The sequence below is a fragment of the Saccostrea echinata genome, unplaced genomic scaffold (genome assembly GCF_033153115.1).
Source record: "Saccostrea echinata isolate AGI-Se365-2 ecotype Australia unplaced genomic scaffold, CSIRO_AGI_Sech_v1 ptg000033l, whole genome shotgun sequence".
NCBI lineage: Eukaryota > Metazoa > Mollusca > Bivalvia > Ostreida > Ostreidae > Saccostrea > Saccostrea echinata.
Genome location: NW_026889782.1, coordinates 13827430 through 13899518, shown reverse-complemented (window position 1 = coordinate 13899518; position 72089 = coordinate 13827430). Strand labels below are relative to the sequence as shown.

The window sequence follows — 72089 nt, the reverse complement described above, 5'->3', positions numbered from 1 at the left end:
TGTTTAGTCATTTTGATATGGAAGCATCCTCAGGTAGTGAAAATTCAATTTTGTTCAAATGATGACCCCCGGGGGTAGGGTGGGACCCAATGGGGGATCGAAAGTTTTACATAAGAGAATACAGAAAAAAATATTTCTTCTCAAGAACAGAAGAGCTATGTTTAGTCATATTGCTATGGAAGCATCCTCAGGTAGTGAAGATTCAAGTTTGTTCAAATGATGACCCCTGGGATAGGGAGGAGCCACAATGGGGGATCAAATTTTCACAAAGGAATATATGGGAAAAATTTCTTTAAATCTTCTCAAGTACAACAAAGCCATTTGTTATATTGACATGGGAGCATCATCAGGTAGTTCAAAATTCAAGCCCCAGGGTAATCTTTTCAATACTGAACTGATTTGTGCTTTTGCTAGCCAATGTGCTCAGGTGAGCGATGTGGCCCATGGGCCTCTTGTTTGTATGTTTACTGTCAGTGATCAACAGCATCTAAGTGTCTTTTTGCATTTCTAACCAGAAAACTGAAAAGGAAAGATGGGGAAATGTATAATGTATAAATATTTCTTTCAGATAGCAAACAAACAGAGGAGAATATCAAGGGGAAATCCATACACCTCTGTGTGATTTGCTTCGAGAAAATCCGAGCTGTGGTTTTCCGGCCATGTGACCACATCGTGTGCTGCTCAGACTGTGGACCTGCTATGCTTACTTGTCCTAAATGTAGTCAGGAAATTCTCCAGAGACTTGATGTTAAACTCCCTGGAGAATGATGACAATATGCTGCATAAAATAATGCTTTTGACAAACTAGATTGATTTGCGCATATCAGATAAAGAAAATGCTTACGTTGCCTAGAGTTTAGAGCTTGCTTAAACTAAGAACATCTTATTTATAATTCTATTGCGCAGTTGCAGTGGTGTATAGATACCAATAAAGAATATTGTTTAATTAAAAGATAATGTCTTACATCGTTTTCTTTAAATGCTGGTTTCGGATAGAATACAATGGTGTTTAAACATATATATAATGAGAATGAACAACCTTAGAAGGCTTTTTCTGCCCAGGAACATTTGACTGCCTTAGATGAAAGAAAAAGTGAGCAAGCTCACATACCCCACGCTCCCCCAAAACTCGACAATGCAACACGTAATGAATGGCACAGTGCATTTTAAATACACAGTATAATTCAAAAAGAGGCATAACTTGCAAAAAATCATCACATCAAAACTTCTTGCATATAAGGACATTCAAATCTTTGTATGTTACAGATTTAATTGGGCTGAAGTTTCTAGATAAATAATGGAATCAAAATTTCTTGGTAATATACAAATCTATACATTATGTCTGAAATACCTACAAAGTTTCAGGAAATTTAGTGCAGGAGTTATGCTGACAAACTGTTATTTAAATTCCTCGGTGATTTCCTTATGTTAATGAGTGTAAGTCCATGTCCTACACATGACAATTTACACATTTAAATAATTGATGGAAACAAAATTATGATGTAGTCCTATGAATTTTGTTTATATACTGTGCTTATGAAATTATTTAAGGCAAAGCACCAATTGGAGGGGGGGGGGGGGGGGGTGAGAAATATCCAAGATTGTGTGCGTGTATGTTAATTCATTAATATTTTGATCTCAAAATCAATAGAGGTCTTTTAAGTTAATAAAATATTTCACATAAAATTTCATTACAAAAGCTTATTCCAGTGGATTTCCTTATTACCTAGCTGGAAAGTTTCTTCAATAATAGGCAAAACTCTTTGGGCAAAAATAATGAAATTGGAATTTCCTGCAAAAGATTATTCTCCACACAAAAAAGTTGGGAGCCCAACCTTTCGATCCCTCCTACTTAGTATGTAGAAAAGAGAGACTGGGATCAAAAGTGAGCTCATCTAAGTTTTATGGCCCCCAACTAGGTCCTTTGGTAGCGAGTGGGGTGAGGATGCCAGTATATACTATACCAATAAAAAAAGCAATTTCTGATTGTGCCCCCTCAATAATTTTGTCGGTAAATACATAAGGAAAGAAATAAGGCTAATTCATCGTTGTACCCCCTCAACAGGAATGTTTCATTTGGGGGGGGGGGGGGGGGGGGGGAGGGAGCTTATCAAGAATTTTTTTTGTTTTGTGCCCACTGCTGGACCCCAACACCCACCCAATGAAAATGCTTCCTACGGGCCTGAAAACAAGAGAAAACACGCAAGAATGATATCATATGGTTCTTAAAATGAAAAAAAAAATATGTTCCAGGGAAATGTTTCTACGTTTCGTAGCTAGACTGTCCGGATTTCTTAGTTTTACTCTGGAAGTTCTACTTTCTTAAACAAACTTTCGATTTTGCTTATAGTTGTTACCAAAAAAAATTAAGTATTAAATTAAGTGAAGTGAAACATAATTGAAATTTTAAGATAGAATCAAAATACGAAAGGAATCAAAATTGTCATAAAAATAAATAAAATAAAATAAAACTGGAAAATATAGACAAGAACAGGCGCGGATCGGGGGGGGGGGGGGGGTTTCCATCCCAATCCAAAAAAATCCAACACAGAAATTTCTTGACAAGCAAAACAAAAGTAAACTCCTTTCCCAAGCATGAAAAACATATTTCGCGCGCGTGTGTGTGTTTGGGGAGGGGGGGGGGGTAGTCGTCAACTTAACACAGATCAGCGTTTTCGAGGGGTTCCAAGTTCACTTTTACATGTAGTTCGTTTAGTTAAACATTTAGTAAGTCTGCAAATTTCGGGGGGGGGGGCTTCAAGAAGTAAGAATTAAAATAAGAAATAAGATGTGTTTGTGAAACACTGATGCCCCCGTTTGGCAACTTATAGCAAAGGCTAAACTTTCTCAAATGCAAATCAAATACGTTGATTCCAAAGTAAGGTCTTGTCTCGAGGAATATACCTGTGAAATATGAGAGCCCTAGCAACAACCATTGAATAGATATGGAAAAGGTTAAAGTTTTTCAAAAGTAAGTCAAACATCAAGGTCAAGGTCAAATGGTAAAAAACAATGGTGCCTAAGGAAAGGCCTTCTCACAAGAAATATACTGGTGAAATATGAAAAAAAAATTCCGGAAAACAAAGTTTACGACATCAAAAATACACACATTCATAGTATAACCTCAAAGTCAACACAGTTGTATGTTCGGAACTACATGCTAGGATGTCGAAATTACATGTACCTACTTACATATGTAGACTATAAAACTGATACGATTACAAGTTTGGATTTACAAACTTACAAGTTTGGATTTACAAACTTAGGGCCGGTACACACGGTAAGGCTTGCCTTATAAGTCTAAAACCTTACGTTTTGCAGGACGTACGGCTCTCGTGTTCACACGTTAAGGCAAGACTTACAAGATTATATACAGCATTTCCATAAATCCCACGTGTTTCCAGCCGTAAATAGTGCGTTCGGTCATTAAAATAGAAGAATAGTTACTAGGCTTCGTAATAATTATACCAACAAGTACATTCACACTTCTTAAAAAACAGAAAGAGGTTGAACAGAAGCATTTGTGGATATTTTAATTTGGTTATTCGAAAATACTTTGTGTTCACTTCGATATACCCACGTGTATGGTTTAATAAAAATAGAATGACATTTGGGCGAATGATTTTCATTGGTTGAGAAGAAAATTTCAGCTAAGTCTTGTATTAAGAAATAGAGCAGTGTTCTATTTGTAAGTCAGACTTGTAAGGCTCGATAAACCGTGTATTAAGGGTGTACACACGGTAAGGCTAGAACTTTAGTTCTATGACTTATAAGGCAAGCCTTATCGTGTGTACCGGCCCTTACAAGTCTGGATTTTTGAACACGATTACCCTCCATAGTCGTGCAGAGTGAAATATCTTAAAATATTGCGACAAACATTGCTTTCTCGTTTCTAAAGAAATAGACGTGTCATTCTGTAACAATCGACGTTCTATAAGAAAGAACAAAACATTTCATTCAAATAAAAGAAATGTTGCCACTTCAACGCGCATCGTTGATACACTAATTTCCATATACTATATTCCACAAAAAAGCAATACGTACATAGCAATAGCTCAAAGAAAGGTGGAAAACGGCAATACTTGCATAGCAATAGGTCAAAGAAGGGTGGAACGCGGCAATACGTATATAGCAATAGGTAAAAGAACGAATTTTTCCATATTGTATGTATTAAAAGATAAAAGTAACTTTATAAAGTAGGGAAGGTATGTCCCCTATATCTGTTTTGTATAAAATGTCATTTCAAAGGAATACGGTAGCCAGTATTTTCTTTGACAATTTATTACATGTAAATGGCGATCTCACTGAATAGACGTATGTATTTGTATTTGCCATATAGTAATCACTCGGTATGTCCGTCTGAATGTAGTTCTGTCCGTAAACATTTTTTTATTATGTATATATTTGGGAGGCTTGCCGAGCAAATACACACCATTTCAACGAGTTGGATAAACAAAATATCAAATCACACAATTTAGATGTTCTATTTGTCCCATATAATTTTCGTTTTAACAAAACTTTGAGATAATCCCTGTGAAACTATGAATGATTTCAACAAGAGGGTAAACGTGTGAAACTTGTTAGAGACAAACTTCTTGTAAACGGCAAGCTCTACGTCCCTAACGAGTCAGATGAATACCCAGAGGAGATGGAAGTCAGAGCTGATGAGCCTCCAGCAGATCCAGCTTCTAGTGGCAACGCTTAGGGACGCGATGAGAATGGCCGCAGTGAAATCTCAGTGTTATCTTGGAATATAGCAAGATCTCTATCTGAAAAATTGTCTTATTCTGAATTCGTTTCACTGATTGCCAACTATGACGTCATTTGTCTTTGCGAATGTTGGATTAATCCAGACGATGAATTTCACCTAGCAGGATATGAACATTTCACTGTTCCCAGAAAAATAAAAGGTGGAGGAATTGTAATTTTTTATAAAACTTTTTTAAGTCCAAGGATAAAATTGGTTAAAAACCTATTTGATAGTGTAATTTGCTTAAAAGTTGAATGTGAAATCCCAATATTTTTATTTTTTTTGTTATATTCCATCCGAAAATAGTTCTGTTTACAAAAAACTCGATGTCATTTTTTTTTTCAATTACTTGAGGAATCATGTAGTGAATTTAAGAACGATGGTCCAGTGTATATTTTGGAGACTTCAATGCTAGAACAGCAGAGTATGACGACTTCATTAGACACGATAAATTATTACGAGACGGTATTCATTCAGATTTTTTAAGAGATAATTATGATGAAGATCAGGTACCGAAAAAGCGTAATAATATGGATAAATGTATAAATGGTTTGGGTAGACAACTTTTAGATTTTTGTCAATCTACTGGCTTTCGAATTGTTAACGGCAGAATAATTGGTGATGAATCAGGTAACTTAACTTTTGATAGTAAAAGAGGTTTTAGTTTGATTGATTATGTATTGACTGAAAATAACCAATTATCCAGTATAAGTAAGTTCAAATCAGGTAATTTTACTGTCTTTTCTGATCATTCACTCGTTTCCTTTAGTGTTTCATTGAGAGATTTGGCCATTCAAAATGATTTGCACGTAGTAAACAGTTGATAAGGTAGAGTGACTGCTAGGTCAGTCAAGTGGAAGGACGAAAATTCCAGCCTTGTTAAAGAGTGTTTACACAATAATATGCACGGAGTTCAAAGTATCGTAGACGTAGATTTCACTTCTATCGAGAGTGTCAATTATTGTGTAGATAGCTTTTGTGATTTATTACATTCTTGCGTACACCCTTTCTGTGATGTACGCGAATCTAAACCTTATCAAGGCATAAGTACAAAACTATCTAAAAACTACGAGGATAATCCGTGGTTCAATGATAAATGCAAACATCTCTTTAACGAGTATAAACAAAAATTAAATGAGTTCAATGCAAAGAAAACACCAGAAAATAGAGAAGTTCTTTCAGAGGCCAAATTAACCTATAAAAAATTTAAAAATAACCTTAAACGACAGTACAAACGTCATGAGGGAGATATGCTAACATTTTTGAAGAAACAAAATCCAAAACAATTCTTTAAACTTTTCAAAACAAAAAAGACAAACCATATTGACTGTAATTTAACTTTAGAAGATTTCTTTACCCATTTAAAAAAAAATCATTCTAAAGCAGGCGACAGCCTCAGAAAAGAATGTTATTTGGATGCTGTGTATGATGAGTTATATTCATAGATCAGTTTCGAAGAAATATGTGCAGCAATTAAAAAGTTAAAAACAAATAAAAGTTGTGAAGATTATATTGTTAACGAATTGTTTATTAAATGCCGAGATGAATTGCTCCCACTCTTACATAAACTTTTTAACAATATTTTCAACTCCGGTCTTTACCCTGAATCATGGTCAAAATGTTTTATTACTCCATTGTTTAAAAAAGGGGACAAAAACGACGTCAATAACTATTGTTAGTTGTTTTGGTAAATTATTTGCAAGTGCTCTTAATAATAGGATATTAGAATGAGAACATTCCTATGATATATTGACTGATGCACAGTTCGGGTTCCGTAAGGGATTGTCAACCACTGATGCTATTTTTGTTTTACAATCGCTTATAAATAAGTACCTGTCTGCTAAGAAAAGATTAATATATTGTTGTTTTGTAGACTTTCAAAAAGCCTTCGATTCTGTTGATAGAATAAAATTATGGCAGAAATTGTTTCATTTAGGCATCCAAGGTAAAATGTTAAAGATAATTAAATCTCTATACAATAATGTTAAAAGCTGTGTTAAATACAACGGTTATCTTAGCGACTACTACCACAACGACATTGGTCTAATGCAAGGAGAAACATTATCACCAATATTATTTTCACTATATGTCAATGATTTCGAGGTTGGTTTTATATCAGATAGCTGCCCCTATATTGATTTGCAGTTGCTAAACTTATTCTTACTTATGTATGCAGACGACATGGTTATTTTTGCTGAATCTCCAGAAGGATTACAAAAAATGTTAAACACACTATGCAGTTACACTGAAGAATGGAGTCTTTCTGTTAATGTAACAAAAACTAAGGTTGTTATCTTTAGAAATGGTGGTAAATTACATAATGATGAATCATGGTTTTACAATAATGTTGAATTAGAAATTGTGAATGAATTTAAATATCTAGGTATTTTATTCAATTTTAATGGAATTTTTTTAAAAACGCAGAAACTTGCTGCTGAACAAGGTAGAAAAGCTATGTTTGCTATTTCAAGTAGATGAAAGAGGTATTAATTCAATGTAGAAACTTTATGTTCAATTTTTGATACTTATGTATGTAGTGTATTACTTTATGAATCTGAGATATGGGGTTTTCACAGATGTCCCGATATAGAAAAGGTACATTTAAATTTTTGTAAAAATACTCTTGGTGTTGGAAAGAAAACCTCAAACAGCTTGATTTATTCAGAGCTTGGGCGTTTTCCACTATATATTACAGTGAAACTAAGAATATTTAAATATTGGATCAAATTAAGAACAACAGAAAATTGCATTCTTAAGTCTTTTTTTGAAAATATGGTATTACAAAATGACAAATGGATTTTACAAATTTAATATAGAAATGTCTTTTCTAGGACTAGGACAACTTTGGACAGAAAACCGTTTAAATGACAGAGCTTATAACATTATAAAACAACGACTTTTAGATGTTTCAAAGCAAAACATAACAGAGAGTATATCAAACTCTCCAAAGAGTTATTTGTATCAACATTTAATTGACAATTTCTGTTTGCAATCATATTTAACAAAACCTATTGACAAAAAATTTAGACAACTATTAACAAAATTTAGGTTATCAAATCAGATGTTGAATATTGAAACAGGTCGATACCATAACATACCAATAGATTAATAGATTATGTACATGTTGTAATCTCCATGATACAGATGACGAATTTCATTTTATTTTGAATTGCCCTTGTATATTGATTTAAGAGAGAAATTTTTGAAAAGGTATTATTATAACAAGCCTAGTGTCTTTAAATTAATTCAACTGTTATGTTCTAATAATACTAAAGACCTGTTAAATTTGGGCAAATTTTTGAATGCTGCCACATTGTTAAGAAAAAATAATATCGATGTATAAAACTATTTTCATCTATGTATTTTTTACGTTCACTTTCTCTGTATGATTTTGTTTTCTTTTTCCATGATTGTATTATTATTCTGATGAGCCAGTTGGCTTAAGGAAATAAAGAAACTTGAAACCCAAATCGATGACGCATAAATTGAGACATCGCACAATTGACTTTGAGATGCCGAAAGAAAGTTATTCGTAGATCATGTAGGAAGAAACCTTAGAATGATAACTGTTGCATATTTTAAAACATATGTGGCAATCTGTTGGTTATTTATTTCATACAAACTTTTGACCAGAAGTTTCTAAGAACCGAGGAATTATGAATCCTTCTCTGCATAATTATATATATATATATATATATCACGTAAGTAGAAAAAAATTATGGAGCTTACAATAATGGATGCAAGAAAGAGATAAATTTAAAAAAAAAATAAAACAGCCAAATTACATGTTATATCCTAAAATTACATAAGTGGTGAACTTCACAATTAGTATAAATTTCACAGATGTCATGTGCAGTGGAGCATGGAGCATAGCTAATCTCTGTCGGTTGTCTATAGTGGGTAAAATTCACGAGATAATCAAGTCATGATGTGTTTTCAAGCAATAATGGTTTGTTTTTTTTTTTTTTACATAGGATCCAGGTTTTGTATGTGTGAAAATCTAAATATGTACATAGTTATATTTTGGTCATTTAAAGAAGCGTTGAATATGATAGATCCAAAGTCAAAGTGTGCATATTTTATTAGTTTTTAATACAGTCAGCCAGACGTGGACTGAGAGTTGTGACTAGTGATTCGATATTCGGAGTCAAAGGACTCTGTATCACAAGAAAAAGCAAAAACGTCTTTTTATTATTAAACAATAAAATAAAAACAATCAACAATAAAAATATGAAAATAAATACATGTGTATTTAAAAAATGAAATGTGAATCAAAAAATAAATTAAAAGTTTAATAATAGAACTAGTGAAGGGCAATTTCTTCTGCTTTCAAATGCCTAATTGCATTCCCTCGTTATAATGACCCCCCCCCCCCTCCGTTATAACGCCAAAATTGCCGAGGTCCAAATGTTGGCGGTTAAACGGGGGAGCATTGTATTAACATTTCTTGCCTAGACTGCAAATGTTATTTTTCTTTCAAAATCCCTGACTGTATTATAATCCTTTGGGTAAGTTCCAATTAATGGAAGAGCCATTGCAACAGCTTCCGTTCAATGTGAGAGTGAATTCTGATTTTTACTTATGACGTTGCACTTCCATAGCATTCAACGATCTTTAATTTTTTGACCCCCTCTCCGTATTTTGGTGTTTTGAATGCCATAGCTTTCCTCAGGATTTATTTAGAAGCAAAATAAATGTGGAATGTAAATATAGAAAAATGTGAAGATAACAAAAAGTGCTCGATCGCAAAAAAATCTATCTAACCAAAGTTATTTTAACTGCTTTTCTATGGATGAGTGTAGGATACAAGGACGCCATACAAGGATACTGTTAATTTATAACAAACACTTGGATACAAAACATCATTCAGTTATTAAGGAAATATTTTTTTAAAGTCAGAATTACAGTGTAGTTGTTTTACACTTTTCATCGTATCTTTTAAATTTTAGTTTATTTATTTGATTATTTTTTTCTTTTATCAAGTCATCACTTTTTCATCCATTTTACCGAGTCCCATAAAAACCCTGGACAGAATAAAGTAAGTTTGAGGGGGTTAGAAATGCGCTCTTTGATAGGTCTCACACAAGTTTGCATGAACGAATAAAAAACACTGTTTTACGGAAATGCGAATATTCTTGACCTGGGGTTTTACTTGCATTTGAGAAACTTTAACCTTCGCCATAAGCTGCCATACGGGGGCATCAGTGTTTCACAAACATATCTTGTTAATACTGACTTCCAATATTGTCTGGCATTCTGTTAAATTCGCTTACTCATGATTCGTCAAAAACAGATTTAGCAGAATTCAGAATGTGTAATATCACGAGAGGGCGCGATATTAATCCCTATCAAACTTAGTCTATTTAGTCAAGCATTTATGTGGAGCGGAGTGGATCAGAAACCCTTGACTTGGGAAGAAGGAGTCCGTTGGGATCAATAATAATGCCTGCTGCAGAAGATCTAGAAGATAATCACTTTATGATTGTGAATGGACACCTTTGTCTGCAAGTGATTTTTGGTATTGATGAAGATTTGTATTTAATAAAATGCATTCTGTATTAAGGTAAAAAAAAAACACTTTACCCCACCAACACCCCTTAAAAAGTATTTCCTTTAAGTAAACATATCTGACTTATATAGACAATTTAAAAAAAAATAATTGGACAATAATATCAATTTGTTATAAAGGAAATATATCTTTACCCTTTACATTTCATGATATTCGAATATACTTGTAAAGTAAGTAACTTTAAAAAATTCCTACAGAGGGTGATATTCTACCAAATTGATTTTAATATTTACGTTTATTAATTTTCAATCTGAAGTTGAAAATGATTACATTATCACTGTAAACTTCAGACTAAAAATTAATAAAGGAATGAATTTAATAACTACCCAAGTTATACTGGTATAACCTGAATTGGGGCAGTTTACGTTGTTTTATAAACCTCGAACGGCAGCTATTAAATTCATTCCTTATAATTTTATTTCCCATCACTAAGCAGAGCAAGTAAGACAATTTCTCATTCCAAAATGCCTTTAAATTGTACGTTTTAAACGTAAAGTCAAGCGGATTGATACGTTTTTGACGTAATTCATTGTGACGTAGGCAACACAGGTTATACGATATAAACTATTTTTTATCCAATCAAATGATGCGTTACAACAAAAATTAAATTATAAGAAAATGTATGTTTTCTTTTCAGGAATATTATTTCTTGATTGATTTTTAATTTTATGCCAATCCCTACTTCTGATGTTAGGAATAAAAGTTTTTTCATGATACACAGTGGTGGATATTGAATGTATGATAAATATCTCTAAAGTCAGGGGGTTGCTGATTCCCTCCCTCCCTCCCCCCCCAAAAAAAAAAACAACTTTCAATATGCATGATGCAAGGGATGAATGATTAAGATAAAAACAATAGAAAAATAAAATTATTGACAATAGGGATAATTCCATTTACAGTATGATCTTAAAGTTAACTGTTTCTTTCCAAGTTTGAAAGATGGCACACCATTTTATCTGGATACATAAAACTTAAACATAGGTATATACTGCTAATTAACGTTTAAACCCATTAAATTACATAACATTTATATTTAGATAATTTGAAAGGTGAACTTTGACTTGATGCTAAGTCACAATACATTATTAAAACAAATAATGAAATTTTACATCCTTTTAATATATTTTTAAATCGTATGTTTTTTCAGTTAGTAAAAAAAGTTCTGAATTCTTCCATGTAGTCAAGAAAAAAAAAACATAAATGCATTTTTTCCAACAGCCTTGATAGTAGATAAAATAAATATTAGAAGGATTTTCGTTTGTCTTGCGATTTTGACTATTTTGCAAGGTACTTGGTATGTGATGGAAGAATAGGTAGTTTGCATACTAGAGCGTCATTAGTGCAATCAAAGGCGGCCATTTTTAGAGCGAAGCCTGAATATAAAGGATGACGCTTAAAGGTTAATATACATCAGATTGTTTATTGTGCCCCCCCCCCCCCAAAAAAAAAAACTATACATATTATTTACTTTGTAGACAAAAATAATCTACTTTAAAAGCATTTGTGTCGGCAGACATACTGAGTGTTTTCACCGAATGTGTGTTAAAGTCAATTAGTTACATTCGGGAGCATTGTCCGTTTTCGTCTGTCGTGGTGCAGTTTGCGTCGCTCGAAAACTTCTCAGCCTCTTCCCTGGAACAGATGATAATTTTGATTGTATATATATCTATAGTTCTAGATAAAGGAAACTTTGAATTTTAAAGTGGTTGCCTACGCTTAACCATAGGAAAAAAATTGCGAGATGAACAATAATCTCTATAGATAAATTATTGCCATTTTGGTTCGGGTTTAAGCCCAAGTGTGTGTGTGTAATTTAGTCATATTAAATTAAGAAAAAGAATAGAACAAGCAATTAACAAGGCCATGATTAGTAATACTAGTAATATACAGGAATCCTCAGGTAGAGTAAATTCAAGTTAAGAAATGATGTCCCTTCGAGTGAAGATATAGGAAAAAATTTACAAAATCTCCTGATAAGAACATCAAGGTTATGCTTTGGGATATGCGGATCTTCCTCATGTAGTGTTAATTCAAGTTTGCTCAAATCATACCTGTGTAGCACCCAGGGGTAAGTTAGATAATTTCTTTAATAGGCTGAGAAAGAAAATAAGTGATCTTTTTCTCTCAAGAACATCACCCAAGTCATATCAATATGCAAACATCTTGAGATAGTGAAGATTGAAGTTATTTTAAAGTCGTGGCCTACGGGGCAGGGTTGGTCTTCAATACCCCAAAAAAGTGTCAAAATTTTACAAATGAATATGTAAGAAAATATTTTTTTTCAAAACAATCAGGGCCACCAAAATCATATTTAGGAGTAGTTATCCTCTGCTCTACAGTTTAAATCTTCTATTATTGATTTTCTCACAATCAGAAGCACTACACTCCATTGGAAAATAGTTTCAAACAGTATCAACTTTTTCAGGTATAAATTTTATAATTGTATAACCTATAACACAATTACTCAATGTGTTTGGATTAAGAAGACTTTTGTAAGTTTATAGTTTTATTATAAAGTCACAGCAAAGGCAAAAACAATGGTACATAGGAAAAGTTCAATGGCTGTCGGTCTCGGAGCTAAGGTGGTGAAAGCTCACATAGTCATTGTAAGAGCCAAGATGTTAAAAGCTATTGATACTCAGTGCGCACATCTTTTTGTACAAGAAGCTGCATCATAAGGATCACGTATTTGGTAATAACAATCAGTAAGTTACAGTGTCACATAATTAATATTAATACAGTCCGCCCCTCACTGAAGCACTGTCTCTCATCTCCTTATAGGATAGGCAATGTCCTCTGTTTACATTAACATTGTGTATCTTGCACATTCTTCAGTTAATTAGATGGTTGCAGCTTTGCACAAAGTCTGATTGGAAAGTGTCAATGTTCGAGAACAACACATCGTAAAAACTAATTGTCCGTCAAATGAAGACGCTCACTTATTGCATCCAATCTCCCAGAGTTTGTAAACAAGATCATAATTAAGAAGTTATTGTCCGTCGCTCTACACACTGATAGTATCAATTATAATTCAAAACACAATATTTAAAATATTAATAAACTTAATGTACAAACTTAATATATCAATTAAAGTTATAATTTGTACGCTCATTGTGTTACATTCCTTCCCAATCCGGACGAAACATTGTCCAATGTTTCACTTTATAAAAAGCACTAACACAATGAGTCAAAATGTCCATAATACACAACACACAGAAGTCCAATAAGAAAGTCCTGAATTGTTTATTGAATAATGACGAATGTACCTTGAAAAACGGCGACATCCACTAGACCAGGGTTTCTGTGACTTCTTATGGAATACGGTGAATGTCCCTCACATCTGTTGACATCCCTCAGGTGGTTAATAACGGGTGACATCTACTGCAATATGATCAATGCCCCTTAAACTCGGTGACATCTACTGGATTACGATGAACGTCCCGTAAACTCGGTGACATCTACTGGATTACGATGAATGTCCCGTAAACTCGGTGACATCTTGTGGATAATGATGAATGTCCCGTAAACTTGGTGACATCCTAGACATGACACATTGTCATAATGTTTGTGATCGTATAGTGGTAATAAGAGTTCATGCATCACAGCAAACGTAAACACACAAAAATTGTAATCTGCAACAGAGTTAATTAAAGCTTTCTGCTTAATTGTTACTGGCGAGTCCGAGACTTGGATACATGGTGTTGATTTTCGTGGCTGTTTATCATCAGCATTGGTGGATTTCGTCTCTGCTTCATAAGGACCATCGTAGTTGGTAATTTTCTGTTGTGTGGTTATTTTCAGCATATCTATACTTATTACTGGTATAGATGAAACATCTGTATGGTCAATCTCTCTGCCTTCTAGATACTCTGTCATTCTTGACTCTGAACAATTGGCTGAAATATTATACCTAGAACTTTTCTTTCTGGACAACCAATACACTTTTGACCTTGACCTACTATACACATTTTCAAATATACAACAGAATTACAGACTCCCATGATAAAAGGACTTATCATCCCCAGGAGAACATTTATACCCATGTCAGTCAACCACTTTCAGTTATGGGAATATTTTGAATATATATTTTTTTAAATTCTTAAGTATAAAATTAATTCTTTCCAATTTATAAGGAAAATCTTGGAAATGTGGAATTAAAAGTGTCACATAAAATTGAAATGTTGAATTATTAATTCGCTTTAAATAATTGTGAACAGAGTCAACTTGAAATCACAAATAGCGATGTGACAATTTAATAACATTACTTAAATGGTCATTCAAAATGTATTTCACGTTTGTACCAGAAATGATTAGATTAGTCAAAGAGAGGCTGCAAAATTTCACACAGAGAAAACAACCATGTAATCACTTTATCAAGTCTCAATTTTATTCTAGGTTAGATTTCTTCATCTAACAATGTCATACTCAGACACATTACTTACCGTCATCCTAGACTATTTTTTATTATATTTAACACCATTCATGCTTTTCAAGATTAAGCCTCATTAAACTGTCCTTTAAGTACTAGTTCAGAAAACTTATTCCAATATGTCATACCCAGACACCCTACTAACTGTAGCACTAGTTTTAATCGATTAATTGATCTGATTTTTTTCCCCTTAAAATCACCACATGAAAATGTTAAAAGGCTACAGTAATATTTTAAGAGCAGCTTTCAGCGTTTTCACGGTTTTTTCATGATCTGACAATTTTGATTGCTTCATTTTCTTTGACTTCTTATGAGACTTCTGTATGTAACATTCATTTATGTCCATTTCATCAAAATCTTATGCCTGTTGTATAGTCTCACGGTCGCTGGAATCTTCTAACTCGTCAGATTCTAAATCCTCTCCAGGGTTAGTCTGTTGACGTTGTTTTAGGCGTTTAGACAATTCCCATAAAGGTATGTAGTCCTCGTCAGACCAATCGTCTTTCCTTTCTAAATTTATTAGCAAGTTTAGCTAATGGTGTTCTGTCATTGGGGTCATCAGTGTCAGGTACATTGTCACCTTTGTTATCTTCGTCTGTTTCGTCACTTTCAGGAGGTATTGCATATGGGTCATTCTCTGAATAAAAGACATTTTTTGTCCGAGGTCAGTTTTTAAATAAATGCAAATATTCAACAATTAAATTCTAAATCTAATGAAATTGAATATGAAAAATAACGGTTGTAAACAACTTAAATGAAATATATATATGTATTATAAATAAAATCTATGACCTAATTAATTAAATTTCATATAAATATTCGTAACGGTAATTTGTCCACACGTGGACTTTCAATATTTGATGCTTATTTTGAATAAGAGTTTAAAAGATATCCGTGTGTTTAACAATAAACAATACCAAGTACGTGTCTTCATCATGGTTTTTTTCATTTTATTTATTAAAATATGTTTGAGATTTTTAAAATTTCACAGCATATTTATGTGTCTTCTATATCATTCCATTACCGTTACGACAATCATTCTACAACCTTATATTCGTTTTTGGAAAACGAATCTTAAATTTCAATCTACATCAGAGTTGAGGACGCGCTTGAGTTTAAATGCAAGGTCGAGAAGAAAAAAACAACTGAAGTCAAAGGAGAGAATAACATGTAAGTAAATCAAATTACAAAGTTAGGTTTAATAAACGTCTCTACCGTTCGCAAATTATCAACAGTTTCAAATTTGTTTATGTAACTACAGTTTTATTGTGCAAAACAATACATCATTTTCAAATGAATGTGTATTTGTAATTGAAAATGTCTGGCAAGGTCAAAGGATATAACCAAATTATCTTTAGTATTTTCTTTACCGTTACATTCTTTTCCGTTACACTGATAGGAATAACGGTGAGGACCAGGTTGTAACGGTAAAGACTATAAGGTTGTCTAATATTGCTCAAAATAAATCTTATCAATATTTTTTCTTTGTTTCTTCATAGGACATGACTCAAAACTTTGAAAAACGATTACTTAGAAGTCAGGAGGCTGAGATCTTAAAATTTGAAGAGGATTTCATTAGTCAAACATCCTTCTGTGCATATGATCAAGAGTATTTATACAAAACTGTAATAGAGAAAAGGTGGTGGGATAAAAACGCTTGTGAATATCTACACGAAAAAGACAAATTAAAATTATTACACTTAAAACATGGGTATGTCAGCAGCAGAGAGGATGCGAAAATACAGACAAAACATAAAAAACGATCCTGAAAAATATGCACAATATCTCAACAAAGAGAAAAATAGATATAAAAAACGAAAAGGAAGTGGTGAAATTCGTAGTATAAATGAGTGTAATGACAGAAAAGAATGTTGAGAAAAAAGTGGCGCAATGCAAAAAGAAAAGTAAGACAAGAGAGAAAAGAAAAAGAGATCCTCACGCCCCCACCATCACCACCAAGAAATGACAACAATGAAGCAGGATCAAGGAGAAGGGGTAGGCTCAAGGTCAAACGAGAGAGAGCTAAAGCATACAAAAAAAATTCAAAACTGGAAAAATCTCTCGAGAAGAAATGCAGAGAAGCAGAAAAGTACAGAAAACGCTATAAGAGATTAAAGAAAAGAATTTCGAATTCGCCTCGATCAGAATTAGACAGAACATTGAGGGGGCATGCTGTGCCAAAAAGAGTTAAAAGGCAACTACTATTTAATACTGTTGTTGTGAGGGAAATTACAGAGAAAATGCAAAAAGCAAGAAGTGAAAGAAAGAAACAGCTTATCTCGCGAATTGTTTGTGGAAAATTGATAAGGAACTACAAATTGATGGGGTTGGCTAAATCAATGAATATATCTTACAAGAGACTTCGAGCAAACGAGCGTTATGGAAACAATCTAATCTTTTCTCGGAAGACAAAGAAAAACTCAATATTGGGCAGGAAAATTTACGAAAAAATCAGAGAATTCCTAGAGAGAGACGAGAACACAAGACTTTTACCTGGCAAAAATGACACTATTACAAAAAAGAAAGTCAAAAAGCAGAAGGGGATTTTAAATGACACATTGCTAAACTTGCACAAAGCATTTTGCACTACATACCCAACTGCAAAATGCTCATATGCTTCATTCTGCAAATGGAAACCCTTTTGGATTGTTGATCCAAAATGTGACCAAAGAGATACTTGCTATTGCAAGCTGCATGCAAATATGCAGTATATGATGGATCGCTTAAAAGAACACAAAATTATCAACAAGCAGTCCATGAGAGAATTGAGTGAAAAGTTCTGTTGTAGTCCTGTCACAAAGGAATGTATGTACAGAGAATGTAAGAAATGTGAAAAGAAACGGATAGAGTTTGAGTGTGAGGATGATATTAGAGGAAGGCAGGTATGGGTTTACACGTGGAAAAACAGGCATGAAGAGAGAGAATGTGTGAAACCTAATGGAGAGAAAAGGAAATTTAGTGTGCACGTCACAGTGAAAGAGAAAGTCTTCTTTACGTTAGAGAATTTGTTAGATGAAATGAACAAGCTAATGATTTCTAAAGTTTGTAGGCATCTATATAACATAAGACACCAGTATGAACAAGTTAGATCATTGAAAGAAAATTTACTGAATAACGAGTGTCTTATTCATGTAGATTTTTCAGAAAATTATGCTTGCAAACTAGAATCCGAAATTCAAGGAATGCATTTTGGTGCCTCCAGGAATCAAGTAAGTTTGCATACCGGTGTTTTGTACAAGAAAGATAATGACCCTTTATCATTTTGTACTATATCGGGGAACACTCGACATGACCCAGGGGCAATATGGGCCCATTTGTCACCAATCTTAAGCAACGTAAGAGAGACCAACCCTGAAATTGATACGATTCATTTTTTGTCTGATGGCCCAACTACACAGTATCGTTCAAGAAAAAATTTCTTTCTTATGAAAGAAGTTGTACACAAGTCTTATGGGTTCGAAAAGGTAACTTGGAATTTTTCAGAAGCAGGGCATGGAAAGGGGGCGCCTGATGGGGTTGGGGGTCTGATAAAGCGAACAGCAGATAAATTAGTCTCATACGGCAATGACATTGCTGATGCAAATGAGTTTTTTCATGCAATGAAAAAGGCTGATATTGCAGTAGATCTCCACAAGATCACAGATGATTCCATTCTCAATATGGACAAAGCTTCTTCTGTTCCACTTAAGCCTATACCAGGCACTATGACGATTCATCAGGTTGTCAGTCAGCGCTCAACCTCTAATCCAAATACATTAAGAACTAGGCATTTATCCTGTTTTTGTACAAAATCTCTTGACTGCGCTTGTTTCAATGCAAAAGATGCTACTCTTTTATCTCCACCTTTGAATGTCTTTCCAGTTAATGAGAGAGTACAGCAGGGTGTCACTGAAACCTCTCTATCAGAGAGAGAAAATCACAATATGCAGGATATACATTTCTATCCGCTAACACAGGGTACCGCTGATGTAGACATAATTGGAAAATGGTGTGTAGTGGTTTATGACAATATGCCGTACCCGGGAGTTATTCAAGACATAGACCATGACTCTGTAGAAGTGAAGGCAATGCATAAAATTGGTAACAATCGCTTTTTCTGGCCTTTGTTGGAAGACGTTATCTGGTACGAGTACGAGCACGTCTTAGTCTTTATACCAGAACCAGAACATGTGACAAAACGTCACATACAAATTCGCCCTGACATTTGGTTGAAAATTACCGAGGAGCTTGATCTGTAAATGTATTAGGTGTCGTAACTTGACAGGTATAATTATAAGTAGATGTCTTTTCCGTTACAATTTATTGTTTTGTCGTTGCCGTTACATGACGTTTTTTTTTTTTTTATATTTCTTACAAGCTAAGACTGAAAAACATTTTCTTCGAATTCTTATTCCATTTATGTTAAATATTCAACATGACATAAAAATGTTCATTTTATTGTTTAGTGTTTCCTCCTTTTGAAATAAATTTGAATTTGAAATGCTATTGTGTGTCTTTTTTCAGATAAGTCTATACCGTTCCAAATATAAACGGTGAATATAATGATCAAAACCATAAAACTGAGGACTATATTTATTTTCTAGAATGAAAATAACCCTTATGCAAAGAAAAGACATTATTCTTAGAGCTCGTTACTGAATTATATTCAGTTCAAATAAACATTTGTCCGTAACGGTATTGACTTTTTCCCGTTACAAACGTAATTTTTGACGTTAAATTATGACGTTATTTTACGTTACAGATCGCGCCAACATTATTTTTTTCCCCAAGCGGTCAAAAGACAACAAATACCAAAAAAGAAATATTTGTTATTTTAATTGTTAATTTTAAAAAGCCATCGTGCTGCTATTAACCCCTTTTGGGAGAATGACCCATATGCTGCATTTCTTATAGGTCTACCGTCTTCCTCTTTTGGAATTTCCCAATCTACTTTTGCCAATCTCAAGAGTTCTTTATGTGTTTTCACAACTCGACCGTCCAACTGATTTTTAATTTTGAATGTCACAGGTGTAGTTTGTTCAATAACACGATAAAAGGGTTTCCAATTACTTTGCAATTTACTTTGCTTTTGATTATTTTTGTAATAAACAGGATCTCCCACATTTATTTCTTCGTGTACAGTGTTTTTATTTGCATATTTCATTTGTTGTTGTTTTGCTTTTTTCATTATTCTATGAACGCGTGTGAAAGTTTTGTGTTGTTCCTGAAGCGCTATTTTATGAAGGTTTTCACCCATGTACTTGCGTCTAGGTTTCAAAATCTTATCAATGGGCAAAACAACATCCCTGTTGTAAAGCAAGAAAAAGGGAGAAAACTTGGACGATTCATTGATGTGAAAACGAACTGCAGCTAGTGTCTGATTGAGATGTATGTCCCATGTTGTCAGGTTGTCTTGTAATTTCTTGGACAAAACATCATGCATTGTGCGATGGAATCGTTCAACTTTTGCGTTACTTTGTGGATGGTAATACGATGTAGTAACATGTGAGATGTTCAGTTCTTGTAATGTTTCTTTGACAATTCTGTTTTCGTTTTCTGTCCCATTATCAGTGACTATTTGCAAAGGCGCCCCATATCTTGGAAAGATTTCTTCTAAAATCAAATGAGCAATCGTTTCTGCTGTTTTATCCGGCACAGCAAAGGCCTCAGGCCAGCCACTAAATAGATCAACAAACCCCACAATATATTTGTTCCCTGATAAAGACCGAGGGTATGGGCCGGACAAATCTAACCCAATTTTTGCAAATGGATATGGAGGTATGTCTGTCTCTTGAAGTGGTGGTTTTATCTTCTTTAAGGACCTCACAGAACACGTTACACACTTTGTTACATAACTGTAAATTTCTTGATACAAGTTTGGCCAGTAATACTTTTGCCTAATAGAATCAAACGTCTTGTCTATTCCCATATGCCCAGTATCATCATGATATTGTTTAATGACACCGTCTCTGTAGTGTTGAGGAACGTACAAACGCACGATAGGATCATGTTCCATGTTTGACAGGAAATACACAACATCATCTATTAGCATGTATTTACTTAATATTGATTTATCGGCTTTTCCTTGTAAGATGGTATTTTTAATTTTTAGGATTTCTGGATCTTTATTTTGTTCTTTGGCCATATCTGCATTTTCTTCCTTTAAAATTTCAAGGTCATTTTTGAAAGGTAGATCTGGTCTTTCAAGTTCACAACTAGCGTACTGTTTAGGATCAAAGGAATTTGAATCTAAGAAATTTATTTCAAATGTCTTATCAGGGTCAGCAATTTCCTCATTTTCCTCTTTATTTATTTCAGGATTGTCTGGTAATCTTGACAATAAATCTGCGCACGTATTTTCTGTTCCTGCGATGTATTCTATTTTACAATTGTAACCCGCTATACTCAAAGCCCAAAGTTGTATCTTCTTATTTTTCATTGGCGCTTCCAATAAGTATTTCAACGGTTTATGATCTGTCCTTATCACAAACTTTGCATTATGTAAGTAGTGGTCTAGTTTCTGTAAGGCATAATGAATTGCGTACGCTTCTTTTTCGACCGTTGACCATCTCGTCTGAGTATCGCTTAGTTTGTTTGACAAATAATAAATTGGCTTTTCATTTTTAACCCCATGAATAATTTCATCTCGATCATCTGTTTCTTGAACCAAGCACGCCCCTATCGCCTTGTCAGAAGCATCCGTATACAAAATGTATTCTTTGTTCAACTCTGGATAAGCCAGCAATGGAATCACAGTTAAACTTTCTTTCAAGTAATCAAACGCTCTTTGAGACATTTCATTCCATTTGAATTTTGCATACTTTTTCGTTAAGTCAATAAGTGGTTCGGCTATTTTAGAAAACTTTGGTATGAACCGTCTGTAATAGGTACACATCCCTAGAAAACTTCTTACATCTTTAACACGGTTTGGAACTGGTACATGCCGAATAGCTTTAACTTTTTCTTCATCTGGTTTAATTCCGTTTTTATTAATAACAAAACCTAAATATTTTGTTTCATCTTTTAGAAAACTGCATTTTTTAACTTTAATTTCAGCCCATGTTGCCTAAGCCTATTGAACACATTCTGAATATGTTTTATGTGATCTTCTAATGTTGCAGAATAGATCAAAACATCATCAAGATAAGCGGTAGCATAGTGTTCATAACCTTGAAGAACCTCACTCATTAATTGTGAAAGGATCTGTGGAGCATTACATAACCCAAATGGCATCACATTAAATTCAAATAAACCTCTGTGACAAGTAAATGCTGTTTTTTCTTTGTCGGCTTCATCCATTGCAACTTGCCAATAACCGGATTTAAGGTCTAAACTTGAAAAATACTTAGCATTTCCCAAAGTAGCTAAGATATCATCGATCAAAGGCAAAGGATATGAATTCAATTTAGTTATTTTATTCAGTTGTCTGAAATCAACGCAAAATCTTTTCGACCCGTCCTTTTTGTTTACAACAACAATTGGAAAACTCCACGGAGACTTTGACCTTCGAATGACATCGGCACTTAACATTTCATCTACTGCTTTTTCAACAATTTGGCGTTTATTTAATGGAACTCTGTATGGTCGCAGTTTAATTGGTTTATGATCTCCCGTGTCAATTTTCATTTTTACTGTGCTTGTTTGACCCAATTCAGTTTCACTCTCAGCAAAAAGATCTTTATTAGCAATTAACAACTCTGAAATTCTCTTTTTATTCTCTTCTGGTACATCAATTTGATCTAAGTTAATTTGATTCGAGTTTTTGCATGCTTTCTCGATTTTATTAATGGAAGCGATTGTTGATTTATTTACATAATCTGCTCTACCAATCGGACAGCCTCGTTTAATTTTAAATGTTTTATTGGTGTTATTTACAATTAAAATTGGCAATCTGTTGTTATTTTTAACTTTTGTTAAAGAATTGCCTATCATTAGCCCTGGTTCGCCTCCAACAAAACCATTATCAAGAGATAAGACTTCAACTAAGCCATCATTTGTAACAAAACTTCTTTTCAGTTTTCCATAACAAACATGCGCAGTTTGAGGTTTGATTACAGATTTTCTAGTTGCTCTTACAATTGCAGAGATATGAATATCTTCTTGAAATGGAATGTATGTTTTTCCTATTCTAAAAGACCCTAAATCATAGTATAAGCGCACACCATTCTTGATCAACCAATCGCGCCCCAATAAGACATTTCTATTCATTTCTTCAATGACAAAAAACGGATGATTCAAAGTCATGCCACCAACTTGAAAACTGACATTTGCTTTTCCTTTGATTTTCAATGCATCACCATTTACAGATTGTAAATTGACTCTTTCTTTTGATAAATGTGGAATGTTATGAAAGGACCTAAAAACTTTTGAATGAATCAATGAGACTTCTGCACCAGAATCTATAAGTGCGCGAAATTTCTGACCGTTAATCTTAATAATACAAGAATTAGGATTTCCTGCAATATTAATTTTGAAATTTGGAATGTTTTTATTCTTTGATTCATGCAAATGTTTACTCCTTACAATGGCCCTATTTTGAAAGGAGTTTACTCGTTTAACTGATCTTTAGTTTGCTTTTTACAATTTCGTTTAATGTGTCCTTTCTTTCCACAATTCCAACATTCAACACTCTGATAGTTTGTTGCTCGATTTACGGAGTAAATACTTTTTCTCTTTGGTATTGTTTTTGAAGGGCGTTTAGATCTATAATGGTCAACTTCCATGGGTATATGGGTTTGCTTACCCGACCTGAGTTCGAATCGCTTATACAGGTTTTGTTCAGCCATTGTGCAGTTTATAGCTGCTTGCAGAGTTGCAGGGTTTTCACGCATAACCTTGAATTTCAATTTGTCTTGTAATAAGTCATCAACAAATATTCCAATCAATTGACGTTCAACTGAAGGTCCTCCTTCGAGACCTTTATATGCTTCTTCAGCCAATGACAATAATCTTTCAGCGTAAATCTGAACATTTTCTTCGGGTTTTTGATTAACTTTTCTTAATAACATGAATGCATGTTGAGGATCTGTTACTTCAGCAAATCTTGTGGATAACTCACTTTTCAAATCATTCCAGGTCCCCCCTGGGTTATTTGTGAGACTTCGTTGAATAAAGTCTGAAACTGCCCCACGGCTAGAACCATAAGCCACAGTTTTGACTTTTTCATCTGTTAGTTTGTTCATGAAAGAATACTTTTCAATTGATTTTATCCAATCTTTGAATTTGCTAGGATCCCCCTCATATGGTTTTATTACGTTTGAAATCCCATTAGTACCAATTGCATTTAATAAACCTTTAACTGTAGAATCAAGACCATCAAATTTAGTTTCTAATACAGTCGACAAGGTCATAAAGGCACTTCCCAAGTCAAAACCATTCCCAATGTCTTGGTTGTCCATACTTAAAAAATCAAGGTACAATAAAACAGTTACTTACAGTAGTCTTGAATGTCTTTCCCTTTCCAGCGTTGAGAGACTTCCCGTTCTGTGTCCTGGTCCACGGCACCAATTAATCCGTTATATAACACAATTGCTCAATGTGTTTGGATTAAGAAGACTTTTGTAAGTTTATAGTTTTATTATAAAGTCACAGCAAAGGCAAAAACAATGGTACATAGGAAAAGTTCAATGGCTGTCGGTCTCGAAGCTAAGGTGGTGAAAGCTCACATAGTCATTGTAAGAGCTAAGATGTTAAAAGCTATTGATACTCAGTGCGCACATCTTTTTGTACAAGAAGCTGCATCATAAGGATCACGTATTTGGTAATAACAATCAGTAAGTTACAGTGTCACATAATTAATATTAATACAGTCCGCCCCTCACTGAAGCACTGTCTCTCATCTCCTTATAGGATAGGCAATGTCCTCTGTTTACATTAACATTGTGTATCTTGCACATTCTTCAGTTAATTAGATGGTTGCAGCTTTGCACAAAGTCTGATTGGAAAGTGTCAATGTTCGAGAACAACACATCGTAAAAACTAATTGTCCGTCAAATGAAGACGCTCACTTATTGCATCCAATCTCCCAGAGTTTGTAAACAAGATCATAATTAAGAAGTTATTGTCCGTCGCTCTACACACTGATAGTATCAATTATAATTCAAAACACAATATTTAAAATATTAATAAACTCAATGTACAAACTTAATATATCAATTAAAGTTATAATTTGTACGCTCATTGTGTTACAAACCATCACATGAAGAAACTTTTGCACAGTCAATAGAAAGTCAATATATAGAGTATTTCTATCATAAAAATGAAAGTATGAGATATATACAAAATATATAGTGTCAGGTACTAAGTATATATGAAAATAATATTTAGCGTTTTGCGTGTTTGGTTAATAAAAAGAAAATCCGAATATCAATGTCATTTTACTCTGTTCGTGTAAAACTTGCATTCATCTGTAAGAGTTAAAAAAAAGAGATAGAGATAGAGTGAGAGAGAGAAAGAGAGAGAATTACATAATTTCAAAATTTTTATTATTTAATCTCAAAGATACTGGAATAAGAAAATAAGAATATCTGAGTCGTATTGGTTTTATTGACCATTTTCATATCTGTACTGTGTTTAGACCAACTATCGGACATTTAAAGATAACTTTGTTGAGAATGAAGTTATTTTTCTTTTGAAAGGGTCATTCCACTTTAATGTGCAAATACTCCTGAAATGTTTTGAGCCAAATGCCCACGCTATCCTTATTAAAGAGTGTCCGTCTGTTGCGTGTTGCCATTTTTTTTTCATTTTCAACTTCTCCTCCAAAACCACTCGATCAAATTCAACAAAACATGTCACAAATTGTCCTTGGTTAAAGGAGATTCAAATTCAATATCTTGAAAATGAAAAGTGCCTACAGATTTCTCAAATTTGAAAAACTTAAACAATGCTTTGTAAATATAACTTGTTTAAATAAGCATGTTCAAATATTAGTTTAGGTAGAGACGACAAAGAAAGCATAATTCAATTTGTTATTTTCATTGAAAAATGAAGAATTCAAAATCAGTTATGATATGGGAGGTTTTTTTAGACGAAGAAAATGAATCCAGATTGCCAACAGTCTCTCAGAAAACTGTAATTTATATGTTGTTGACTCTTAAGAAAAATGATAATCTGCATAAAGGTTTCGGGATTACTTTGGACAATTCCAAATTGAATTCAATGAAATTGCTTCATTTTTAGCTCTACATGTCAGATACCAGAAGAGCTTATGCGATAGTAAGTTTTCCGTCGTCCGCCCGTCTGTCTGTCTGTAAACAATTTTTCAAAATGCTACTCCTCCTACAGTTTTGGTCTGATTTCAATATAACTTGGCACACAAGTACACTGCACTAAGATTCATAATTCTTTATATCAGTTTTTGATTTCGATGAACAGTGTTGCCATGGTTACTAAAAATAGAAATTTCTGTGAAATACTTTCAAAATGCTACCCCTCCTACAGTTTTGGTCTGATTTCAATATAACTTGGCTCACAAGTACACTACACTAAGATACATAGTAATGTTTATCGGTTTTTGATTTCGGTGTACGATGCTGCCATGGTTACTAAAAATAGAAATTTCTGTGAAATACTTTCGAAATGCTACTCCTCCTACAGTTTTGGTCTGATTTCAGTATAACAAGTAGACTACACTAAGATACATAATTCTGTGTATCTGTTTTTGATTTCGATTAATGGTGTTACCATGGTTACTAAAAATAGAAATTTCTGTGAAATACTTTAAAAATGCTACTTCTCCTACAGTTTTGGTCTGATTTCAATATAAATTGGCACAATAAGTAGGCTACTCAAAGATAGGTAATTCTGTACGATGGCCGACAGCGGCCGCCACTTTTGATTCTGAATATTGTCATTTTGTACAGCTTTTTTGTCAATTTTCGTTGACAAATTACAACTAAACTGGTAATGCTATATGTCCGTATACAGTTTTTACACTGACAATTTACACTGGAGAAAATCATTAAAATTCTTTCTTGTGAAAACAGGTTACTTGAAGGTGATAAGCTTAAGGTTCTAGCAGAACAGCAAGGTTGGGGTGATTACAGATTAGTATTGTCTTCTAGATATACTTTCTCGACAGATTGTAGTAATTAATACATAAAATTCCATGTTGGTTTACCTGCTGATCACATCATAGGTAACCAGGATGAAATTTTCCAGGTCTATCAGAAATTTGATTTTGTTCATAGTTGGACCTGTCTTTGATGTATGAATTTTGTTTTTTTAAACAATGCGCACAAGGAAATGATCACATTAGTTATATGTACCTATATTTTCATTCCCGTGCCACATTGAAAAATAATTGGCCGACCAGGTGGAAGTCTTGAGAGGTTGCGTTGGCCTTTAAAAGTGTTTCAAGCATTTAGTTATTAATTTTATGTATTTAGAGAGCAAATACAGACTCCCACATTTAAGGTTGTCATTTTATTCTTGCTTAAAAACGGGTATATTTCCGTATCTAAAGTTTTGTTTTTGATACATTCCATAAACTTTTGATTGGATGCTCACATGTAGAGCTACTAAATCCTGTTTTTCTACCTCTACATAATAGGTAGAATCGAGTTGTCTCATACAATCTGAGGATCGAGATATGTCCATTATATTCATGTATATCCATTACAACAAACGTGTTACTTTTATTTGCCCTTTTAATTACAATCCCAAGAATATCTTTTTAATGATACAACAAGGTGACAGAATGACGATTTATGTCTAATCTAGGATTAACTGGGTTACGATATATCAGACTAATTGAGGGTGAAAATCATTAAAATGCTCCTTATCTCTTTCAAGCCACTTGTTTCATGTATCTTAATTTCATATCACTCGAAAGAATTTTAATGTTTTTCGCTGGTGTAAATTGTCAGTGTAAAAAGTGTACATGTACATATAGCATAACCAGTTTAGTTGTAATATGTCAACGAAAATTGACAAAAACGCTGTACAAAATGACAATATTCTTAATCAGAAAGTGGCGGCCGCTGTCGGCCATCGTAATTCTGTGTATCGGTTTTTGATTTCGATTAATGGTGTTGCCACGGTTACTAAAAGTAGAAATTTTTGTGAAATACTTTAAAAATGCTACTTCTCCTACAGTTTTGGTCTGATTTCAATATAAATTGGCACAAAAGTAGACTACACAAAGATACATAATTCTGTTTATCAGATTTTGATTTCGAGGAATGGTGATGCCATGGTTTCTAAAATTAGAAATTTCTTTGAAATACATTCAAAATGCTACTCCTCTTACAGTTTTGGTTTGATTTCAATATTACTTGGCACACAAGTAGACTACACTAAGATTCATAATTCTGTATATTGGTTTTTGATTTCGATGAACGGTGTTGCCATGGTTACTAAAAGTAGAAATTTCTGTGAAATACTTTCAAAACTCTACTCCTACAGTTTTGGTCTGATTTCAATATAACTTGGCACACGAGTAGATTACACTGAGATACATAATTCTGTGTATCCTTTTTTGATTTTGGGGAAGTGTTGCCATGGTTACAAAAAAAGCTGAGATTTTTTTGACATACTTTCAAAACATTACTTGTCACTCGCGTGGCGCAGTGGTAGAACGTTTGCTCTAGAGTCGCAGAATAAGGAATTGATCCTTATGATGCGGGTTCAAATCCCACTGTGGGACATGGAGACCGGTCCTTCGGATGAGACCGTATAAACCAAGGTCCCTTGTCGCAGTAGGAGCTGGCACGAAAAAGATCTCTTACTGCTCAAATGCAGCTCAATTGCCCTGAGTGCCGAGCATAGGTCAAAATTTGCAGCTCTCCACCGGCAAGTGGTGGCGTCTCCATATGAGTGAAAAATTCTTGAGAGGGGCGTTAAACAACAACGCAGTACAGTTAAGGTGTCAAATGGAAATATCGGCGAATTTTTAAGATAGAAAATACATTCTTTACAAGGATGAGCGTTTCTTTTTATGACTTTACTTTTATCGGACAAATGCAATGTGGTTGAAAACTACATGTTGAGGACGATTAGATTTCTTATTTAGACTTGTCACGTGATGTGGCAGTCACGTGATCTTGGCAAATATACCTAAAGTATTGAGGTCATCTATAAATTCTAATATTGCAAGGGCATAACCAAGTTAAAAATCTAAGTTTAACATATAATTATTTTCAACACTCTTTGTAGTTTGTGAAAAGTGCTGCGAACCTATATAGATTCTACTATCTTATTGTTAAAATTACATTCGTTAGACCGTATGTTGAATATTTTGCTGGTCAATTACATTAAATATAGATATAATTAATTCATTTGCAAGATTTCAACAGGTTCGCAGCACTTTTCAAATATCTTCATACTTCTTGAGTTTATGTGTAAAAGCTTGTCATAATTCATTGAGGGTATGCCCTTGCAATATATCGATTTATTACGACCCTTCTAATATAACCTTCAATGAATCTGCATACAAATATACGACAGTATCGCTTGTCTAGGGAATGTACGGGAAGTATATGAATAAAATCATAAAATAGACATCGCATCCAAGTTAATGGCCTCTTATATTTCTACAATTTATATTTATTTAATTACAAAATACATTTTTCCTTGTATAAATATAACTTGATCCGCCTCTCACTGCATACGAACTGCGTCAAATTTTACGATATGACGTCACATTGACAAGTGCATTGTTTATATATTGCTGTGTAGAATTTAACCAACGACAATAATGCATGCACTAGTTAGTATTGATGTAGTTTAAAGCTATTCAACAGTTTAAAATAGGAAATAATTTCATTTTGTGGTAATTTGATGAACTTATATTTTTGTGTGATGTCATAGTAAGCATTTCCCGTATAAATTAGGCCCCGCCTCCTTACTGCAGCCTTAACTGTGCTGCGAAACAAAAAATATTACATTGCCTGCAGTTTGGTCTGTTTTTAATATAACATGGCATGCAAGTAGACTACACTGAGATACATAATAGTTTTTATTTTTATTTTTTTTTTTTTTGATTTTGATGAATGATATTGCCATGGTAACTAGAATCAAAATTTCTCTAAAATTCTTTTAAAAGGATACTCTTTTTACAGTTTTAGTCTGATTGCAATTCATCTTGCAAACAAAAAGAGAGTAAAACAAGGATTGTTATTTATTTATTGCTGTTGCAAAGTTTCAAGTCCAAGTGCTACTTTTCTCTTCCTTTGTTATAAGTACAAACCAGTAGAGCTACAGTCTCGACAGAGACTTCTGGTTAAAATAATTCCATTAAACCTGTAAACCTGTTTTGAACAGATGGTACTAGGGCTTTCATTCTTGACATGTTTATTCCTTGTGACAAGACCTTCCTTTAGATACAAACAATTATAGTCCATTGACCTTGGAATTTGACCTACTTTTAGAAAACTGTAATGAGTAATACAATGGGTCTATACCTGCCAAACACTGAGGTGAGACTAGGACTAATGGTATAGTCCAGGAGCCTGTTCACCCCTGTTTGGATGGTATAGCCCTTTACTATATAAAAGGCTGCAGAGGCAGTACAGTACCGACCGGACACAACCTAACACCAGAGCGAACCCAAAGCGCATCCCGGGTTCGCTTCCTGTGTTCGCTCAGGGTCCGCTGCGGGTTCGCTTTCAGAAAATTTGGGACCGTTCTGGGTGCGCTTCGGGTTCGCTCGGGGTCAGCTCTGGGTCCGCTAGAGCGAACCCGGCGTTCGCTTTCCGGGTTCGCTTTACGCACTCGTTCGTGAAGCGGACCCCGCTTTAATCTTGCCGCCAGTAAGCCCTGCCCCTTGTATATTCCAAATATAGTAGTGAAATCGATCATTACTGTTTTTATGGCGATCGAAACATGTACATGCAAGTGACAATATGGAGAACGTTGATAATTTTTCAAGAATTTCACCGTACATTCGACGTAGAATTATCACTTTTATTTTTCTTAACTTACAAGCTAAGTATATCTCGAAAGAAAAAAAAAGGTGTTAAATTTATTTTCGATGTATCGGATGGAGTGAAATTGATAAGAGAATCTTAATAAAAAAAGCTTTCAAATTCATTTGTTTATATTATTCATGCGTTTTAAAATAAGTTGGAACTTGCAATTGTAATTGCAATTGCTAAATCGTAATTTAAATGTTTGAAAGACAAATAACTGAATTACGATCTTATTTATAAAATAGCTGTGACATACTGTACACGTAAAATGCTAAGTTTTCATATTTACATGTAGCAGTTTATATTTAAGCTAGGTTGTCGTCCATTACATTGTATATGTAGGTCGTGATAATCACTAAAAATTCTCATACAGTGTAACTTGAGTTTCGTTTTATAGATCATTTATAATTTACTTCCATGCTATAAATCATTGTTTTATTAGGCGAGTTTAACGGAAGACTTATAAAAAAAAAACAACAACAATCAAAAAACCAAAACAAACAAAAATTAATAACTGGTCCACTGATAAGAATATATTATTTTTTTAAGTTGTTTTCAAATACATGTAAATGATCACTTGAATAGTTTGTGTTCCTTAATGGTTCATGATCCCCCCCCCCCCCGCCCCATTACATACATGAACATACTGGAGCGGCATGTTAACAAACAAAATTCAAAATGTTAAAAAAATAAATAAATACAAGAAAGAAAACAAACAAAACAAGAATTCAATAACTGTAAACTCGCATGATTAAGTACATGAAATAAAGATAATAACGCCCGATGTTTGTTTTTTTTGTTTTTTGTTTTTTTTGTTTTTTTTTTTAATTATTGTTTTATTTCGATGAGCCCCCCCCCCCCCTCTCCGCACTTGAATTGTTTTCTATGGGCCGGTTGTATCGATTTTAATTTCAAATAATATACAGTGTTCTCTCTCTCTCTCTCTCTCTCTCTCTCTCTCGTAAAGCTATTTTACTGATATTCAGCATTCAGGTGGCAGCAAATTACATTCATTGAACATGTACTCTTAATGCAACGTACCAAAGAACTATGACGTTTCCAAATAAAAAAAAAATAAGAATAATAATTGAATTTCTCATTGATAACGTGCCCAGACGAGGTAAATGTAACTTAAGGGGCATCGAATGTAGGGGGAGTATATACTCAGGTATACCGTGACCATGGAGACAGTATACATCCAGCTAGCAAGTGTCAATTAAAAAAACCCACAGCAATTGCTCTTAATACCCGCAATATTTTCGAAACAGGTGGATGATTACCGATACGTGATGACCTTGGCTTCACTTTGAAACTACAATTATTAAAGTGTTGAAATTAAATAATTATGACAATTACAAAGTTCAAATACAGGTAACTATGTAATGAAAAAATATATGTAAGTTTTCGTATTAAGGTATCTTTGCAAGTTCAATTTATTAATGTTGGAATTACGTGTACTTTTCATGCACAAGTACAAAACGTACCCGTCTAGTATATTTTTTATGTTCATATAAAGTATTTCGAGAATTACATGTAGTACTTGTAAGAGGTTCGTGAACATGTAAACCTGTATAATTATATATATCGACGCGAAGGAAAGTGATAAGCATTTTTTTTTTTGTTTTTTTTTTTGTTTTTGTTTTTTGTTTTTGTTTTTGTTTTTTTGGACTGACTTGCAAGTAGTTACAAAAATTCCAAACCATACAATGTAAGGTCTACATGTAGGATAATTTAAATTGACAAAATAATCTTTCCTTGTATACATGTATTTAAATCAAGCTATTTATTAAATTTTGGTAAAAGATTAATTTAAAAAAATATCATAGTAGTTAAATGAGATTTTTTTTCTCCAATTTACGTATTGACATAATGCACATTTATTCTGTACAATGTACATTTAATTTTTTTTCATGATCAATTATTAAGATCGATATTTTCGAAGTTGATCTGGATTAATTAAAACGTGCATGTAAATTGAAATAATTAATAAAAAATAATCAAATTAGAGCACGTACATGTTCTTATACTAACTGTTCTTATACTAATGTTCTTATACTATATCTTGAGATAATAAAATTCTATAATTTATCGAAGACCATTTTTTTTCTTTTTTTTTTTTAGTAACATATGTTATAACCATTATTATCTTCTTTTCTCTATTATAAATTAAAGTACTTATTGTCTGATAAATTTACGCAATGTATATTTATATATATAGAAAATAAATATTTAACTATACATGTAACATGGTACCTGGATAATAAAAATATATAATGTATCAATAGATTTTAAAGATACAAAATAATGAAAATAGGTGTGTAAATATTGCATGTTGTCTGGAGAATTAAAGTATATAAATGTAAAATCATGTTTAAAAATCATATTAGTAATATTTTTACACTGTACATTCACACGCTTTGCTTGTACAATGTTTAGATTATAAACTGGCATGTTGACTGGTCGATGCGCTGATGGTCAACGCATTTTATCACTTATCCTCATTGACAGACCTGTTCGGCATGTTGATTGGTCGAGGCGCTGATGAGTTAATCGATAATCCTGATTGACAGCTCTGTTACGCAATACCGAACGCGCGTTCGCTTTCTGGGACCGCTACTGAATTTGGGGTTCGCTTTCTGCGTTCGCTCTGGGTTCGCTGCGGGTTCGCTACGGGTGCGCTCCGGGTTCGCTCGGGGTCAGCACTAGCGGACCCCAAGCGAACCCGGGGTGCGCTCTGGGTTCGCTTTCTGTTAGGTTGTGTCTGGTCGGTACTGTATTTGTCATTCTGAATTCAGAAGTCTGTATTGATAGGAAGCTTCTGAAGAAGAAAAGAAGGTAATTATTGAAGTAGCCATAGTGAGAGATGATTGAAAGGCTAGGGTGGGAGTAGTAGCACTGGTGAAAATTAAACAGGGGATTGGGAGATACGAGGTGCAGTAATCCTGGATAAGGGTGAGACACCGAGTACTCTTAGAACTTGGTTGTGAAACACAGTGAAAGGTGCCCAGCTACTTCTACATTTAACCCAGTAAGAAAGAACCTCAGTTTGTGTCACCACTGTAAGAAAATAGAACACGGGACAAGTAATCCAGTAAATCAACAATATTCATTGTAAATAATATTAATTCCCAGTGTTAATCAAAGACTCAAGTAGAGCCAGAGGAAAATTTTATTCATACTTGTCTAAATTAAGACTCTTTTCCCTTTGAAAACGAACCCTCAGGTTACACGTTACATTTTGGTGGCAGCTGGTCAAGGGATAGGGCATATTTAATTGCTAGAATCTTTTAAATTAAGTTTATTTAACAGTTTGAACTGTTCTGTCACCGGGTTCTGGTGAACGCAGATCTGGTTTAAATACAAGGTACCGAGTTCTGTGTGCACTGAGTAGATACGTGAACCATAGCAAGATTTACCATAGTAGAGTACTTGGTATCTTTGTTTGGTTACTAGGTATAAAATAAATGAAGATGAGTGATCATGAATCAGAACTCTGGGCGGATCTTGAAGAAATTGACGTTAGACGACGACAATTAAGAGATACTTTAGAAAAGTTAAAGTCTACGCCGAGCACATTTAATGTTAGTAAGCCCTCTGTTGTAACTGATTCAGGTGTAGATTTAAGGCAAAAGACTAGTGACAACAGCATAGATGAGTTGATGGGTAAAGTTGACATAAACCCTACCTCAAGAGCGAGTAATGTGAAAGGAGCTATGGGTGGATATGAGGAACATAAAACCCAAGGTTATGATTTCCATGTTCTTGGAAACAAAGGTATTTGGGGATGAAGCGATGTTTATAACACACAAAAGTCGATGTACTCAGTGGTGTCACTGGCTGAATCTGAATATACCTATACACCTCGAATGTCAACTCCGCGTGTACACTGGAGTACGTTAGGTGTTAGCTCTATGTCAACACCGACAAGTGTTACATGGAGTCTTGCGAAGGACAGAGACCCTATGCCTGCTGTACCAAGTACGCCATTAGGTGCATCGTTACCAGTAAATGTAAGCAGTGCAAATTGTCCTACTAGTAACACTTTTGGAAAAACTGTGATGAAGCCTGCGACATTTGATGGTACTGGGTCCTGGATTGATTACAAAGCACATTTTGAGGCATGCAGTAGCATCAATATGTGGAATGACAGACAAAAGGGCTTGTACCTGGCAGCATCATTAAGAGGCCAAGCACAGACGGTATTGGGGAACATGAAAACAGATAATGTTTGTGCGTATAGAGACTTGTGTGAAGCGTTAGAGGCAAGATTTGCACCAACAAATCAGACGGAACTTTACCGAGCCATGTTAAAGGAAAAGCACCAGAGGCCAAAGGAAACATTGCCAGAATTAGTGGAAAGTATACGACGACTAGCACATTTAGCGTACCCGACGGCACCACGTGAAGTCACAGAGATGATTGCAAAAGACCAGTTCGTTGACGCCTTAACTGACTTTGATATGCGTCTGAGAATCCAACAGTCGCGGCCCAAATCCTTAAATGACGCAGTTCGGCTTGCTGTGGAGATTGAAGCCTTCTGTAGAGCTGAACGCCAAAGAAGACATGTAAGTTTAGCCAGAACAGCACATAGTGAATTAGATAGACCATCAGAAGCTGATACCAAGGTACGGGAAGATTTAAAACAATTACGAGATGAACTTCGGTCGTCACTACGAGACCTTGAGAACAAACTAGCCACTTTGTCAGAACGCAGAGATATCAGTAGACAACCAAGAGCAGATGAATCGAGTTCAATACAAAGATCTGACAAAACAAAGTTCCCTTTTAAGTGCCATAACTGTGGTAAGCGAAGCCACAGAGCTCAAGACTGTTATGTCAAAAGGAGAACAGAGATCAGTTATAAAAAGGGGCAATGTATGCACACCATCCCCAAGGGAGGCAGTAGAACAAAAAGAGATAACCGAGGCTAAGCCAAAGAATATGAAGTCGAATACGTGTTCAATCACTCAAACACGAGTTGATATTCAGTCTGGGTTATTTATAAAGGCCAGTGTAAATAAAGTGCCGTGTACGTTGTTAGTGGATACGGGTGCTACACTGACAATTTTGTGAAGTAAAGCATTTGAGAACATGCTTAGCACTAAAACTGTTGAGCTAACCCAGAGAATAATACTGACCGATGGAACGCCATTGCAAGTGCAGGGTAAGTGCACATTCCACTTTATGTTGGGAAATCATGAATTCACTTTTGAGGCAGTTGTCGCCGACATCAGCACCGATGGCATCTTAGGTTTAGATTTCCTGAAATGAAATATATGGAGATAACGAACAGTATTCAAGCTCAAAAGTCCATTATACAATACAAAATAGGAGCAGAGCAAACACGGGCCTCCAAACATCAGAGGTGGGATCAGGTGCCATGGAGGAGTGAGCATCCCCTGCCGACCGGTCACACCCGCCGTGTGCTCCTTGTCATGATCGGGAGATAACGGAAAAATCCGTCGACAATTCAGTGTGTAAATAATGGTCTAACAATTAGTATGAAAAACGTCAGTCAGCATTCGACTCAATGATAAATTGTATTTGCTGACAAGGTCATTGTATCGACCATAGAACTTACGAAATGATGACTTTAAACGAGACAGCTGATATTCTTGTTTCATCAACTTATTTGTCAATAATTTACCTCGTTTTAGAAATTTTACATACGTAGAGCATGCTCTTGCGTATCGAATCAACTGAGAGATATATACCCCGTATGCAGGTGATGAAGGTATATTGCTGCATAAGTAAGGGTAGTTGACGATTGAAAAGTTAAAGTCATCACGTTTATCATAAAGCTTGGTTATTAGATTACCATTAACGTCTTTTTCAAGTAAAATATCCAAATATGAAACAGATGTGTCAGACTCTGTGGTATCTTTTATCTCAAGTTCACCAGGATATATCGACATAAGAATGAAAATAGCCATTGTTAATTGACAGTACGTCGTCGATATATCTAAATGTCGAGTTGAACGCCACAGCAAAATAAATGTTTGGTGTTTCTTCAGGGAAAATGTATGTGGGAGGAACTGAGCATGAGCTCCAACTTGAGTGTCACTTAGGATGTTTCAGAGTCAGTCTGAAAGAGACAATTTCAATTCCACCAAGGAGTGAAAAGATACGTCCTGGACAGTTACTTGCCCCTAGCGATATGAATTGCCAGGGACCATTAGAAATGGAGGCGTACGAAAAATTTCAGAAAAGCGGTAAAGCTCTGCTTGCGAGATCTTTGATTGACCCTGGTGACGATGTCATGGTAAGGTTAATGAACTTATCTAGCAATCCTCAGATTGTTTACAAAATCACGGTAGTGGGTACCACGTCGGCTGTTACACGTGTTGTGGAAAGTCAAGATAAACTAGGCGTTACAGACTGCGAAGACAGCTGTATTCCAGATCACCTTAAAGAGCTGTACTCCGAGACCATCAAAGATTTGAATTCTGATGAAGCGGAGAAAACAAAGAAAATACTTCTTCGTTTTCAGCATTTATTTTCTAAATCAAAAGATGACTTTGGGAGAACGTCTGTAATCAAACATAGAATATACACGGAAAATGCAAAGACTACTAAACAACCTCCACGTAGGCTACCGCATCATGCAGCTGATTTTGTTGACCAAGAGGTAGAGAAAATGATTGAGAAATGAATTGTAGAACCCTCTTCTAGCCCTTGGGCTGCAGGCGTGGTACTAGTAGAGAAAAAGGACGGGACAAAAAGGTTTTGTGTGGACTACAGGTCCTTGAACAGTAAAACCGTAAAGGATGCATACCCTTTACCCAGAATCGATGATTCATTAGACCGTTTGCAGGGGGCAACGTTGTTTTGTACCTTGGATCTGCATTCCGGCTACTGGCAAGTCGAGATGGAGGAAAGTGACAAGCCAAAGACTGCCTTTGTAACAAGAAACGGCCTGTGCCAGTTCACAGCAATGCCTTTTGGACTCTGTAAAAGTCCAGCGACATTTGAAAGGCTTATGGAGACGGTGTTAGCTGGCTTAAACTACAAGATTTGCTTAGTGTATTTTGATGACATTATTGTTTTTGGTTGCACTTTTGAAGAGACTTTATGGAATTTAGAACAAGTGTTTCAGAAACTTGAAGAGTCAGGTCTTAAATTAAAAGCGAAGAAATGTTCTTTATTTAAGAAAGAGGTGTTGTTTCTGGGGTATAAGGTATCTGGAGAAGGTATTCAGACAGATCCTCAGAAGATCTCAGTCATTGACAAATGGCCTGTACCCTTGAATGTCACCGAGGTAAGGTCATCTGTAGGGATATGTGGCTATTATCGTAGATTGGTTTTTCTTCTATAGCCAAGCCCTAGTTCAAACGTACGGAAAAGGGGAAAGAATTTATATGGACTGCTGAATGCCAAACGGCATTCGAGAAACTTAAATTTCATTTGGTCAATGCACCAATACTCGCTCACCCGGACTTCGCTTTGCCATTCATCTTGGATACAGACGCCAGTCAGACTGGGCTTGGTGCAGTCTTGCCACAAGAAATAGAAGGACAAATAAAAGTAATAGCATACGGTAGTAAAACATTGTCCAAGTCAGAAAGACGTTACTGCGTTACTCGAAAGGAACTCTTGGCAGTGGTGTTTGCTTGCAAACATTACCGGCATTACCTCTATGGGCACAAAGTTATTATCAGAGCAGACCACAGTGCTCTAAAGTGGCTGTTTAATATTAAAGATCCACAGGGCCAGGTAGCGAAATGGATAGAGTTTCTTGGTACCTATGACCTAGATATAAGGCACAGACCTGGTGCGAAGCATGGTAATGCTGACAGTCACGGTATATCCGTGTCACCAATGTGGGTATGCTGAAGTCACGGAGGAAAACCCGTCAACTGCCACTGTTGAACCTCAAATTTTGAAAACAGACTACAAAGTAGATGTTATATCAACAGTGCCAGTTCTTCTGCAAAGTCTTCAAGATGAGGATGGGGATCTATCAAAGATAAAAAGCTGGGTAAAGAATAAAAAGCGTCCAGAGTCTTCCGAAATCAAGCATGAAAGCAAAGTAGTCAAATCAGTATGTTCCCAGTGGAATCATTTAGAAATTAAGGATGGTCTTTTGTGCAGAAAATGGATAGGTGATAAAAAGACATATCACCAGGTTATTGTCCCATTGTCTGGAAGGAAACATTTTTTACCAGCAGTGTCATGATGCCAGAACCTCTGGACATCTTGGAGTAAACAAGACTCTGGAACGAGTCGGAGAACGCTTCTATTGGACTGGGTTGCAGCATGATGTAAGAAGCTATGTATTAGGTTGCCAACAGTGTAGAAATAGGAAAAACCGTTCTGCAGGAAAATCATTTATGCAACTTGATCAAATGGGGGTGTCCAATGGAACGCGTGGCTACGGACTTAATGGGACCATTACCAGAAACCAATGATGGCCATAAGTATATACTTGTAGTTTCAGACTACTTTACTAAATTTTTTAAATGCAGAATTTTACCTTTTCAAATCAGAACATTGTTATATTATAGCTAAAGTCTTCAAGAATAGTCTGTATAGATACTCAGAAAAGATTTTTTTTGGGAAAGAGACTTTCAATATATATATTATATCGATTAAATAAAATCGTATACTTCATTGTAAAATCCCGATTTCGCCATTACAACTTTGTAGGTCATTGTATCATTTGAATGAGAAGGCGGAGCGTCTATCAAGCGTGCGATTAGTATGAATACATTAGCGTGTGTTCGAGGTGTACTAAGTTTTATGATTAACTGACACCTAAAAAGCCTTTTTTCATGCTAGAGACTGACAAAATATAAGCATACATTTTTAATTTGGCTAGCTTAATTTTGATTTTTTTTCTTCTGCTTAACTTACGAGTCGTATTTGAAATGATTTACTAGAAATTCGTTAAATTCTTTATACATTAAATACACAGTGGAATTTGGAAACAACGTACAACGAAGGATACACCATTTTTCATACTTTAAAGAAACTTTTTTTTTTGAAAAAGTGATAATTAATCCATTCAAGCTTATTTCAAAATTAGAAATTTTTCATACATATATATATAATTTTGCAAAATCCGAGTGCTATAACAAATACACGTAGGCGGTTGAATTATGATATAAAACTACACTCGGTGTATAAAAAATAGATAGTTAAGAAAGTGAAAATTTAAACGTTAATTAAACGTCAGCTTAACGTCAGTATCATTGCTGGTGGATAAAGAAACATCTACTTTGCACAGTCCAAATTGCATTGTTTCAAAAATCCTGTTTATTCATGCCAGACAAATTAATATGATCTTCCTCATTTAGGAATTAAATCCACTCCTGTACTTTTTGATAGTAAGATAAATAATAAATCACTCCAGGTATTTTCAACGCCCTTTTTCATTCGACTGATTTTTTTTTTACTAATATCTACGTTGATCGGACATGTGAAAGGGTCATAGAAATGCATGTTCTTGCTTTTAAACATTATGATTTAAAAATACCTGCGAACATGGACTTTTTTTTACATGATCTGCAAAAAAAAAAAAAAAAAAAAAAAAAAAAAAAATTGTGAAATTTTGTGCCGATGTAAAAAATTATAGCATTTGCTTCAGAAGAAACCCCTATTTCCTTCTATTCAAATTAGGGGTGCTTTTTGTGCAAATGTATTCATCCAGTGACTTTTCATCCGATATACAGGTTTTTTTGAGCGCTCCGTACTTCAATTTCTTTCCCTGAAGGTTTTTTTTCTATTGGAAGTATGCATTTGTGCACTTGTAACAAGCAATTTATTTTTCTAACGATATAATGAATTGGTGTTTTTCAAATAACAGACTATAAATTAATGACAGTTTTAACTGAAAAAAATCTTTCATATCTTCCAAATCAATGAACGGAGCACTGCTATATATTTAGGGACAAGGGGAAATGTATAATATGTACCCACAGTAATAAAAATTTTAAAATTCTGTATTAATGAGCCACAAGCAGTAAGTGCGAGCTATATGTTACAGGCCTTCAAAATAAATTGATAGATACCGAAAAAAATCAAACAAAATCGACTGAAAATCTTAACACATCTTAATCATAAAATGTTTTCTCCCAGAATTTTAATTATCCATTTGAAAAATGATTTGACCACCGATAGCTCGCAGACACAATGTCGCATAGGTGTGCTCAAAGCGAATAGATTTGAGTCACGTGTTCAGTGCTTTGTTATTAATGAGGTCAAAGACGGGTTGAAATTTGTAAGCAAGGTGCCTTTACTATGGAGAGAAACACCCGTGATTTTGCACCTTTTTGGAAAATAGCAAATGAGCGCAAGACTGTTTCAATTTCTTTCATGAATGTAAATGAATAGTATAACTCTTTACATTGACCATATTTACGACAACTTGAAACATCCTTGCGCTCATATATAAAATGGGCTTGCAAAATGGGGGTGTGGCCTAAAGTCTATGAGAAATCGATGTAAACAACATACCCCTGCTATATTAATCAGATAAATACCTAATTACAGCGCACGGAAGTAAAAATTGAAATTGAAATTAATAAACTACAATGTTTGATGGAAAGATTAAGGCAAAAATATGTAGAAAATCTTTAATTTAATTTTTTGTAAATTATCAGGGGGCCAGATTTGGACGTTTAAACGATTCATCCTTTAACCTACAAGGTGCAGAAAGTGGGTGAAAAGAAAACCATGGTCATCCACATTGACAGGTTAAGACACTATGGATGTCAGAGACTTAGTTTTGAAACAGATGTACCAGGTGATGATGAATCTGGTCAAACAGCAGAAGAAACAGTAAGAGAAGATTTGGACATTGTAAACCATGATGCAAATGAAAATGGTTTAAGTACAAAAGAATTAGATATTGAATCGGGCGATGGGTTGGGTATATCAACCAACACAAATCTTAATGAGATGGAACTTGAATACACGAGTAGGAGGCAATGCAGGAGGCCTAAATGGCACTCCGATTATCAGTTTGATTATACTGTATAGTAAATGTACTTTGCTAAGTAAGCAATATTCTTTGTATTTATTACAGATCATGCCTTTGACTAAAGTTACCCCTAGGAAGCCCGGCCTTCTATGTTCCATTTGCCTTTGTCGCCTCCCTTCACAAGAGGAATGGAAGGAGCATCTCCTAGCGTGTGCAACTGATGACATGAATAAACGAAGGTTCGAGTGTAACCAGTGCGACAAGGCATTTGCTAAGCATTCCCTTCTAATGAGACACCAGAAAAGACTACACTCAGCTAATACTAGTTTCCCAGATGATGAAAGAAACGTTCCACATGATTCATAACCCGTAGCTGAAGATGACAACGATTGTGATTCCGAGTGGCAAGAGGATCCAGGTTACCTTATTTATGAGACAGAGCTTGAAGTTGGTAGAACAATTAGGAAGGAAACTTCGCCAAGTCTCCCTGGAGTCAAGCGCGAAGCAGACGAGTGTGACAACAAAGTGCCTAGCCAACCTGAGGACAAAGGTTCGAGTCTGGTAGATGATGAGGCGCCCATGGTTTTGCATCACTGCCCCTGCTATAGAGAACATGTCACTAGTTGGATGTTAGCATTCAGACGGACACAAGTCGCCACCAGAAGACAGTCAGAGTTGTGAGAAAATATCAGAGGGATGGTGAATGTGTGAACAAGAAAAGAAGGTAATTATTGAAGTAGCCATAGTGAGAGATGTTTGAAAGGCTAGGTTGGAAGTAGTAGCACAAGTGAAAAGTAAACCAGGGGATTGGGAAATACGAGGTGCAGTAATCCTGGATAAGGGTGAGACACCGAGTACTCTTAGAACTTGGTTGTGGAACACAGTGCAAGGTGCCCAGCCACTTCTACATTTAACCCAGTAAGAAAGGACCTCAGTTTGTGTCACCACTGTAAGAAAATAGAACACGGGACAAGTAACCCAGTAAATCAACAATATTCATTGTAAATAATATTAATTCCCAGTGTTAATCATAGACTCAAGTAGAGCCAGAGGAAAATTTATTCATACTTGTCTAAATTAAGACCCTCTTCCCTTTGAAAACGAACCCTTAGGTTACACGTTACAAAACTTTAACCTTGTTCATTACTTTTGAACAGTTGGTGCTTTAGCTTTCATACTTCACAAATGTAATCATTGTGACAAGACCTTACTTTGGATACCAACAACTTTGACCTTTAATTTTGACCTTGGAGTTTGACTTACTTTTAATAAAATTTAACCCTGGCCATATCTTTTGACGGTTGGTGCTAGGGTTTTCATATTTCACATTTGTATTTCTTGTGAGAAGGATTTTCCTTGGGCACCATTAATTTTGACTTGATTTTGATGTTTTATTTACTTTTGAAAAACTTTAACCATTTCCATATCTTTTTAATGGTTGCTGCTAGGGCTTTCATATTTCACAGGTATACTTATCGGGACAAGACCTTACTTTGGGTACCAACAGATTTGATTTGCATTTGAGAACGTTTTACCTTCGCTAAAAGTTGCCATACGGGGGCATCAATGTTTCACAAGATGCCGGAAAAAATGAGATAATGAGGAGAAAGATGCCTTTGTTTTAAGTGTACCTTTCTATGACCAGCATTAAAGCATGCTCTGCTTCTTAATAATCATATGTTTGGTAAATATAACTAGAACTGTCTAAAATGGACAAATACCCCCCGCAGGGTTTTTCGGAGAAGGTGTCAAGTCACTAATACTAGTATTTGATGGATCTAAGAGGTGTTCACAATTTGTTTAACATACGATTGAAAATTTACCGGTAATTGCTCATTTTATTTTTTTAATGAATGAAACTAAGGCGCAGCGTAATAAAACATCAATACTTATAATAACTTTTTTTTTTACAATGAAAAAATAAATAACAATTTTTTCAAGTATTTATCTATTGGAAAGTATGGATGCATTATTTATCCATTTTTTCTACAGTGACTATAGTTCAAGATTATGACACACCCTAAGGTCATAGGAAATCTTTGTGTGAAGTGGAAACTCTCAACATCCCAACATTATTATCCATAAGAAAGATACAAACGACATGAATTATGAACTTTTTTCTGTCAGTGACCTTGAACTTGCCCATTTGACCTTGGGTCAAGGTTATGACACACTGTGGGGTCATAAGCAATCTTTGTGTAAAATGGAAACTCACCAAGTTTATCCATAAGAAAGATATGGACCGGACACAAATTATGATTTTATCATAACCTTTAACTTGACCTTTAACTTCCCCAAATGAACTTGGTTTAAGGTTATGACACACCCTCAGGTCATTAGCAATCTTTGTATTAAATGGGAACTCGCCAAGTTTATCCGTAAGAAAGATATGGACAAGACACGAGTTATGAACCTTTTCAGTGACCTTGAACTTACTCAAATGACCTCAAAGTCATGACACATCCTCAGGTCAGGAACAACCTTTGTGTAAAATTGGAACTCAGAGTTTATCCATAAGAAGATATGGAACGGACACAAATTATCAACTTTTTCTTTCAGTGACCTTAAACTGCCCATATGATCTTGGGTCAAGATCATGACACACCCTCAGGTCATTAGCAATCTTTGTATTAAATGGGAACTCATCAAGTTTATCCTTAAGGTCTGACGACACGTTCCTCGAGTATCTTTTTTTGTATCTCCTCGTAATAAAGAGTTCCAATAAAACAATCCGGATTTTCACCGAAGTTGGTTTAAAAAATTATATTTGATTATGTCCCTTTCTGCGCTCTTTAGCGATTGGAGATAAATTTGTAATTTGTTTACAATGGAGACACCGGGAAAAAATCGCGGTAAGAATGGAAAATTCATTTCAAATCAAATGTTCAGGTAAGCCAATGTTTTAGAAGAAAACAGACAGAGAAATAAAGAAGTGGACAAAGGTAAATAAATCTTTATTATATGTATATAGGAATCGTAGACTGGTGATTCTTTTCAGAACAAGACAGTGTCACAAAGACACCAGGTAGTTCACTCCTCACACACGTATTTATTTGGAGAAATACATGTGTTCTACACATTTCGGATATATTTTCTTACTATATTTTATATATATATATATATATATATATATATATATATATATATATATATATATATATATATATATATATTGAACAGACGATGCCAGTGTGTCTCTCTCACAACAAGAGTTCTCTGAAGAAAATGACGTGGACGGAGTTTTAGGATTACATGTACCATACTATCTAGATGAGCATGATTATGCACAGAAAGAAGATGAAGTAGACACTGAAATTCTCCTAAAGGATGATGACAGTACTAAAAGTGATAAACAGATAAAATGGTTCACAGGAAGACGTGTAATAGAACTAGGATATGTTGTGAACAAACTAATTTAGGGCTGTAACTGTTGTGGACATCCATTGAAGTTAACTGATGAAGTAAGATATGGACTTGGTTCATTACTACGAATAAATTGCAAAAAGTGCAACAAAGTGACTTCTGTCCCAAGTGGAAAGAGACACTCACGTGTGGATGACCATGCCAGCAGAGCATTTGATGTAAACACAAAGCTTGCTTTAGGTGTGTATGAGAACTCTATAATTTCTTCATATAATCTGATAAAAGGATAACATAAGATATATAATATAATGTCATATTACTTTTATAACTATTTGTTTTTGTAGGAATGCTACATGCAGGCATAAGGGAGAAAAAGGTGTCCATGCTCTTGAGCGTACTGAATATTCCACCTCTTTCTCACACAACTTTAAAATCTACAGGGAGAGAAGCTGGTAAAGCAGTAGAAGATGTTGCAAGGCAAAGTTGTGATTCTGTGGTTACTGCAGAGAGAGAATCTTCTAGGTACACACCATAAATTATACCATGCTTGCATAATTAAAATTTTAGAAAAGCAATGTATTTCAAAATTATTATAAAAGTGATGCCTATATTGTAGGATTATTGCATAATTTATAATACATGTATTATACTTTCATATAAATTAGTTGAATCTGATTTGTCGAGAAACATTTATTAAAAAACACTATTACCTGCTGAATGATGAAGACAGGCCCTCCAGCATAGCAACAGTCAACATTGCTTGACGACGGGTGAAATTCCAAGAAATAGTGATTGCGCAAAATTTATGCGCGCAAAGTTCACTGTTATTATCATGTATTTGTATAAAGCATTCAGTATAATTTAATAAATATTGCATGTAGTTGAGTGTAACATTGAAAATTTTCACCCCTCGAAAACCATTGTCAACCTTGCAATTTGCTGCACGTCAGTTGACAATGGTTTTCTTGGGGTGAAAATTTTCAATGTTACACTCAACTACATGCAATATTTTTATAATATGTCTAATCCAAGGCATGTATACATAAAATAAACTTGCAGATAATACTTCAACAGTTGTATATACTGAATACTGTGTGTATACATAGATTGCCACATTCAATAGTATTACACACAAAGATAAGCTCAGTTATCATTGAAAATGCATTGTTTATTCGCATTACATGTAATTTTAGGCTGGCGACTCCAGCCGAACTCAATCTGATAATAAAATTTATCCTGATGATATGTGAATTGTATTGTAGTAATAATGAAGAGTTGATGGTGTCATTTGATGGCGGCTCGCAGAAGAGGGGATCAGGGCGTTCTTTTTCAAGTTTATCTGGTAGGGTCCTATTGAAAGATATGAGATAATACATTCAGGTAATACGAAGTCAAAGACTTTATACATTATTTCACATGTTTGACGAAGGAAAAATATAACTGTGAAATTCATATTTCTAGGACATGCAGCAATGATAGGCAGAGAAACTGACAGAATTGTACATTTTGCAACACGCAACGGATACTGCAGAATATGTCATAGTGCAGAGAAAACGGGGAAGACTCCATCAACTCATGAATGCCGTAAAAACTGGACGGGGAGTTCCAAAGCTATGGAGCCAGACATGTGCATAGAAATGCTCAAAGATCTATGAGGAAAGGATGTGCAAGTAGGGACTATCATCATGGACAATGATACTACAACAATAGCAAGGGCTCGTACTGAGGTAAACCCAGCTTTGAAGAAACAAAGTGATAAAAATCACACACTGAAACAGTTCACAAACAAGTTATATGATCTGAAAAAGTGTAAAAACTATAAAGAACTAAATCCTAAGACAATAAGTCACCTGTCAAAGTGCTTCAGATATTGTGTCAGTCAAAATCAACATGACTTGGATGGTATGAGGAAAAACTTGGAGGCTATATCCAGACATGTATTTGGTGATCACAGCTTGTGTGGATCTTGGTGTGGGTATTTATCATCACCAACGACTTACAAACCTGTTCAGTTGCCATACCACCGCTATCTTTCCGATGAAGGACTGAAAGTTGATTTGACATCCATAGTTGACTTTTACATTTCACAGGCTGATAGATTGGTGGATTTAGGAAGTACCCAGCCCAATGAAAGTTTTAATAATACTGTGGAAAGCAAGACTCCAAAATCAACATTCTACTCTGGCTCAGAGAGCAACGACTTTAGAGTAGCTGCAGCAGTTGCACAAAAAAATTTGGGTCATCAGAATATATTACAGGTAAATTGGAAAAATAAGGTTTATTCTTGAAGTATTATTACCCTTCCATAGAAATTCACTAAAATTATGATATTTTTTTTCCTTTCAAATACATGTTCTACATGCAGTTGTGATTGTTTTGTGAAATACTAAATTTAGCAATGTTACTTGAAATTTTAGCTTGAACTTTAGGTAAATAAGATTATTAGAAATAAAATTGTAAAGTGTTTTCATTTCAGGTAAATGAAAAATTGTTTCTGTCACCTGGGAAAGTGACAAGCAAAATTGCCATGAAAACAGACTTGAAAAGAAAGAAAGACAAAGACAAAGAAGATACAGCAGAGTACAAGAAAAGAAGAGCATTGAAAAAAGCTGAGAGCAAGAAAAATCAAGAATCATCAGCAGTAAAAGAGGGGATCACATACGAAACTGATGTTGACATCAACAATAATATAGACAACAGCATTACAGAAATACCCCCTCCTCTCATCAAACCCATTTCAACACCCATTGCAGCTGGACAGTATACATTTGTATACTTTGACTTGGAAACAATAGGTCTTGGTAAATATCATCATACATGTATTTCCATGTAAAAATTGTGCCTAAAACATGATGTGGTGAATTGCTGAAAAATGCTTTTGACTTCTTCTATAAATTATTTCATGTTTTCTCTTTTCAGAAAAAGATTGTGAAGTAACACAGATTGGAGCTTGTACTGATGATAAAATATTTTCCCAGTATGTCACTCCTCCAACAAAACCCATCTCTGCTTCTGCTACAGCTGTGACTGGACTAGCAATCAGAGACAATATCATGTACAAGAATGGACACCAAGTTCTCAGTAAGACAAATGAGGAAGCTTTTCAGTCATTTATTGATTGGATGAAACAATTTACCAACATAATTTTGGTTGCTCACAATGCCATATTTGATTCCCGAATTATTGTGCGTTTATTTGATTCAGTGGGACTGTGTGCCAGTGACTTCTTCATTGGATTTACTGACACTCTGCCATTATGTAGAGAACTCATCCCAAATAGAAAATCATATAAGCTTACAGATCTTGCTAAAGACATATGTAGTAGGCATTATGATGCCCATGATGCTTTGTCTGATGCTCAGACCTTACAAGAACTGGTGTTATGTGTAAAAGCCCCTGATGATATGATGCCCAAACATAGTTTTACAACGCAGTTTGTTTTTGAAAACAACTCTTTTGCAGATTTGACCAGCAGAAATTTATGTTCTTTACAACATCTTGTAGACAGCAATGTATTGTCAAAATTTACTGCAAACAAAGTTGCATCATCTGGCCTTCATTTCCAGCATCTTTATCTTGCCTATCAGAGAGATGCAGTAAATGGAATAAAGTATGTATTGTCTGACAAACATGCAACAGGTAAAGTGCGAGTTACTACAAATTCTAGAATTATTTCTTCTCTTCAACAGTATTTTATGAATCTGAAGTAAATTTGTAAACATCCAATTGTGTATTGTGATATTGTATTGTAAATCAGTCATATTTTCTTGTGGTATGTACATTTATCTCTATTTGAATGCAATAACATTTGAATCCTTGATTATATTGAACAGGAATGTGAATAAAAATTGTTCTTGATAAAAACCTATTTTGTCTTTTTCACAAAGAGAGGTAACTCAAGGACAGGTTTACACTGATGAAAAATGATAATTATTTTTCAAATTTTCAACAGCTTGATAATATCCCAATTAAAATTAATATTATTTATTTTCATTTTTAAAATGGTTACAATGTTTAATATATATATATATATTTATACCAAAATTTGTTATATCTACAATTCAAGTGATTTTCAATAGGGTTATATAGGAAATTCCATCCTCTAGTATCTTGCACAAATGCCTGGTAATGTACCCTAAATTTTTGCAAGCAAGCTTGTCATAGTAGCAGTAAATCAATATCAAATTCCTGGAAAAAGTTATATATAATTGAGGAACGTGTCGTCTGACCTTAAGAAAGATATGGACCGGACACGAATTATGAACTTTTTCTTTCAGTGAACTTGAACTTGCCCAAATGACTTTGGGTCAAGGTCATTGCACACCCTTAGGTTATGAACAATCTTTGTGTGAAGTAGTAGATTCTAATGTTCCTCTGTAAGAAAGATATTGACCGGACACGTTTACACAGACAGACGGACAAGGTGATTCTTACATACCCCCCGAAACTTCGTTTGCGGGGGGTATAATAAGATATTATAACCTATCGAATCAGGATAACCTTTGCTGAAGAACTGCATGAATTTGAATTTAAAATGTTGTCAACAGAATTAAACTATTAACATTCAGAATTTTCCTCCAACTTCACTTTGGTACAACTCCTTAAGGAAAATACTCTGGCTCTGAAAGTTTCAAATCGGGGCTACAGCGGGGTCATAAAAGCAGTAAAGTGTGTCCATATTTGATATTCTGTTCTGAAGAGGATTTAAACATCCCACATCGCGCATAGCATTTGCATATTAATGTAAAGAATGATTATGTCTAACTTCATACTCTTCAACTCGTTCGCGAAAGCAAAGTGCAATTAAAAAGAGAAAGTGTAACCCTTGTTTACAAATATACATGTAGTTGATATAGAGTCCTACATAATAGAGCGGAAGAAATTATATTCGTGTTGCTCATCCACAACAAATAAGAAGTAAAACTCTCTCTATTGTTAATATGAACAATAACTCATAACATAAGTGTCAGTTAAAAAACATCTTTTAGGGCGAGAAAGGAGTCCCATAATTCTACATATATCTCTAAATTATTTTCGCTTTGATTCTGGTACGCAAACTTATGGCATAAATTGAGTCCTTAAAAAGTTGTAAAATTGTTTTCATAACGAAATGAAATGGAAAACATTCAATAAAAGTTTATATATAGTGATTAACTTGACGTACAATAAAATGTTTAACATATGTACTTGTAGTAAATTGCCTATACTTTACAAACCAGATCAGTTGTTATCTTTTTAGCCGACAATAAAGGTGATAAAGAATTCAGGACTCTGTACAGTTATGTTTTTTATGGAGATAACGAACAGTATTCAAGCTCAAAAGTCCATTGAAATACAGTGTAATACAAATACACAGATTGATGAATTTAAAAAAAAGCGTGGTCAAGGGGCCTTAACACTTGGAACGTCTCATATGAGTGAAAAAGTTTTGGATGGGAAATAAAACATCAGTCAATCAATACATACATTTTTGACAAGTATAAGGTGTCTGTATTTCGGCGATAGGCATCTTTTGGAGTAAGGTAGAACGTTTTGATTACTTTTGAAGGCACCTTAGCTGAGAGGTTTTTTTCCCCCTGATTGGTCGAACCCTTTGGAAGATATGAAGGAAGAGAAAGTTTTCTCCCGTTTTCGACCAGACACCATTCTATTCTTTGAAGGGATGTTATAAAATCTCCATTACTACAAGTTCTACTAGCATTGTAGTTCGTGTAAAAGGGTTCGACAGAAGTCCTTAAGGGAGATTCCTTAGACACTGCCCAGTCAACGACTGGATGTGCTGCCAGCTTTATTTTTTCTTTGCAAAAAATAACGATTGGTGATTGAAGTTATATACTATTTAACTGTGTTTTAAGAAAATTTGAAAATGGAATGTTAACTACTTTTACTCATTCGTCAACATTTTCACGTCATCAAAGTGTTCACTTTTACGGTATATATAGTGGTATAAAATATTATACAAGTATAAGCTCCGAGCTATTTTCGCAAAACAAATTAAAATAAACTACTCTCCACTTGTTCTACTAAATGATAAGCGTAGATCAGTTAAATAAAATATCCCTCCTCCTAGCCTTATTTAAAAAAAAAAATTGGACGCCAATGCCCATGTACGGAAGCCCGTTGAGGCCAATTCAGAGAAAGAAATATTTTTTATTGCGTTTAAACGCAATAATTATTGCGTTTAATCGCAAAACATTGCGTTTAATCGCAATAATCATTGCGTTTAAACGCAAAAGATTGCGTTTAATCGCAATGTATATTGCGTTTAAACGCAAAACACTTTGCGTTTAATCGCAAAAGATTGCGATTAAACGCAATCTTTTGCGTTTAAACGCAATACTTTTGCGATTAAACGCAATAATTTTTGCGTTTAATCGCAATAATATTTTTGCGTTTAAACGCAATAATTTTTGCGTTTAAACGCAATAATTTTTGCGTTTAAACGCAATGATTTTGCGATTAAACGCAATAATTTTGCGTTTAAACGCAATAATTTTGCGATTAAACGCAATAATTTTTGCGTTTAAACGCAATACTTTTGCGATTAAACGCAATAAGTATTGCGATTAAACGCAATAAGTATTGCGTTTAAACGCAATAACTTTAATATTTAATCAATAATGATTCTTATATTATTTGTTAAGTCGAAGCGTTTGATGCAAGACCAAACTTTCTATGTAGCAATGGACACACAGAAACTGATCTACTTTTATTTCTCAATTGGATTAACTTATCATGAAATAGTGTGTTGCTTAGCTTTACAGCATCATATTTTTCTGAGTGAACGTACATTGAAAAGAAGACTTGCTGCTATGAATTTGTACAGGAGAAAAACATGTCTTCCATAATCAGTGTTTCTGACTTTCTCTCAAAATTAATTGAAAAGGATGGTATGCAGAGTGGGTGTTCCAACGATGTTTGCTAGCTGGATTCAGAGTATCTAGAATGACAGTAGCAGGGCTTCTCTCTATTCTTGATCCAGAGGGGGTGGAACTGAGAAAACGGAAAAGACTTCGTCGCAGGGAGTATTATGCCAAAGGACCTAATTACTTGTGGCATGTCGATTCGTACGATAAATTAAAAAATTATGGGATTTGCATTAACGGTTGCATTGATTACTACTCCAGGAAAATTATATGGTGTGAAGTAACTTTTTCAAGTAGCGATCCTCGTATAATAGCTGGACATTTTATAACATCTATAGAAAAACTTAGAGCATGTCCAAAAAAAGTAAGAGGGGATCGTGGAACAGAGAATAAGAATATTGCAGAGATGCAAAGTGTTCTTACGGACCAAGGTACGTTTATTTATGGACCAAGTACAGGTAACCAAAGAATAGAGGCATTTTGGCGACATTTGCGGATGGAATGCTGTCAATTTTGGATTGAGTTTTTTGGACACTTAAGAGAGATTGGGAAATACACAGGTGACATCATAGATAAAAATCTTGTCCAGTTGGTTTTCATGGAATTTGTGAAGGTACATGTACTTAAGTTTACATTTGATAAAAGAGAGACTGAGCGCAAACAAAACATACTCCGTCCGTTTGTTTATCACGGTTTTGTTTTCTTGATAGCCACTGTCCTTTTTTAACCATTGTACTAACTAATCAGAGCTTCATTCAGCTATTTATTCGTATCATGTCATTTTATTAAATACATCCTTTTTCGGGGGGTGGGTGTAAAATTTTCATGATAAATAGATCGTGCGGACTTCAGTAAAGTTGTGGTTCATATTTACCTGTATACAAGTATATGCAACTAAATTTATAACCAGAAGAAAATGTTATTTACTATCTTTTGTTGGCTCGGTACGTTGTATAAGTAAAGGAAGTTTTTTTTTTAATTTCTTGAAAACCTTTGCAAATTCAATTTACTCATTCGACAGGAGGATTTATTAGTTTTGAAACTGAGAACTAACATCATCGAAATATAAATATATAAGGGAAATGCCTTGCATATTCCAACTCTTTATCAAATTATCTTAATTTTGTATACTTTTTATTCACATCTAGAAAGATATAGATGAAGCAGTATCTGTCTGGAATACTCATCGGATTCGTCCAACTAGAAATGGAAACGTCCCAGCAGGCAAACCTTGTATTCTTTATTGTCTACCAGAATTAGAAGATACTAGAGATTACTCGATACCACTAGATCAACATGTTCTCGAGGTCTGCAGAAACGAATGCTCATTTAACAAGAACACCCCATCTGACCCCGACATGCATGAATTTTTCAAAATCTTGATGGAAGAGAACTACATAGCGTCGCCTAACTGTCTGGAAGATGCCTGTAATTTGTATGTAACTCTTCGTAACCTGGCAAATCGTGAAATATATCATTTAAAGACTTTTGCAAAGGCAACAAAACTTTACCGGTTGTTTCAGTAAAGAATTATTTGCCTTATTTACAAAATGTTGTGTTATTTTCAATCAGTAAATAACGCTATTGACTCGGTATATGTATCAACAACAAAAATGCTGTAATTTGTCAATTGATTTTTATTTCACGAGTGAAAATAAAATCTGAAACAAATGAATGTATGTCAAATCCACTGTGCCGCAGTGGCAAAAAATATTACAGATTTTATTATCTATGAAGGGATGTAGTATCAGAAGCATTTTTTGACAAACAATTGCTTTTTACTATTTAAAAATGTTCATTGAAAGAGTGATCCCCACTGTTTTTGTTGCATCCTAGTCAAAGCATAATGTTGTGATAATGTATGAATAATAATTTGGTCATAAAAAAGGTGTGAACCCCCCTTCCCACCCTAATACACAGGAAATAGCTTTTTCCATATTCAATATCCCCCTGTTTTAGATTAGAGGAAATTTTCTTCTCTGACAGCCCCCCCCCCCTTCACTTTCAAAAGTGTCCATATACATAATTCTAAATGTAACAACCCAATAACTTTGTTTCAAGAAAATAACAAATCCTTTGGACAGTAAACTTGAGTAACGTATGAAATTTCAATGTTTCTCTATTAGCATGTTGTGCAACAGGCATAAATTTTTGTGCCAATAATCTTTGGTAAGGCTATGACATTCCCACAGCTCCCGAGAATTTTTTTCTGTTTAAATATTTGGACAAAAGCAATCTTTGAGTCAGTTAGGAGCTTAACGTACCCCATTTATATTTTAAAGTTATACTCAGGGCATGATTGTACGGAGAGCCGATCAATCTAATAAAATGATCCCCATTTCCGCCTCCCATGAACTAAGTTTGCGGGGGGTGCATAATAATAAACAGCTAAATACAGATACCAGCAGAAAGAGGACCCAATAATATCAAACACTGAAAATTCAATTTTTGTTGTTGGATATGGTCTTTACCTCGATCAGGGGTGAGGGGGGATTTTAAAGGATATTTTACGAGTATCAAGCACATAGCGCATTTGATACGTCTTTTAATGAACATAAGACTACTATGTCCTCATGAAATTTCTATATCCTTCATTACAATAATCATAATCATCCTAAAAAGACAAAATGTGCATTGGGGGTAAGAGCAGCCTGAGACTGCTGCCGGGAGACAATATGAACATGTATATATGTATGTTACAAATGACGCACAACTTACGTATACATGTATTAAAAAATAACAATATAACTAGTTATGATTGTAACGGGGACAAATGTTCCCCAAACGCTCCCCAACTCCCTTTTGGTGTCTTATTTCCTGTAAGCTTCATTAAATAAGGCAATGAAGTATATTTGTTGTTTTTTGCATTTCACGCGCGCGCACGTGCATGCATGTGCAGTATGACCATGTCATTCCGTCTATACTATTAATGTATCTTTATATTCTCAGTATCAAAACATTTTATCAAAAATATATAAGTTCCGGCTATATCAAGTATACTGGTCATCTTAGCATTGCGCGCACGCGCACCTGCATGCATGTTCATAATGACCATGCCATCTTGTCTACACTTATAATATGTCTGTTTATTCTTAGTATCAAAGCTTTTCATCAAAAAATATAAAAGGAACGGCTATATTAAGTATATTGGTCATTTAACACATTGCACGCGCGCGCATGTGCATGATGTCCACATCATCTTGTCTATACTTTTAATATATCTGTATATTCTTAATATCAAAGCTTTTCATCAAAAAATATAAAAATTACGACTATATTAAATATATTGGTCATTTAACACATTGCACGCGCGCGCACGTGCATGCATATGCATGCATGTGCATGATGACCATGTCATCTTGACTACACTTTTAATATATATAAATATTTTGAGTATCAAATCATTTCATCAAAAAATATAAAAGTTACGACTATATCAAGTAAATTGGTCATTTTACGATTTGCGCGTGCGCGCACCTGCATGCATGTGCATGTTGACCATGTCATCTTGTCTACACTTTTAATATATCCTTATATTCTGAGTATCAAAGCATTTCATCAAAAAATATAAAAGTTACAGCTATATCATGTATATTGGTCATTTTACGCATTGCACGCGCACGCACGTGCATGCACGTGCGCGCAAAATGACCTTCGTTCCGCAAATCTACATAACATACCTAGTAACCCTAAAAAGGTCTTAACTCAATTGGATGTGCAGTTTCCGAGAACACTCGCGGACAAAAAAGTACCGGAGAAGAAATAAGAATAAAAAAGAATAATAACTAGTGCTAATTGTAACGGGAACCGTTACAGATGTTCCCCAAACGGCTCCCCAAATCCCTTATGATGCCCCATTTTCTACAAGCTTCAATAAATTAGACAATACTTTTGTAATATAGATGGACACTTTATTTTTAAGGGTATTTCATTGGAAAACTACTCCGATATAGCCATATGGGTATTAGCCAATCAAATTTCAGCGCATGTGCTTGCACATGTTTTCTACATTTTTCACTTTAATTTTCTTATAGTGTCTCACAATACATACAGTTGTGTTAAATATTAAAGAATTTCATTGAAAAATAAGAGAGATGTAACCCTTTAAGTATTAGCCAATCAGAATTCAGCATACGCACATGCAGGTCCTTGCATTCAATTTTGATAGTATTATAATGTAGGAGCTCTATGTGCCTATCCATGTCATAAATTTCATCCTGTTTTGTTGAAAACCAAGGGAGTTATAGACATTTAAAGTTTCAACCAATCAGATTGCAGCACACCTGCATGCGCGTGTTTTCAAGAAATTTCCTATATAACATGTTGTAGCACCTTATAATATATACTTATATTCTAAATTTCAAAGTATTTTGTCAAAAAACAAGGAAATTATTGAGATTTTTGTATCAGCCAATCAGAGAAGAGCGCACGTGCATGCGCGTGAGTTCACGCTAATTTGACCATGTTATCTTGTCTAGACTACTAATGTATCTTTATATTTTGAGTTTCAAAGCAATTCATCAAGAAATATCAAAGTTACGGCTTCATCAAGTATATCAGTCATTTCACTCATTGCACGCGCGCGCACGTGCATGCATGTGCGCGCAAAATGACCTTCGTTCCGAACACCTACACAACATGCCTATTAACCCTAAAAAGGTTTCATGTCAATCGGATGAGTGGTTCTATGAGAACACTCGCGGACAAAAAAGTACCGGAGAAGAAAGTAGAAAAAAAGAATAATAATAACTAGTTATAATTGTAACGGGGACCGTTACAGATGTTCCCCAAACGCTCCCCAACACCCTTTTGGTGTCTTATTTCCTGTAAGCTTCATTAAATAAGGCAATGAAGTATATTGATCGTTTTTTGCATTTCACGCGTGCGCACGTGCATGCATGTGCAGGATGACCATGTCATCTCATCTATACTATAAAAGCATCTTTATATTCTCAGTATCAAAACATTCCATCAAAAAATATATAAGTTCCGGCTATATCAAGTATATTGGTCATCTTAGCATTGCACGCATGCGCACCTGCATGCATGTTCATAATGACCATGCCATTTTGTCTACACTTATAATATGTCTGTTTATTCTTAGTATCAAAGCTTTTCATAAAAAAATATAAAAGTTATGGCTATATTAAGTATATTGGTCATTTAACACATTGCACGCGCGCGCATGTGCATTCATGAGCATGATGTCCACATCATCTTGTCTACACTTTTAATATATCTGTATATTCTTAATATCAAAGCTTTTCATAAAAAAATATAAAAATTACGGCTATATTAAGTATATTGGTCATTTAACACATTGCACGCGCGCGCACGTGCATGCATATGCATGCATGCATGCATGTGCATGATGACCATGTCATCTTGTCTACACTTTTAATATATATAAATATTTTGAGTATCAAAGCATTTCATCAAAAAGTATCAAAGTTACGACTATATCAAGTATATTTGTCATTTTACGCTTTGCGCCTGCGCACACGTGCATGCATGTGCATGTTGACCATGTCATCTTGTTTTCACTTCTAATATATCCTTATATTCTGAGTATCAAAGCATTTCATCAAAAAATATAAAAGTTACAGCTATATCAAGTATATTGGTCATTTTACGCATTGCACGCGCACGCACGTGCATGCACGTGCGCGCAAAATGACCTTGATTCCGCATATCTACAAAACATGCCTATTAACCCTAAAAAGGTTTCACCTCAATCGGATGAGTAGTTGACGAGATCACTCGCGGACAAAAAAGTACCCAGGAAGAAGAAGAAGAAGAAAAATAATAATAATAATAAGAAACAGAGTAAAAACAATATGTTCCCCAACTTCGTTTGGGGAACATAATAATAACTAGAAACTCATTGCGAGCAATGAGAGGTCTTCCGTCCGATTCTGAAAAAAGGAAAACTCAAGCTGAAAAAGTGATAAAAGAAATTTAGACACTCTGGAGATTTAACCCTGGTCGTCAGCCTGAAAATCCAACGTGCTAACCATTAACCATTCCCTTTTTTGCATCACTTCCTGTCACGACCGGAAGTACGATACAAGATTTTGTCACGATTCAATAAACTGATGACTGACTATCAGTCCTGAAAGTTTTAGACTTCAGTCGTTTACTGTTGCCGATAAATAGACCGGAAGTTGACGTTTTATTTCCGGTTTAATCTAACATATTTCAAAACAGCAAAAGAGATGCAATAAAGTGATGCAAGTTTTAGTTTAAAAAAGAAAGAAGAGAAATAATATGAGCGCATCCTCTGATCTAAAAAATAAAACAGGTTTTGTAATCCTCAGAAATAGTTCTATCATTTAATAGTTGCATATTTAAGATCAGAGGTTACGTCCTATATTAAATATCGAAATATAGGTTTGAAAATTGGCTGTTTTGTAGAAATTTTCAGGATACGAGGAAAATGACGCATTTCATGACGTCTTAATGCATAGGCTAGCCAGAAAATTTTGTCATTTTTGATAGATACGCAGTCATCAAAGGTCTAAATAATATTTAATGCATTGTCAACTAAAACCAAGCAGTTTCAGTTTTCTGAAATTCACAGGGCCAAAAAAGGCCCTAAGTGGACCTTGTTCTTTAATATTGATACCACTACACTAGCGCAATGTACCAGCCATCATCGATGTTTACCTTGCACTCATTCCCTGAAGTAACGAGTGTCAGGTAGGTTAATTTTTTTTTCTTATAGTGCGGAATTATAGGATGGAAACTAGCCAGCTAAATTTTGTGAAAGTGCTAGTAGATTTACATCGGATTTTTTACTTGAGTTTTAGCAATAACTGATAGCAGAGAAAATAATCTGTTACAGAAAAAAACGAAAAAAAACTATTGTGTTTACTTCCTTTATTCTTTATGCATTCAACTTTCTATTCTATGCAATTCCAAATACAGACATATCCGTGTAATCTTTTTCCGTACTTCTACACTACTGCATCAGACCATTTGTGAAAGGCGGGTCAAGATACATTATTTCGCGCCAAATGTCACGAGTAAATCTTCACTCCTTTTCTTTGAGATGTGTTTTCAATTGAATAAGTGTACGTGATAGCTTTAATGAAATTAAAAAAAAAATATGTTGCTATAGCCTGATTTTCGAGCCTAAGAATGTTTATTTATCACACTGTACATATAACAAATCGTATACGGGCAAGTAATATAAAGGCAGCGCTGTTTTCTTACACATTTTATATTCCTCTTTTCCCCCAAAGTGGACTATTCCAATTAGTAACACATTAATGAAAAGACTGGAATGTTTAGCAACAATACACGTCTCGCCATATGACGCTCAAGGAATCTGATACCTATTATGTTCAGTAACTTGCATCTATAAAGAAATATTACCCTACTAAAATCAAAGAAAAATATTGAAAAACATAAAAGTTGAAAAAAAATTGACTTTTTGAATTCGCTTCAGGTAGCGACCGGAAGTACTTACGACGCATGAAAAGGCAAACCCGCACATCTAGAAGTCATGTTCTATGCTCTCCAACAATTCTCCAGTTCATATCTGTAGCCGTTCTTTAGATCTCGCAAGGATATAATTTCATTTCAAAATCAGAAAAATGTCCATAACTTGGAACCGGAAACGAATTTTTCCAAAATTCTTACAAATGTAACAATGGCATTTTATAGCGCATTATCCCTGAAAGTTTGATGAAAAACCACTGAATAGTTCTCGAGATATTGTGTGCACAACATTTGTCTAAAAAATATATTTTTAAAATGTCTTCTGGTGGATAATTTTAAAAACAAATTAAATATTAAACATTAAGATAAGAGTCTCTATTATCCCTCTTAAAATCAAAGAAAAATATTGAAAAACGTAAAAGTTGAAAAAAGTTGACTTTTTTAATTCGCTTCCGGTAGCGACCGGAAGTACTCACGACGCACGAAAAGGCAAACCCGCATATCTAAAAGTCATGTTCTATGCTCTCCAACAAGTCTCCAGTTCATATCTTTAGCCGTTCTTTAGATCTCGCGCGGATAAAATTTCATTTTAAAATCAGAAAAATGTCCATAACTTGGAACCGGAAGCGAATTTCTCCAAAACTCTTTCAAATGTAACAATGGCATTTTATATTGCATTATCCCTGAAAGATTGATGAAAAACTACTGAATAGTTCTCGAGATATTGCGTGCACAAAATTTGTCTAAAAAATAAGAATAATAATAATAACTAGATGCGATCTCGTTGCGAGCAACGAGTGGGTCTTCCGTCCGATTTTTGATAAGATGAGATACGAATTTGACTGAGATTTTCGTTCATAAATATATAAATAGTGAAAACGTACAATTTGCTTCAGTTATGTTTAACAAAATTTTGATCATTATGGCACCAAAAACCGCAATATTTGATAACGATTTTAAAATATTTATAGTAACAGATCGTGAAGATGAACATTACTGTAAAAGGGTTATAGATGAAAGACTTTTAGCCCCTTTGAGCCCCTAATTCGAGGTGTCTTGATTTCACTCGAAAGGTCTTGTAATTCTGAAGACTTTTTGTTCAACAGCTATTCGAGATATGCAGACTTGAAATATTTAGGGGCCGTCCCTTTAAGTCCTTATAGGGACTGTTTAGGAAAAATTCAAAGGATGCACTTTGTTGAGACCATTATTCTAAATAACTTTTGTTCAATATTGCTTTTCAAAATGTTTCCCCTTTTCGAGATATAAAGTGTCAAAGATTAAGCTTTCTGGCCCCTTATGGCCCCTAATTACGTAATATTTGATCAAAATTTTAAAATATATAGTTGCAGATTGTGAAGATAAAAATTTTTGCTTCAATAATTAACATCAAAATATTTAACGTTAAGGAGTTATAGATGAAAGAATTTTGGCCCCTCTGAGCCCCTAATTTGAGGGATCAGCTCCTTTTTCTTGATATGACATGAAAGGTCTTGTAATTCTGAAGACTTTTTGTTCAACAAGTATTCAGAAGTTTCGTTTCGTTTTTGAGATATGTGGACTTGAAATATTTAGGGGCCGTCCCTTTAAGTCCTTATAGGGACTGTTTAGGAAAAATTCAAAGGATGCACATTGTTGAGACCATCATTCTAAACAACTTTTGTTCAATATTGCTTTTCAAAATGTTTCCCCTTTTCGAGATATAAAGCGTCAAAGATTTAGCATTCTAGCCCCTTGTGGCCCCTAATTACGTGCCATACGACGTTAAATTCATAATATATAGTTGTAAATTGTTAAGATAAATATTTTTGCTTCAGTAATGTATACCAAAATATTGCTTGTTTAAGAGTTATCAATTTCAGACTTTTGGCCCCTATAGGCCCCTAATGTGATAAGTCAGCCCTTTTTTCTTGATATCATGTTACAGATCTTGTCATTCTGCACAAATTTTGTTCAATATGTTTTAACAAAATAATTATACTTTAAAAGATATGATACAAAATGTCTCAAAAATTAACTCATGATTCGTGTCCTAAATTTCGACCCCTACCGAGCTTCCATACTAGGCACTTCCGGAAAATATCTAAACCCAGGTGCATAATGGCAACATGTCCTCTATCATCACTGAAAATTTCAGCGCTCTAGCTTAAGCCGTTTTTGAGTTCCATCACAGACAAGGAGGTCCTCTGAATTTTAATAAAAGGGCGATAACTTCCGACCGGAAGTGATTTTCAAAAAACGATATTGCCGGAATTAACTTCAGATGTCAACTCATCTACCATGAAAATTTGAATAAAATCGAACGAGCCATCTCCGAGAAATCTTCTCCACAAATTTTGTAAAGAAAAAAAAGAATAATAGATGCGATCTCGTTGCGAGCAACGAGTGGGTCTTCCGTCCAATTTTCGATAAGATGAGATAAGAATTTGACTGAGATTTTCGTTAAAAAATAGTTATATAAATAAATTGTTAAGACAAACAATTTCCCTTCAGTAATGTGTAACAAAATATTGATCAATAAAAAGTTATAGATTAAACACTTCCGGCCCATCTTGGCCCCTTACATGAATGATCAGCCCCTTTTTCTTGATATCATCTTAAAGTTCTCATGATTTTGAACACTTTTTGTTCAACAACTATTCAGAAATTCTTTTTCGTTTCCGAGATATATGCAAAAGAAATATTAAGGGGCGGCCCTTTAAGTCCTAAACGGGGACGTCTAGCAAAAATTGAATGATTGCATATTATTAAGAATATTATTTTGAACGTCTTTAGTTAAAATATTGGTTATCAAAATATTCTTCCTGTTCAAGATTTATTGCGCCAAAGATTATACAATCTGACCCCTAATTATCCCTTATTGCATAAGATATGACGTAAACACCATGTTATATAGCTAAAGAGTGTGAAGATGAACTATTTCGCTTCAGTAATATATTACAAAATATTGATCATTAAATAGTTATTGATTTAAGACTTTTGGCCCCTCTCGGCCCCTATTTTGAGGGGCCAGCCCCTTTTTCTTCATACCACTTTAAAGCTCTTATGGTTATGAACACTTTTTGTTCAAAAAACTATTCAGAAATTTTTTTTCGTTTCCGAGATATATGCAAAAGATATATTTAGGGGCCAGCCCTTCACCTCCTAAATGGGGACGTTTAGCAAAAATCGAAAGGTTACTTACTGTTTAGAACATTATTTTGAACATCTTTTATTCTATATTGCTTATCAAAACATTTCCCACTTTCGAGATATAAAGTGCCAAAGATTTGAACTTCTGGACCCTTAGGGCCCCTAATAATGTAACATGTGATGTGAATATCATAATATATAGTTGTAAATTGTTAAGATAAACATTTTTGCTTCAGTAATGAATTGCAAAATATTGATTGTTAAAAAGTTTTGATTAAACAATTTTGGCCCCGCTCGGCCCCTATTTTGAGGGGCTAGCCCCTTTTTCTTCATACCACTTTAAAGTTCCTATGATTTTGAACACTTTTTGTTCAACAACTATTCAGAAATTCTTTTTCGTTTCCGAGCTATATGCAAAAGATATGATTAGGGGCCAGCCCTTCAACTTCTTAGTGGGGACGTCTAGCAAAAATCGAAAGTTTAGATATTGTTTAGAACATTATTTTGAACATCTTTTATTCAATATTGCTTATCAAAATATTTCCCACTTTCGAGATATAGAGTGCCAATGATCTGGCATTCTGGCCCCTTATGACCCCTTATTATATAACATATGACATAAATTTTATAATATATAGTTGTAAATTGTTCAGATAAACATTTTTGCTTCAGAAATGAATTGCAAAATATTGATCATGAAAAAGATATTGATTATACACTTTTGGCCCCTCTCGGCCCCTATTTTGAGGGGCCAGTCCCTTTTTCTTCATACCATTTTAAAGCCCTTATGATTTTGAACACTTTTTGTTCAACAACTATTCAGAAATTCTTTTTCGTTTCCGAGCTATATGCAAAAGATATATTTAGGGGCCAGCCCTTCAACTCCTTAATGGGGACGTTTAGCAAAAATCGAAAGTTTAGATATTGTTTAGAACATTATTTTGAACATCTTTTATTCAATATTGCTTATCAAAATATTTTCCACTTTTGAGATATAGAGTGCCAAAGATTTGGCATTCTGGCCCCTCATGGCCCCTAATTATGTAACATATGATGTATATATCATAATATATGGTTGTAAATTGTTAAGATAAACATTTTTGCTTCAGTAATGTATACCAAAATATTGATCGTTAGAGAGTTATTGATTTTATACTTTTGGCCCCTCTCGGCCCCTAATATGACAAGTCAGCCCTTTTTTCTTGATATCATACTAAAGATCTTGTCATTCTGCACAAATATTGTTCAGTATGTTTTTACAAAATAATTATACTTTAAAAGATATGATACAAAATGTCTCAAAAATTAACTCATGATTCGTGTCCTAAATTTCGACCCCTACCGAGCTTCCATACTAGGCATTTCCGGAAAATATCCAAACCCAGGTGCAAAATGGCAACATGTCCTCTATCATCACTGAAAATTTCAGCGCTCTAGCTTAAGCCGTTTTTGAGTTCCATCGCAGACAAGGAGGTCCTCTAAATTTTGATAAAAGGGCGATAACTCCGGACCGGAAGTGAATTTCTAAAAATTGTTCAGCCGGAATTAACTTCAGATAACCTAGCAACAATCCTGAAAATCTGACGCAAATCCATCGATCCATCTCCGAGAAATCGTCTGCACAAAATTTGTGCAGAAAAAAAGAATAATAATAATAATAATAACTAGATGGTTCTCGTTGCGAGCAACGAGTGGGTCTTCCGTAAGATTTTGGATAAGATTAGTCAAGATTTTGACTGAGATATTCATCTGTAAAAAGCGAAAGGATGCATATTGTTTAAAACATTATTCTGCACATCTTTTGTTCAACATTGCTCATCAAAATATATCCCCTTTTCGAGATATAAAGCGTCAAAGATTTAGCATTCTGGCCCCTTATAGCCTTTATTACGTAACATATGATCAAAATTTTATAATAGATAGTTGCAGATTGTTAAGATAAACATTTTTGCTTCAGTAATTTATAACAAAATATTGATCATTAAAGAATTATAGATGAAAGACTTTAAGCCCTTCTGAGCCCCTAATTTGAGGGGTCAGCCCCTTTTTCTTGATATCAAATAAAGGGTCTTGTGATTTTGAAGACTTTTTGTTCAACAACTATTCAGAAATTTCCTTTAGTTTAAGAGATATATAGAATAACAATATTTAGGGGCCAGCCCTCCAACTCCTTAATAGGGATGTCTTGCAAAAATTAAAAGGGTGTATATTGTTTAGAACATTATTCTGAACATCTTTTGTTCAATATTGCTTATCAAAATATTTCCCCTTTTCGAGATATAATGGGTCAAAGATTTAGCATTCTGGCCCCTTATGGCCCCTTATTACGTAACATATGATTAAAATTTTATAATATATAGTTGCAGAATGTTAAGATAAACATTTTTGTTTCAATAACTTATAACAAAATATTCATCATTTAAGAGTTATAGATGAAAGACTTTTGGCCCTTTTGAGCCCCTAACTTGAGGGGTCAGCCCCTTTTTCTTGATATCAAATGAAAGGTCTTGTGATTTTGAAGACTTTTTGTTCAACAACTATTCAGAAATTTCCTTTCGTTTAAGACATATATAGAATAACAATATTTAGGGGCCAGCCCTCCAACTCCTTAATGGGGATGTCTTGCAAAAATTAAAAGGGTGTATATTGTTTAGAACATTATTTTGAACATCTTTTGTTCAATATTGCTTATCAAAATATTTCCCCTTTTCGAGATATAATGGGTCAAAGATTTAGCATTCTGGCCCCTTATGGCCCCTTATTACGTAACATATGATCAAAATTTTATTATATATAGTTGCAGAATGTTAAGATAAACATTTTTGCTTCAATAACTTATAACAAAATATTCATCATTAAAGAGTTATAGATGAAAGACTTTTGGCCCCTCTGAGCCCCTAATTTTAGGGGTCAGCCCCTTTTTCTTGATATCACATGAAAGGTCTTGTAATTTTGAAGACTTTCTGTTCAACAACTATTCAGAAATTTCCTTTCCTTTAAGAGATATGTAGACTTGAAATATTAAGGGGCCGTCCCTTTAAGTCCTTATAGGGGCTGTTTAGGAAAAATTCAAAGGATGAACATTGTTGAGAACATCATTTTAAACAACTTTTGTTCAATATTCTTTTTCAAAATGTTTCCCCTTTTCGAGATATAAATCGTCAAAGATTAAGCATTCTGGCCCCTTATGGCCCCTAATTATGTAACATATGACAAAAATATTATAATATATAGCTGTAAATTGTTAAGATAAACATTTTTGCTTCAGTAATGTATACCAAAATATTGATCGTTAAAGAGTAATGGATTTAATACTTTCGGCCCCTCTCGGCCCCTAATATGATAAGACAGCCCTTTTTTCTTGATATCGTATTAAAGATCTTGTCATTCTGCACAAATATTGTTCAGTATGTTTTAACAAAATAATTATACTTTAAAAGATATGATACAAAATGTCTCAAAAATTCATTCATGATTCATGTCCTAAATTTCGACCCCTACCGAGCTTCCATACTAGGCACTTCCGGAAAATATCTAAACCCAGGTGCATAATGGCAACATGTCCTCTATCATCACTGAAAATTTCAGCGCTCTAGCTTAAGCCGTTTTTGAGTTCCATCGCAGACAAGGAGGTCCTCTGAATTTTAATAAAAGGGCGATAACTTCCGACCGGAAGTGATTTTTCAAATTTTGAATTGCCGGTACAAACTTCAGATGATAAGACATAAACTCTGAAAATTTGAAGTAAATCGATCAATTCATCTCCGAGAAATCTTCTGCACAAAATCGGTAAGGAGAAAAAAAAGAAGAATAATAATAAAAGTGAAAAAGAAACATAAGAATAATAGAAGGGTCTTCCGCTGAAGACGGAAGACCCTAATAAGCTTGAAAAAGAAACATAAGAATAATAGAAGGGTCTTCCGCTGAAGACGGAAGACCCTAATAATAAGAAGAAGAAGAAACAGTAGAATCACTATAAGGTCTTCCGTGAAGACGGAAGACCTTAATAATAATAATAAGAAACCGAGTAAAAACAATATGTTCCCAAACTTCGTTTGGGGAACATAATTAAGAGACACTTAGAACTACAGGCACGTACTATCATGGTGGGTTACCCCCCCCCCCCCCCCACCGACCTATTCCCAAACAAAACATTTTTTTTTCTACAGAAAATGTTCATTAAAGGGTTGGTCCCTCTCCAATTTATGTTGTAGCGTAGTAAAATCATGGTAATTTGATAATGTATTAAAAAACTGAGTTGTGAAAGAAAGTTGGAACCTACCCCCCCCCCCCCCCACACACACACACACTAAATAGATTTTCGAGTTTGGAGACATTTTTCATTTGTTTGCCCGTCAAAGTTTTTTTTTCAGGTTTATTGTCATTTTTTCCTAGCTGACACCAATGTTCAAAAACTATACTATGTTTGACAACTTTAATTTAAATTAAGCATTAGAATTTATTAACAGGGGTTTCCCTTTTGTTTTGTTTATAAGCGTTGTGGATTTTCTATTACAAGTAATCTTTAAAGAGAAAAGTTTTTTTGTTCCACGACAAATGTTCCAATGCAGGCGCGGAAAAGGGTATTCCCTTTTGGTTGAGGGTTAGGAATTCATATCTACTCAAAACATCCAACTCAGAATTTTTTGACAGGCAAAAAGGATTTAAAATGTCCAAACTAAAAAAAAAACCATTGGGGGGGGGGGGGAGGGAGTAGCTTTGCTTTATCATACATTTAACTCTCCTTACCATTTCCACCAGGAGCCATGTTTTCTAAGGAGGGTCGCAAACTCGTTTTTCGTACTTTTACTTTGTAAATTAAATAACTCTTAAAATCAAAGGGGGAACTGTCAGGACCCCCTTCCCCTGAATGAATCTTCAGTGTGCAGCTACATGATGGCTAAGCGCTGTACATAATCGGAATAGAGCAAATGGTTTTGTGAGCAGTAAAAATACCACACCTGTAAGTCTAGAAGTATTAAAATTCGGGAGAAGGGCAGTACCCTGGCCTCCATCATACTTTTTTGGCAGAGGATTAGTAAAACATCTGTAGAAGGGTCATTTCGTTAAAGATTAAAAATTACACTGTTGAAATGCAAAGAACTAACAGAGTCTACATGCGTCAGAATGTACACACTAGAATGTGTAGGGTAGACTCGCATTCATTCAAACACATTTCCTTCATTTTCTATTTGTTAGATTACATACAGTCCTTTCATAATCTAATTATGTAGCGTCATAATTGGTATGGGTAAAACTAATAAATACCAATTAATGCATGAAAAGGAAGATCGACAGACAAGAAATACAGTTACAATTTTTATATTTCTTTAATGAACACCAAATTTACGGTAGAGGTAAAGCTTAAAACAGATAACTTTTATTTTTGGCAAATAAAGATGAACCAATAGAGAGAAAAACATATGTTTAAAATTCTAAATTGTTAACAAACAATGGCCACAACACTGTACTTCGGCAACTGATACGACTTTTTCCCCACAGACTATTTGTCTACTCATTATAACATGCATTAAGATTCAAATATTCAGAATTTCTTACATTATCTATATGTTTGAATTTAACTTAAAAAAAAGGTAGAATGGGGAGGTCAACAGTATCAAAATCTGTCATTTAAAAAAAAAAATCGATGTTCACGACTCATTTACATTATTTCTCAGATAAGGTATAGCACATTTACACAATATCCATTCTCAGTACTTTTGTGTCTAGCACGTTTTCCAAGTGCTCCCTCAATAACAGAAAGTTGTCGTAACTTCTGGACAGCTCCAACACACAGCCACATGTGTGGGCCACTGGACAAAGTGTAAATTCAGGCATAGGGGGTGTAAATCGAACAGTAATTTTCTTTCCAATTATAATGTCCGATCCAGTGCAGAATCGTAAAAGCAAGGTCAGTTTCTCAGTTGAACACGTCTTGATGTACCGCTTAAGAGAATCGGCCGTTGCTTTCTCGGCTTTTGTCAGATCTTCTGGAAAAACAAACAAATTCAGGACTTTTTTGTTGGTAACTTTGCTTTGCTCATATATTTCTTCCAGTCTACCTATCAGAGGCTTCAAATGACTACTAAATATTGGAAACCAACAAAGTGTGACAAAAGACGGTTTTTGAATTAGTTCATGATGAGCCAACTCAATCAAAAGCTTTCTAAAATTTTCCTTAGTAGGATAGACTCTCAGATTAAAATTCGATAAAGCATCGAGAAGTTCATTTTCCTCCACACCATTAAAATCATCAAGAGCATCTTTAATAAGTCCTCTGTCCATATCAGGCAAAAATGCCATGAATGACTCAAGTAGCTCCTCATTTGTTGGGGTAATATCAAAAACACATTTTTCAGAAAGATTTGTGAAAGCTGTATTGGAAAATACTTTTCTTGCTTGAAGGACAACACTAGAACTTTGGCTACGGCTTCCCATTCCTCCTGCTTCATGATGTGCACTGTAGTAGGAATTTTAACATCACTTCCTTCAGTGTGTTTTAAATAAAAAGTATCCCAAAATTCCGACATGGCATCCCGAAAAACACCCCCGGAATCCTCCCCCTTCTCTGTCAATATTGAAAGTTGTAGTGTGTCAGTTCTTAAGTTGAACTCTTGCTTTACAAAAAACTTCATGACGTCAGAGAAAGCATTACCCCTCTTTATAACAAGATTTTTGACAACTGCACTTGCTGGTAATGTTTCATCGAGGTCGTTTCTTAATAACTGCGAGGGCCCAAATTCTATCTCTGGGTCGTAAATATAGTTTTGAAAATCCAGTAATATACTCCCAGCAGGAACATTCTCAAAAGTGACAATCTCTCCAGGAAGCACGTTTACGGGTGACTGTGCAGACTTTAATGTAGCTGGTGGAAAATCCCCTTCAGAGATGTGATCTGGAATGTTTAAATGACTTGCATCATCTGGGGAACTAGCTGTTCCGGGTGCCCCTTCTTTTTCAATATGGACAAGAGAAAGCATTGGATCTGGAAGATCCTCGCCAGATGAATATCTGTCATTTATTGTGGATTCGCCATCATGATGTTTCTTTGATGTTATAAGATAGAGACGAAGAGTTGACATTTTAGATGCTATATATAAATCATTAATAGATTTATCTGCAATATCTTCTTGAGAAAAATCAACTACTGAAAAATGAAAATCTTCCTTTTTCCCCACAGATGATTTTCCCTGGGGAAAGAACAGAGGCTTGACTTCTTCCAAAATTTCGTCTTTCTTATAGAATTTTGGGAGGTCCAGCTTTCTTGTCCCACCACCTCTGGGAATTCTCACTTGCTTTCCCCCATTAATCCAGCCAACTTCCACTTTTCGCATGTTTTTATTTGCACTCTTATTCCCAACTCTAGCCATATGAGTCTTCTGTTTCTTTGCCTTTGAAGTAGTTGGGCCTTCATCACTGGAACTGCTACTCAGAGATTCTTTTCCTCGTACACCCATTTTTTGACGCAGCGTTTGAAGAATGGATGATTTTGGTTTTTTCTTTTTGTTTTTCATTTGTTCCAAAAATATCCTTAAATTGACGCGATCTCCTACTTTGGGTAAAAACTCTGTGATGTCTTTTTCGCTCATTTTTTGAAGGACGGAAAGAGTCACCTACAAAGCAAAATTATTTTATTGTATTTATTAATGTTTGACTAGAATAATAACAAGTATATGAGACTATAACTTGCAAAGAACATGGGAATGTTCTCATACAATTATTGCCCGGTTGCTTATCTCGGATTTAAACCTTTGATCAATGATTTAGGAAAGTTGAATTTTCTCTCTTTCTCTGGTAGCCCCCCCCCCTTTCAAAAATGATGCTACGTCCCTGGAATAATAGAATGATGACTTAGAAAGCTAATAAAGAGAATGTACAACGCGACAAGCGCGGATTCAGACAGGGGCTCACTACCGTCCTAGAGAGAGAACTGTCGATAAGTTTGAGACACACGTAAAATTATCTTCCCGAACACAATTCTTTTCGATCCTTACTTGAGTTGTCAATACATGTAAGTATATCATAAAACGACTACAGTCTTTGTTTACTGACGACTTAAAGGCGGATCCAGCGCCAGCGCGCCGGGTGTGCCCCTCCCCCCCCCCCCCGTTTGAATTTTTTTGTTGTTGAAATTTTGTTTGTATTATCCTAAAATCAAGGGAAATAACACCCCGGACCCCACCAGGGCTCTGCTCTGGACCCGCTGGCGGCTTCAATGCAACCCCCAGACCCCCTGCCTTCTACTGCGCCCCCACCCCCCATGATGAAACTCCTGGATCCGCCGCTGCGACTGATACACCGGAGGAAAAAATATCAGAATATTCCAAATGTTATGTACTTTTTTGATAGTTTCAATTTCAAGTAGATAAACGTTCGGTTATCATCATTTACATCAAACCCTTGCCACTTTGTGCAAAATTTGTTTTCAAATATTAAGAACCATTTAATTTTAACAAATTATAATTTTGATACGAAATCTTATGTAACCTTACTATGATTGTGTAATTTATTTAGAGAGATGAGCTCAAAATCGAAGAAATTGTATCCGTTTTCTGTTGATTAAACGCGTGTTGACGACTCCATGGACTGAGAAACGAATCAACATTTAGGAAAATCATCACTGTAGGGGACAGAACCATGACAACGAAATAAATTAATGCTTTAGAGTCCAGAAATAGGCGCTGAAGTGGGTGGGGGTATTTTTTTCGAAGATGAGAGCTTTCGTCCCTTGTAGAGTTTATGTATATAGGTATGGTATGTCTTTTTTAAACGATGTTTTTCTTGACCGAAACACAGGTACTTGTGGACAGGACCCCCCCCCCCCCCGCCGATATTCAACCCCTTGGCTTGTTGGACATTTTTTCACAAATTATATTTATTACACTTATTCATCATGTGTACCATAGGAAAAAGATCTCTCTTATAATGTATAATGAGGTATTTTTGTGTGGAACGATTATTTTGTCCAACAAGCCCCGGGGTTGAATATCGGGGGGGGGGGGGGATTCCTGTCCACAAGTACCTGTGGACCGAAAGTGTCAGAATCTTTATTTTAACAACTTTTAAGTGTATTTTAACAACTTTTAAGTGTATTTTAAGTAGATTCAAAATTTTATTAATTTATTTTACATTTAACAATCCGGAAGACAAGTCCCTATGGACAAATGGATCCCCCCCCCCCCAGCTTCGGAGTATTTTTTTTAGACACGATAATTTTTCCAAAATACACGAATTCCTAATCTACTATACCTTTATTTCGATTTCTGATATTTTCCGTTTTCGATTAGTTTCAGAGGTTGCCTCTAATGGGTATTTAGAAATACTAGTATTTTTATAAACTCGTTGAGGGAAAACTTCTGAAACTAGAAATTATAAGCTATTACTATTTTTTATCACGGGGGGGGGGGGGTGTACCGATCCATATTTCAAGTGCCTGTGGTTTCACTGGATCATTGGCGACTTAGCAGTATAAAAATGCCCAAATAACCTCTTTGTGAATTAAATGTATGTCAAACTAAACCTTTTTAACTATTGAGTACTAGAGATGTTTCTGAATCTGAAACGAATCCGAATCTGAAAATGAATCTGAAACAAATCTGAATCGGAGGGATCTCGATTCCGATTTCAAAACTGAAAAAGATATATATCATCATAAGAAAATTTCTTCACTTATTATACAATGAATAATAATAATATATATTCATTTTTGTGATTTATTTTTCAGTT

The 72089-nt window shown here is 34.7% G+C and overlaps 1 protein-coding gene, 1 long non-coding RNA gene and 1 pseudogene across 2 annotated transcripts; 2 read left to right on the top strand and 1 right to left on the bottom strand.

Annotated features, from left to right (window-relative positions):
* The first annotated feature begins 36657 nt into the window (after positions 1-36657).
* On the top strand, positions 36658-37290 carry LOC133198159 (uncharacterized). The gene has a single exon (XM_061334297.1). The coding sequence runs from the start codon at positions 36658-36660 to the stop codon at positions 37288-37290; it is 633 nt and encodes a 210-aa protein (XP_061190281.1).
* Positions 37291-45371: 8081 nt separating this feature from the next.
* Positions 45372-46511, top strand: LOC133198916 (uncharacterized). The gene is made up of 3 exons (XR_009722663.1): positions 45372-45444; positions 46185-46264; positions 46384-46511. It is a non-coding gene; the product is annotated as an uncharacterized LOC133198916 (long non-coding RNA).
* A 21515-nt stretch (positions 46512-68026) lies between these two features.
* On the bottom strand, positions 68027-69820 carry LOC133198158 (uncharacterized; annotated as a pseudogene).
* Between the last annotated feature and the right edge of the window lie 2269 nt (positions 69821-72089).

Bases quoted from the DNA above. Each gene is read 5' to 3' on its own strand.
- LOC133198159 (XM_061334297.1), top strand. From the start codon at position 36,658: ATGTATGTGGGAGGAACTGAGCATGAGCTCCAACTTGAGTGTCACTTA.